The 72,089-nt window shown below is 31.2% G+C and overlaps 1 protein-coding gene and 2 long non-coding RNA genes across 3 annotated transcripts; 1 reads left to right on the top strand and 2 right to left on the bottom strand.

Annotated features, from left to right (window-relative positions):
- Positions 1–16,365: 16,365 nt before the first annotated feature.
- On the bottom strand, positions 16,366–17,871 carry LOC143043409 (uncharacterized). Its single transcript, XR_012968371.1, has 2 exons — positions 17,758–17,871; positions 16,366–17,404 (listed from the first exon to the last, which is right to left on the bottom strand). It is a non-coding gene; the product is annotated as an uncharacterized LOC143043409 (long non-coding RNA).
- Positions 17,872–31,329: 13,458 nt separating this feature from the next.
- LOC143043408 (uncharacterized) lies at positions 31,330–33,606 on the top strand. Its single transcript, XM_076215725.1, has one exon. The coding sequence runs from the start codon at positions 31,367–31,369 to the stop codon at positions 33,305–33,307; it is 1,941 nt and encodes a 646-aa protein (XP_076071840.1). The 5' UTR covers positions 31,330–31,366; the 3' UTR covers positions 33,308–33,606.
- Positions 33,607–65,096: 31,490 nt separating this feature from the next.
- LOC143042270 (uncharacterized) lies at positions 65,097–71,017 on the bottom strand. The gene is made up of 3 exons (XR_012967924.1): positions 70,898–71,017; positions 66,340–66,411; positions 65,097–65,615 (listed from the first exon to the last, which is right to left on the bottom strand). It is a non-coding gene; the product is annotated as an uncharacterized LOC143042270 (long non-coding RNA).
- Positions 71,018–72,089: the final 1,072 nt, after the last annotated feature.

The raw sequence follows: 72,089 nt of genomic DNA, 5'->3' as shown, positions 1-72,089 counted from the left end.
AAAACGACTTAATCCAAATAAAGGTTATTATAGAATGGAAACAGATGACGTTAAACCAGGTTTTGCTCATTTATCAGTACAAAATTCTGATTATAGAGATGTAACACAAATCTGCAAAGAAGTTAATGGAAAGCGCTATTAGTAGGGTACCCAGTGTCGAAAAAGACGTCTAGTTAACGAGTTTAAGTTAACGGATAACACGCGGCTATATCTATATGCAAACGATTGGAAAATCATTATATTTTTTAATGATGAATGTCGTCGTAAGCTCCCTCGATCACGTTTTTCAAAATTTTGTGGTTTCTTAGGGTATCCACAGATACCTCATCATACAGACCATCTTCAACACGAAAAAAAAAATATTGCTTTCTGTGTTTTTTGTTCAAATGATATTTATCATTTAGCTTAAAAATTAAACTTATCATATAACGAAAGCTGAACAGATTTATATAATTTAAGTATAAGTATTTCATGATTTTAGTAAGGCTATTTTTTTTAATTGAAATTTACCACATTTTGAACCAAAGAAAATTTATTACGTGTTACTTTCACGGGATTTTTGCTCTGATCACATCAATAAAACATGGTTCCTATGTGTGCCAAATATCTTTTGTGTAATGTTAATCGGTGAGAAGAAAATAGCAATTTAAAACACAAATTTAGTGATAATTCTGCCTTGTTTCAAACACGCCTTTTCTCGTGCCGTTAATCGTTTTGTAGCTTACACTACTAGGTCATTAACTAGGACCATTGTCACTAACTTCATTTCTATTTTTTGCTTGTTGTATGGTCAAATTGTATATTTGGAATAGCCCAGTTAGTTTTAAGATCGTTGTTTTGTAATTGAAAATATTTTTGTTGGTTTTTATAACTTTAATTGTGTTTTGTTTTATTTATAGTTTCGTTATAATTGTAATATACAAATCAAATCCGTCGGTCCCGTTTCAGACCCGGAATATGACACACATTTACAGTCCTGTTAAACTATGCCCATGAAGTCCGAAACGAAGTAGACATGACATACAATGGGATAAGTGTGTTATATGTCAGGGTTCTTCTACTGAATTGCTTATTAATAAGCGAAGAATAAGCACACACAAAAGCTTTATGGAGGCTATGGGAGCACGGAAAGATTTGAGTTGATAGCATGATGCTTCAGACCTAGACCATTTTCGTACTGATGATTACAAAATGTTGAAGCATCATTCTTGCTACAAATCTTACACTAGCAGACACAACTGAAGTTTTTTTTTAAAGCTGAATCAAGTTCTTGTTCGTCTGTTAAAGTGTTTCAAGACATTAATAGAAGGTCGTCAAATTCCTGACTGGAAAAAGTTTCTTTGAGTTAGTGAGATCCAACAGGCCTTAATCAGATTTCTTGGGAAATCAATTGTTCAGCATCATGGTAAATCAACCAACAGTTACTATGATTCACGAAAAGGTCATATTTAGCTAGCACTTCCAAGGACCCTAAATCAGCTCAGAAAAAGTATTTAGGTTTTTAGGAATTATTTTGTACGCCCGATGTAGTAGATACTCGCATAATTTTACATATAAAATTGAAAATGGAATATGCATTCTATTCATGTAGACAAAGAGATAGGTGTGAAAGGAATCAAGGGTAGGATAATAACAAAGTCACAAGATACAGATGTTCTAATCTAATGCGTTCCTTACATCCACTCCATGCAGCATACACATGAGCTATGGTTTCAAACAGACACTATAACTTGTATACAAGATATAGATATAGGAAGATGTGGTTTGAGTGCCAATGAGACAACTCTCCATCCAAATAACAATTTAAAAGTAAACCAGTATAGGTCTATGTACGACCTTCAACAAGGAGCTTGGCTCACACAGAACAACAAGCTATAAAGGGCCCAAAAATTACTAGTGTTAAACCATTCAAACGTTAAAACCAGGATAGGGTGTTTTACCTGTTTCTAATACATGTTTTGTTTTCAAAACTTTTACCCCTCCCCCTTTTCTCTGTTTGCAGTAAAAAGAAATCTGTAAAGCAAAGCTATACACAGAGCTGTATATTCAACCAAATTCGATGTTAATTTCGAAACAAATCATTTATATATACTCTTTAACACCAAATAACAGAAATTTGATTTTTACCTAGAAATTGACGAACACCTTACTATCAAAAGACGTGAAAATAAAATTTATTTTCAACAAATGATTAAAGTTAAGATATGAAAAACATCTTTAGATAGTACTTGTACCGAACTTAATACAAAAACATAAAATTTAGAAATTGAAATAAGTCAAGGTCACTGTTATTTAACAGCTATTTGAAAATTTTAAATGTGCACCCTATATGCAAAAAAACCAATCTAAAGTCATTTTTGGCGATAAAAATATAAAATAAGTTCTAAATGTAGATACAAAAGATATTTTTCTATAAATTGGTTGTTTTTATTTTGCTCAAAACGCATGTATGTAGGAGAAACAAGCTATCTTAATGTTACTGTGCATTTTTCTTGATTTTTTTGCTTTGACCTTTGACCCTGATTTAAAAAAAAACGTGACCACGACAGACAACGACGACAACGCTATTTCGATGAGGCTTGTTCTCTTCTTTCCAACGATATAAAATATAGCCGTGTGTTATTCCGTTAAGGCAAACCGATAAAATTTGTTGATTGGGCACCCTACTATATGTCTCTAGCACACGACGTTTCTTAAGCTTGTCTAAGGAATATGGTGGATTAATTCATGACCCATGCATATCGGACAAAACCGGATTTTTTGGATCATGCCATTTGCTTACATTGTGATACATGGGTATCAAAAGCCTCACAGTGGATAACAAGATCAAATAACTCATGGCCAAGTTACAAGGTCAAACAAAGTATTATAAAACATGGAGTACTTGTTGTACCAATCGGAGTTAAGGGATCGCCAAAAGAGGATATAGAATTGCGAATTTCTTTTTCTGTCGGGGAAAAGTTTCTTATAAATACTTTCACACACACTCAATTGATATGCTATGCCCTCATGAAAATTATTTTGAAAGATGTTATAGCATCTTACACCGAATGTAAAGAATTACTGTGTTCATATTTCTTGAAAACAATAATTTTCTGGATATCTGAAGAATTACCACAATCAATATGGAAACCAGAAAATTGTATACCTTGTTTTATGCGATGTTTTAACAGACTGATTTATTCTGTTGACTATTCAGTTTGTTTACATTATTTCATTCCAGAGAACAACATGTTTAAAAACAAAATTGAGGGACGCGCTCGTGCAATACTATTAGAGAAACTGTATATCCTGCATAGTTACGGATGGCGATGCATCTTATTTTCAGATCAAATATCTTATTTTCATGTATCCAATTAGATGTTTCACATCGCACGACATACATTACTTATAAACGATTTTGACAAAACAATGAACTCTTAATTGTTAATTTTGTCAAATAGTATAATATCAAATTACAATATTGATGAAAGAAAAAAAAACCACATAAGAGGAGTTCATACAATAGTTTCCTGTGAGAAATCATCCATAAAATATTTATATACATATACCATGTGATTGTTGTGTGCACAGCATGCACAGTGTATTCCACTACACAATACTAGAAAAAGTAATAAACACCAATACAAACAGTATAATTCCTGTCTTTGTACTCTGTTACAGAATATTCATCATGACGCTGTATCTGGATGGCTGATAATAGCTTCGCTGTTTGCTTTGACCTTTGACCCTGATTTAAAAAAAAAACTTGACCACTACAGACAATGACGACAACGCTATTTCGATGAGGCTTGTTCTCCTCTTTCCAACGATATAAAATATAGCCGTGTGTTATTCCGTTAAGGCAAATCGATAAAATTTGTTGATTGGGCACCCTACTATATGTCTCTAGCACATTATTTATACGACGTTTCTTAAGCTTGTCTAAGGAATATGGTGGATTAATTCATGACCCATGCATATCGGGCAAATCGGATTTTTTGGATCATGCCATTTGCTTACATTGTGATACATGGGTATCAAAAGCCTCACAGTGGATAACAAGATCAAATAACTCATGGCCAAGTTACAAGGTCAAACAAAGTATTATAAAACATGGAGTAATTGTTGTACCAATCGGAGTTAAGGGATCGCCAAACAAGGATATAGAATTGCGAATTTCTTTTTCTGTCGGGGAAAAATTTCTTATAAATACTTTCACACACACTCAATTAATATGCTATGCCCTCATGAAAATTATTTTGAAAGATGTTATAGCATCTTACACCGAATGTAAAGAATTACTGTGTTCATATTTCTTGAAAACAATAATTTTCTGGATATCTGAAGAATTACCACAATCAATATGGAAACCAGAAAATTGTATACCTTGTTTTATGCGATGTTTTAACAGACTGATTTATTCTGTTGACTATTCAGTTTGTTTACATTATTTCATTCCAGAGAACAACATGTTTTAAAACAAAATTGAGGGACGCGCTCGTGCAATACTATTAGAGAAACTGTATAGCCTGCATAGTTACGGATGGCGATGCATCTTATTTTCAGATCAATTATCTTATTTTCATGTATCCAATTAGATGTTTCACATCGCACGACATACATTACTTATAAACGATTTTGACAAAACAATGAACTCTTAATTGTTAATTTTGTCAAATAGTATAATATCAAATTACAATATTGATGAAAGAAAAGAAAAAACCACATAAGAGGAGTTCATACAATAGTTTCCTGTGAGAAATCATCCATAAAATATTTATATACATATACCAAGTGATTGTTGTATGCACAACATGCACAGTGTATTCCACTACACAATACTGGAAAAAGTAATAAACACCAATACAAACAGTATAATTCCTGTCTTTGTACTCTGTTACAGAATATTCATCATGACGCTGTATCTGGATGGCTGATAATAGCTTCGCTTTTCTATAGGACAAAGCAATACAGTAAGGCAATACACATCATAATGTACTGTATACCAAAATGTAATCTCGAAAAATTATACTGCTTAATGGATACTTCGGATATTCATTTCCGATTGCCCGAATTGCAATTATTCGAGAATACAAGTAGTGTACAATTGTGGAAAGTAATGCGTATCGATATAAAGAAATTTACAAAAAACTATTGGCTAATACCAAATGAACTACAAATGGAAGTGGAAAATGAAATATATTTTATTTCTTGTATAATTTATGCTTATTTTCTAAAATTTGTATGTCATAATCATCTAAATAATCGCGGACAATGTCAGAATTCCATCCACAATTTGCAACATGTTATAGCAGAAAACGTTTTAATTGAAAATGATGTAGATCTTCAATCTGAAGCCTACAATATTCTTGGTATTATTTTACAATTATCAGGAGACCAGGAAGCCGCCCGTCAAGCATTCATAAAGTCAGTTGAAATAGACTCGTGCAGCAAAAACACGTCTGTGAAGAGACTTTTGTTAATGAAGTCAAGGTAATATTTCCGTATGAAGTATAATTACTTATTTCGTCATCAAGACTGCTATTTCGATGAAGTCAAATTTGTGTTTTCTGGCAGTTTTTCTTAAACAATTTAATATAATCCCGTTTTATTTCTGTAAAATACAGTAATACAAGGGTTTTCAAGTGTACTCCACATGCAGGCTTCGTTTCAAACATAATATTCAATATTGTTACGTTTTTGACAAGGTGGATTCGATAAAAAAAAATATAGAATTTGAAAACAATGTTTGATCTACAATTTAATTTATTTGAGTTTTTTTTATTTAACACATCTCTCACTATGACCTACCAGCATATTTTATTTTCACGAAGATTCGGAGGAATCAATTGAGTTCTTAGCAATGGTATGCTAGAACTGTCATTTGAATTTTATGCATATTTTTAGCTGATATAAACTTGTTAGAGTTTGCAATACATTCAAGCTTTATCATGGAGAATTTACATATGGAAGCGAAAGTATTTCATAAAGCGAATCTATGGTTAAAAGAGTAAACAACGAGCTGAGTTTATATGTAGATTTGACACTGTGAATATTTTTACATCTATGTTCTTAAATGTAGATTATCTTAAAAGTCTTACAAGTAAGTTTTGAATGAAAACCGTGTGCGGAATGGTAGAGGCAGCCTTCAAGGAAAATTATTGGTGTTACATAATGAAACTTGTTGACAAGGAATTATTTGAGACATTGCTAAAAGAGGGACGAAAGATACCAAAGGGACAGTCAAACTCATAAATCTAAAACAAACTGACAACGCCATGGCTAAAAATAAAAAAGACAAACAGAAAAACAATAGTACACACGACACAACATAGAAAACTAAAGAATAAACAACACGAACCCCACCAAAAACTAGGGGTGATCTCAGGTGCTCCGGAAGGGTAAGCAGATCCTGCTCCACATGTGGCACCCGTCGTGTTGCTTAAGTGATTACAAATCCGGTAAATAGTCTAATTCGGTAGGTCATATTCATGAAAGGGAAGGGGGTTGTAGTTACGACGTAAAGAACATATCCGATATCATTTGTGAAACGGTTATTCCATAACGGTCAACCAACTTGTGATGGCGTCCGTAAAATTTACGAAGGGATGATTTCAACTTCACCATTTGGAACTCTTGGTTTAATAGCTTCCTTGTGAGCAGCAAACCTCTATCAAGAAAATCATGATAGGAAATGCAAGCACGGGAATATCGTATCAATTGGGAGATATATACCCCGTATGCAGGTGCTGCTGGAATGTTGCTACTTAGAAATGGAAAGTTCACAATTGGAAAGCTGAAATCATCTCTTTTGTCGTAAAGTTTTGTTTTCAACCGACCCTCATTGTCAATTTCTAGATGTAAGTCAAGATATGAAGCCGACTTAACTGTATCTGTAGTATCCTTTATCTCTAGTTCGATTGGATAGATGCGTTCCACATAGTCACCAAATTTTGAATTGTTTAGTGAAAGAACATCATCTATATAGCGGAAAGTAGAGTTAAAGGATATTGCTAACTTCTTATCTTTCTTCCTAAGAAGTTCCTGCATGAAGTCAGCCTCATAATAATAAAGAAACAAGTCGGCGAGTAGAGGGGCACAGTTTGTTCCCGTTGAAAAACACGTCCTCCGAACGTAACAAATATGTTGTCAATCAAGAAATCAAGCATCTTGATAATATCAGTTTCAGAGAATTTTTTGTTTGAATCAGAGTGATTCTTTACAAAGTAGGATTTATTCCTCCCTAAGACAAGATACTTGTATCTACGTTGGCCATTCTTTTTTATGAAGCAAAGTAATATCAACTCTTTCAATTTGTCTTTTAGTTTGGAATGTGGAAAACTTGTGTACAGGGTAGAAAAGTCAAATGTTTTAATACTGTTACAAGATGAAAGAGAGTTAGATTGTATGTACTCTAAAAGATCTTTTGAATTTTTAAGTATCCACATCTGATTCACGCCACCTCTAGAATAGGCAGTTTCACAATAACTTTGAAGCCCGTCTTTGATTGCTGATAAAATAGATGTTAACGTATAGACTAAAATAGATGCTAACGTATAGACTGCTTGTGATTTGTCAGTACATATATGGGACAAGATCCCTAATGCGCCTTTAAATGAGGAACTCAAAAGTCACGTGTAAACAAAAAATATCTGTGTAGTGATATTTGACACATTTCTATGATAAACAAATGACTGAGCTGAACTATTTGTGTTAATTTAGAAAGTCAGGGAACACAGAATAAATGTGTAAAAACTATGGAGCTATAAAATGTGTTCAAAGTATTAAATTTTCAAAGAACTTATTGTGTTAACAATGGGATTTTTAACAGTGAAAAGGATACTCGGGGTTTGCTAATTTACGGAAAAATGAATCACACTTCGTAGCCCGAAAATGTAACCACATATGTAAAAATGTCTCAGCTTCGAAAGAAGCCATCATACATATACAAGCTTACGATATGGGCTGAGCAACAGAAGAAAACGTTATCATTACCGCCTATGGAGAAACAATTACGCATATTGCCCCATATACGATACATGACGTTATGAGATGGTGCAACTTGAATTATCCTTGTGTATGATTGGAATTGTTTTACACTGTCATATCGGGGCCTTTAATAGCTGACTATACGATATGGGGTTTGCTCATTGTTGAAGGCTGTATGGTGACCTATAGTTGTTAATGTCTGTGTCATTTTGGTATATTGTGGACAGTTTTCTCATTGGCAATCATACCACACCTTCTTTTTATATTTATATATATTGTGCTTAATTAAAAAAATATCGTTTTACTAAATTATTGAATTACAATTTAATGCCATGTCCCTAGTCTGTTATATAGTAGTAGAGTCATAGTAACCATTTCTTTCCTTTGATCAGGAAATTATTTAGGTTTTAACCGAATCCATGGATAAGTCTTCTTTCATGATATGATATTTTTTTCCTGCTTCCTATGTATTTTGGTAACTTAATTCGACTTTTGTTATAAATGTTTTCAAAACAAAACGAGTCAACCTTGATTAAACTTGAATTGCCTTTAACCCCTAATCTGAATTATTTTAATATCGGTATTTTGGTTATTTCATTTGTGATCATCCTGGTATGTAAATTTGGAAACATCGACCTATTGTTCTTTTAATTCTCTATTAACATGATTAACAAAACAAGAAAACTAAGTATGGCTAGCTGTATTTCGTTTGTCTGTTTCACCGTTATTATTTCTAGTAAGACAATTTAAGACTAATTAAAATTTAAAATCTTTAAGTCTGAAAATGCCGGATTGATATTGATGCCTTATTAAGAATATATAATGATGGCATAAAGATCTATAAATAGTCTTGCACTTTAAAAGTCGGACTAAATACAAAGTCAAAAATATAACATTCGGTTATAACTGTTTGAGACATAATGGAAACAATTGTGCATATCATGATACATTCATGACAATTTCCATCAACTTAACAAGAGGTATTACTTTGTTATGTTCAAATAGATATAGGAGAGATGTGTCATAAGTGCCATTGAGATTTTTATTGAATATATAAATTTGATATGCAATCGTTAGTGACGTCACAAGTTCAGGTGCACTGGTAAGATTCTCAGAAAATTAAATACCTCGTCAAGTTCACGCCACAAGTGTAAAAGTTATATCTCGCATGTCTCATTTCTCTCTGTGTGTTTATTTATAAATACAAAAATCGAGTACTGCTGTAACTATACTAATAGTTAAAAAGTAAAAACTTATTTTTTTTTACTGTAAAAATATATCGTATCGTAATTCCGAATTCGTTCATTAATTTACGATATAATTGATACATCCGCGTTTCCGGTTTACATTCAGACTCGAAAGATGCATATTGCAAAGGATCAATTTGCTAGATAAAGTCATTAAAAACCTTTTCATTTGTTAGAGTTTGCCCTACAAATCTGTTCAACCTCTTACATAACCCGTACTTATCGTTTTGTTGTTACTGGAAATCAGTAATACCGGTAATGGCTTCACGACTTCTGAATTTGACAGTGTCCTTGATAAGTAAGCTCCACATTATTTAAATGAAAATTTGAATAAATTTAATTTTAAAAAAAGCAATGCATCAGCCTGTTCACCATTCCTTACATGGAGGGATGAAACATTTTCGATCACGCTACACTGTACGGCGTAGACACGGTCTGTGATGGTGAAAGTTCCTCCATCTGTCAATTTTCATTCATGAAGATTCTTGCCTTGTAAGGTCAACACACGTTTATATCTTTTAGAAAATATCTTTGCATTCTATGTTATTTCCGCAATTATATCGTCAAAGAATAATAAGTCGCGCTGAGGCATTATTAATAAATGAACTTTCCAATCAGCGTATTAAAAATATCTTCCCTTTTCTGTATTATTTAGGAGTAATGTTTGCCAATATGCACGTATATTATCACCCAATTCATTATTAAAAACGAAATGTTGTGTTGTAAAGACACAATGTCACCATAAACAACATGGACACGTTATTCAAATATAACTTTACTTTAACCAGATCAGCATATTCACATAAAAAACCTTTCTAAATATGTATGTGCATTTAAAATAAATTATATGAAGATAATGTAGATCACCCCTAGTTTTTTGGTGGGGTTCGTGTTGTTTATTCTTTAGTTTTCTATGTTGTGTCGTGTGTGCTGTTGTTTGTTTGACTTTTTCATTTTTAGCCATGGCGTTGTCAGTTGTTTTAGATTTATGAGTTTGATTGTCCCTTTTGTATCTTTCGTCCCTCTTTTTTTTAAAAATCACAAAAGACTAAAGTCAACCAGACAAATTTTACCTTAGTTAATTTGCCTATTGTTTGTAGGTACTTTTCGATCTAAAAGCTCAAATGTTGCGTTTGTTGTGTTATATCCTTGGATTTCAAATATTCGGCTTTGACATTGACTGATGAAGGCGTATCCAGGAAAGCGCTTCAATTATGCAGCAAAATTATAAGTGAACCAACTCCTTTGATAGCATATGACAAGAAAGTGTTCGGGTTTTGTTCAACTACCAAGTGAACACAACAAAAAATCTCTGAAAATTAAATTCTCCCCAAAAGAAATGTGGGTTGTGACAAAGTGCAACCTATAGACAAACCAGTACAAAGAAACAAATTTGATTGGTTAACTTCCTGTGATGGTTATTTTCTTATATGCAATGACATGTTATGCAAATTTCTTTCTTTAATACTGTACAGGATAAAACTTTTACCCATGCCAAACATTTCTTTTTTTGAAACAAAGATAAATTCTGCAAAATTATTGAAAAGTGCAAATTTAACAAAGACTAATAGGGAAACATCAATGGTGGTATTACACCTACAATGCTTAATTCTAAAGTTAACTGCGGTAGGCATTTTGTTGTCCGTATTGTTATACCGAGCATTAGACAGGTAAAATAAAATGTGTCCAATATGATGTCTACCTATGTTGAAATGAACATAAAACATTGCAAGAAGGTATACCTCTCACTAAAAAATTAAGAATGATTGTACTTCGAAGTTGACCTTTAAATCACGTTAGAAAGGTAGTGCTTGTTTTTGATAATGCGTTCTCAAAACTAACCGTTTTTCAATTATACAGTTAACAGAACATTAATCGAAAATAAATGAATTCACAGTATTGAAGATTATAATATATGTTTGTTAGCATTTCCGTAATTAAGAGATTGATGTAGATGTAAGTCAAGAGTATAAGAAGAAGAAAACTATAGGCTCTCAAGAACCAGTATCGCTGACCTGTATCTACTATGGTTGGGAAATCATGTTTAATAAAGTTAAAATTATAAATAGTTTAAAAATCCTTAATAATGATTATGGCCAAGTTTGATTTAATTTGGCCGAGTAGTCAAGTTAAAAGCAGAAGATTTTTTATTTATTTTTTACAAAATGTACAATTTGACTTATGTTGAATCATTTTTTTCAAGATTATCTGATGAAATGAAATTTGTTTGGATTCTTTCATGTGAAGATTTGTTTGTTACTTCAAACCTACCTAATTTATTGCACTCCCTTTTTGAAGAACGAAAGAAAATTATAGAAAATATTGTTGTTTGAAAAAAAAATAGAAGAAAAATATATATAGATATATATATATATATATATATATATATATAGGAAATAAAATTGATCAGGAGTTGTCTCCCACAGACCTAGAACTATAAAGATTTATGTAATTTCTCCAGGTCACATTGGCACCCATAACAACTATGTTTTGTCAATAACTTGTTTTATATCCGGTTAATTAGTGTAAATGTGTATTCATGTGGTTTTTTTGTTCAAATGTACTTTAATCATTCTAATAATTTTCTGTGCTTTATTTTGTAATTCATTTGATTGTATCATGGGCACCATGATTGGTTAATAAAATAATCTCTCTATCTATCTATCTCCTGAACAGATTTTCTCTAAATGCTTTAGTTTGAGAGATAAAAACCAAAAACTGCATTTTACCCCTTTTATATTTTTTTAGCCATGTCGATCATGTTGGTTGGGATGCAAGGTCATCGGGCACATTTTTTAAATAAGATACCCTAATGATGATTTTGACCAAGTTCGGTTAATTTTGTATCAGCAGTGTCAAAGAATACGATTTTTGAAAAAGATTACAAAAAGTTGTTACAAATTAACTGAAGGTAAATTTATAGTATACCGCCATCTTGAATTGTACACTCACAGTATAAAATCAGTCTAGTTATTTGCCCAAATCTGTGCAATTAAATAGTTAAACTGTTCATTTATATAAATTAAACTTGGTGATGTATTGTATTATTCAAAATATTTTAATAAATATCATTATTGTTTGTTTTTAGAATATTTTTTTTCAAATGAGCCATTTAAAGGGAGATAACTCTTTTAATAACAAACTATACTGGACTAATAAGGATTTTTTTTATTTTTTCTTGTAGCTTGAAAACAAGTTCGGTAACACCATTTTTTCTTCTTATTTTCTTATAACATATTATAAAACCTATCTTCTCCCAATTTATTTCAAAATTCTATCTCATAGAATTTTTTTATGCTCACAAATGTGTATTTTCATGAATAATCTCTCCAAATTTATGCATTTTTTTTATCGACTCATAGCATGCTAAATGGCACGGTGGCCCATACTTTTTATTATATTTTTGAAAAAAGCATAGTAAAATCTTCATTATGCCAAATTATAAAAAATTCTGTTTCAAAAAAATTATACTTATGATCTACATCTAGCTTGAAAGGGCAAAAAGGATGAATTGACAATTTTGATTAAGTTGACTTATTTGTAGATCTATTTTTACCATTATGGCTGTGTAAAGTTTATCTCTAACTATAAAAGTATTCAAAATGATAGCCAAAAACTGTTAAATTTAATCAAATTAACAATTCAGGGACAGCAACCAAAACCGGCATGTCGGATTCGTATAGAAATTTCAGTGGAGATATATCTTAACCTGGTAATATGTTAACCCCATGTCATATTTGCTCTTAATGCTTCAATTTCAGAGATAAAAGCCAAAAAAAATACATTTAACACCTATGTTCCGTTTTAGCCATGTCAGTCATGTTGGTTGGCGTGGTGGGGGGGGGGGGGGGTAAACGCACACAATTTTTATAAACTAGACATCCTAATATTGATTGTGGGAAAGCTTTGTAAATTCGGCCCAGTAGTTTCAGAGCAGAAGATTTTTGTAAAAGTTTATGACGACGGACGACGACGACGACGACGACAATGACGACCACTGACAACGACGACGCCGGACACCAAGTGATAAGAAAAGCTCATTTGAAACTTCAGGCCAGATAAGCTTACATACAGTTACATACAAATCGAGCTTCAAGTAAGATTTAAAAAAGGAAAGTAACTATAAAAACTGATAAAATAAACCAAAGACAGACAAAATTATCACACAAAGAACAGACCACAAACGCTTAGTTTTATTTTAAGTATGATACGAAACGTTTGCATTACTACAATATGATAATAGTTGTAATGCAATAATATGAAGCTATATTTAGATATATGGATAAAACAAAAATACATTAAAGTTAACTTCAGATTTTTTGAGATTTCATCTACTTTCGTAAAAAGTATAATCACAAAAAAACTGAACTCCGAGGAAAGTTCAAAACGAAAAGTTCCAAATCAAATGACAAAACAAAATGATAAAACACATCAAACGAATGGACAACAACTGTAATTTCCTCACTTGGAACAGGCATTTTCAAATGTAGAAGATAAAGGATAGAACCTGGCTTTATTTATAGCAAGCACGTCGTTTGCACTTTGTATTTTTAAAGTTTATATCGTTTTATATAATCGAAAGCAGGAAGATATTATTTCTTTAAAACACACGAAACTAACTTTACTTTACATTTACATCATATATAATTTTCATTTTCCTTTCACATGATCCTGAATCATTGTCGTAAGTGGTTCGTACTTTTGATCCAATCTCTATTTGTGACCATCCTAAAAATTGCTAAATGCTTCCTTTTAATGTGTAAACATAACATAAATATCCTTATATGTATATTTCAGTAAATAGAATTATAAGTAAATTGTACTTATCGTTTTTAAATATATTCAAAATTAACAGAATAGCATATATTATCTGAAAATAAAATTTAAGTTGTCGATCTTCACAAGAAACAAATTTATCTGTCTTTGTTTGGATTTCTTTTATGTGTCTTCGATATCTAATTCCGTCCTGAACTTTTTCGCCCTTGTCAGCCCATTTTAAAACTATCCATGCTTTTCACAATTCCAAATTTATGTTGCACAAAAAAATCAAAATAATTTTCATAGTATATATATGCACATTAACCTCGATAATATGTTAACGTGTTATTTCTGATCTTATTTGCTCTACAATTAATAACACTTCTCAGTAAGCTGTATAGTTTCCTATTTGGGTCCCTGTGGATTTTGTAAATATGAATGATAATGCTCAATACAATTTATTTTGGATAACTGAAGATCGAAATAGCCCTCAATGGGGGTCTATAAGAACATCAATATTCTGTTTTGTGGGCTGTGTTTTGTATAATAGTCCCCATTATCATTTAAATACCAATCATTGGTCCGTAATTGTTTTTCTCAAACTTTTTGTCACACGAACTTTGAGAACCAAGAGTTCCAAATAGTGAAATTATCCCTTCGTTAATATTCCGGACGCCATCAAGAGTTGGTTGACCGTTATGGAATAACCGTGTGACAGATGATATATGATATGTTCCAGATGTCGTAACTACAATCCCTTTCCCTTTTTACGAATGTGATCTACCGAATTAGACTATTTACCGGGTGTGTAATGAGCAACACGACACGTTATCCAGAGTACCTTTTCCGTAGAAGGTTTAATATATACCTCAACAATATGATACAATTCGCCTGTTTCCTTGGTCACTTTAAGTGTAATTATGAAGCGAAAACATGTAATGCTTGTATTCAATTATGACAGTTCAACTACACACATAGTCCATGTAGTTGTTTTATATTTACAGTTTAGGAGATGTATTTTGTTAAAATCTTTGAAATGCACCGTTCAAATGCGATCTCCAAACACAATTAACTATGATATTGACCCAAAGTATTTTTAATGGATTCTCGGAATCCTTTTATTGCAGTTGGTGAACTTAATGACGGGATTAGACATTTCATAGTGATACTTTCATTAGCACAATTAGTTTTTGAGATCAAGAGAATCTTTTTCAGCATGCTCAATGTTTATATAAGTGTATTAACGAGGTCCAGCTAAATATTCTCATACATTTTATTAACGATTTGGTAATTCTCAATTCATACTTATAATGACGATTTCCTTTGAATTCTTGACACATTTGAATAACTGCAGGTACAAAATACATGAAATATGACATTTTGGATATTGTTTCTACCTACGTTATATAGATGTATAAGAGTATGAACTTGTTTATGGAATTATTTGTATGTGGTTTTCAAATTATCACAAAGTTCATTTCTTGACGGCCTCATAATTTCACGATGGTACAAATCGATTAACTGTTTTCTTACCTTCTCATGTTTTGTAAACTGTCATTTATTTTTTAACCAGAACCAGTCATAGGCATGCATTCTGCATAATCGTGCAAATCGTCGTTCATTGGTCATTTGACTTGTGGAAATTTTTTTCATACTTTTTTTTAGATATATTTATTTTGTTTTTTTGTCTATCAAGTGTTCTGCTATGACAAGTTGTAAAGTATGGAGACAATCCTGACATTGTCCGACATTATTGAAATGATAATGACATAACAAATTTAGAAAATGAGCATACACTATTGAGGAAATAAAATATATTCCATTTTTCACTTCCATTTGTAGTTCATGTGGTTTAAGCAATGAGTTACTTGTAAATTTCATAATATCTACAAGCATTTTTTTCCAAATTTGTACATAACTTTTTCTGTGAATTAAATGAAATTCGGGTAATTGCAAACGACTACCCGACATATCCATGAAGCAATGTAGTTTTTTAAGAGTACATTTTGACCAAGAATAAATGATGAAATGTAATGCTTTACTGTATTCTTGTGACTTATATAAGAACGAAGCTATCATCAGCCATCCAAAAACAGCGTCATGATAAATATTCTGTAACAAAGTACAAAGACAGGAGTTATACCGTGTGTGTTGGTGTTTATTACTACTTCTAGATCTATTCATTGGAATAGACTGTGCATGTTTTTCACACCACAATGATAAGTAGTATGTACATAAATATTTTACTAGTGATCGGTAACAGGACACTATCTGGTGTATTCCTTTTGTGTATGTATAAGTGTCTTGTCCAGTAACATTACCCATATCATTTACTAAATATAACACTTTTGAATTAGGTGTTTTTGCAAACTCGATAGTATGCAATGTGTGCGGTTTGATTTTATTCATCCACATTGATACATGAAAATCAGAAAATTGATATGAAAATAAGATGCATCGCCATCCGTAACTGTGCAGGGTATACATTTTTTTAACAGTATTTCACGAGCACGTCCCTCTATTTCGTTCTCAAACATGTTGTTCTCGGGTATAAAGTAATGTAAACAAACTGATTAGTCAACGGAATATATCTGCCTGATAAAACATCGCATAAAACAATGTATGAAATTTTCAGGTTTCCATATAGATTGTGGTAATTCTTCTGATATCCAGAAAATCTTCACATTCGGTGTAGGTTGCTATTACGTCTTTCAAAAGAAATTTTAGGAGGGCATAACAAATTAATTGAGTGTGTGTAAAAGTATTATTTAGAAATTTTTCACCAACAGAAAAAGAAATTCGCCATTCTATATCCTCTTTTGGCGATCCTTTAACTCCGATTGGTACAAAAAGTACCCCATGCTGTATAATACTGTGTTTGACATGATAACTTGGCCATGAGTTTCTTGATCTTGTTATCCACTGTGATACCTGTGATATCCATGTTGCACAATGTAAGCATACGGCATTGTCAAAAAATCCTTCTTTGTCAGATATACATGGTCCATGAATTACAGTACCTGTATGAACCAAGAGCTCTTTCATATATAATGCACTTGAGAAGTAATTTTTTCCGTTAAGTTCCTCAAATAATGTACATAGAAATTAAGGGTACGTTTGTTTTACTAGCAACTGAGTGAAACCAGGTTTTACATCATCTGTTTCCATTAAAGAATTCGCAACATTTGAATTGTAAGCCGTTTTAATGTCCTCATCAATCTCCATGGATTTAGCTACATACATTAGATCCAAATCACTTCCTCTCATCTCAAGCCCTTCTCAAAAACTTCCACTTGTGATAACAGTATCACGCATGGTGCTTTTCATATTATCTGCATTCATGAGTGTTTTTACATGATTCTCTGATCCAACTATATTATGACACATATAACGATATAGTGCTAATGATATGGCTTTCGTGTCTGTGTCTGAAATACATGAATAGATAAAATATTAAGCGTAAGGGAATAACAAATAATATTCGCCAAATATTTGTTAACTACAATTGCTATTAACTTCAATGAGATGTTGCGATGACAGTTTTTCTTAAATAGTTATCAAAGGTACTTAAAAATGTACGAGATTGTGCAATGACTCTGTTGATTGTATTAACATAATTGCTTTTAAACATTTCAATAGTGATGAAAATGATACCAAAGTGATAGCCATTCTCCCAAGTCGAAGATAAAAGACCAAGAAAAAATATGTCTTTTTTTTAAAATGTAGAAGTCGAAAACAATTAGAACATTTCTTAGTGAAATGTATGTCTTAACTCTCTCACCTGCCATTTTCTCTGGTCTGTTTAGCTTTAATGGCATTATGTCGGAGTATAGATTTTATGATATTTTCTTTGTCCGCATAAAAAAAACCCACAATATATCATTGTCCTGGTGAGAATGACCTTATTTAGAAAATATAGATTAGTATTGATAATATTTAGTTTCAGTATTACAGTATTGATTGCATTGATTGTTGGTTATTACGAGAGGAGATCTAGTATTAACCATTCCTGTTTTCTGCAATTTGAAAAGTAATATGAGTTAAGGTCATAAAAGACTGAGAAAATAGAAAATAAATGAACTGTGGAAAAATGAATACAGTGGTATTCAGTTTTTTAATTTGTTTCTTGTCCATTCATTCCTAGTAATGCATACATATTTGCCTTAATATAGATTGGTTCTACATTGTTTTCCTTATGACAGAAAAATTGAAATATATCAATCTTTCAACGATAGATATACTAATAACTCGTTATCTATTTTATTGAATGAATACAGAATGATAATACCGATAAGTCATAATGATATATAAATGTCTTTAAACTGACTTGATTTTAAAGACTATTCATTCTACTTCGAACTTTATTTCAAACTTAAGAAAATCTGTATAATGCTGTTTACATCAGCCATATATTGTCAAGCATACTTTCTTGCAGACAAAAAAAGAGGAAAAGACAGACTGTAAACAAGTTGTAATGGATACACATGTGCATGATTGATGAAAGAAATGCTATGGTGAATTGATGCAAGTTGATTTAAGAACATTTTCAGAGACGTATTTCATGTGGGATTTACATATAATTTGTCCTGTGATAATTGAACACGTCTGTCAATTGTTCATTCAGTAAAAAAAATTGGGATTTTCAGTTTGAGATGATTTTTCATCTATAAATGTTGTAAATAAATACTAGTTATATTCAAAAGTTATTTGCGGACACACAGAGTGTTTTTCTTAATATTAATTTTGTTGAATGTAGTTGCATTTGGTCATGTTGGTAATGATAAAGTATCCGTGTGTAATAATTTTAAACGTCCTGTTTCAGTTCTTAATGATTTAAATAATTTGGATCAGTTTTGTACACTCATGTTTGTAGTTTGTAATCTAGGAATGGAATATGTTTAGGAAAAATCAGCAATTTGCCAAAAACTAAAGATATTAACTTCATTCTAGTTTTCATTATAACTTTTGAACAGAAAACTGAGTTACGGTTTATTCAAATAACCAACCTTATACCTAACCACACTTTAGTTTAATATATCAACAGTTTGATAGTTTGGAAAATCGAACGGCATGCATAAGATTTGTGTCTGTGAAACCCATCTAATAACCTCATTAAATAGATTAATTTATAAAATCTGAAATTTTTCAGGTTATTCAACAGTTTAATTAAAATGCTTAACTAGTATACATATCGGTCTGTTTGACCTTGTTGATAAATATTCTGTATCAACTTCACAAAATATACACGATGGACTTGAAGTATATAATCTGATTACTGACGTTGTTTATAATCTTTGTAGGTTGTTAAAGTATTATTTTATTTGTCTTAATGACTATTACTTTTACTGTTTAGTCTGTTTTGGTGGTATCCATTTGACGTGGCTCCTTACCTATACAGAACGTTACTTCGAATTTTATATCGAAATTTACAAACATCTGTATGATACTATTTACATCAGCAATATATAGTCTTTCATACTTTTGAGCTGGAGACAAAAGAAAAAACAAAAAAAAAAGAGGAAAAAAAGTTGTAACTGTGCATGTTTGGTAAATACAATTGACAAGTGAACAAAAATGGTAAGTTACGAGCTGATTCAAGTACATTTTGAAAGAAACATTCCATTTGGAAGTTTAATATAATTTATCCTGTGATCATTTATCACGTCCGATCATTTTTTAAGAGAGGACAATGGAAATGGAATTTTCCCTTATAGATGTATTTCCATTGATTGATGTTATAGATAATATACAAGTCATATTGAATTATTGCAATTCAAAAATAATTTGCGAAAACACAAAATGTTTTTTCAATATTGATTTTGTCGATTGCAGTTACATTTGGTGATGTTGGTAATAGCAAAGTATCCGTGTGGCAAACTTTTCAACGTCTCGTTTCAGTTCTTAATGATTTAAAAAGTTTTTATCAGTTTTGTTCACACATGTGTGTAGTTTGTAATCTACAAAAGGAATATGTTTAGAAAAAAAAACATTCTACCTCTAAATAAAGATTTGGACTTCCGTTTTTTTGTCTAGTTTTAATTTTACGTTTGAACAGAAAACTGAATTACGATTAACTCAAACAATGAAGCTTATACGTAATCACACTTTAGTTTAATATATATTAACCCCTTTAAATGCTAAACAGTTTGACAGTTTTGAAAATTGAGAGTCATGAATAAGATGTGTCTCTGTTAAACCATTTAAATACCTCATTGAATAAATTATTTTCAAAAAATCTGACACATTTCATTTTACCAGTGTAATTAAAATGGCTTGTCAGTATACATATTAGTTAGATATAAGAATATGCGGTAAGAGTGCCTTGGGACAACACTCAAAGCAAGCTACTAAGACCCACCCCCACCCCTCCCAAAACATGACTGGTGTAAAACCATTCAAACAGGAAAACCAACTATCTAATCTATATAGAAAAACGAGAAACATTGTTGAATTACATCAACAAACGACAACCACTGAACATCACGTTCCTGCCTTATTGGTCTGTTATCAGATTTTTTTTCTTAATGTATTTGAAAACTGTTGGATGTCGAAATCCGGATTTGGTGTACAAAAAATATTAACACCTAATGTTTGTGGCATAACATTGTGGCCACAAGTTGATTGTTTTCTGTTTAGTATTAAATTTATATTCAGATCCATTTTGTTATATTTTGTGATCAATTTTATTTGCAATCGCCAATAGCAGTCAGTAGGGTTAAAGAACATCAGTTGTTCGACCTGTTAGTCAAATGCGTTTTGTTTAAATATACTTCTTCACTTTTTTGGTCTTTGGAAAATGTTGTTTGTGCTGTATTGAGACCCTTCTACAACGGAATTTGTTTTACATGCACACGTACAAAAAATTGCGGTTTTTATCTAACGCAATCATAGGTTTGAACGTAGTTTTCAATTTAGACTCGTTTATATTTTTTCGTTTGGGCTTGTATCCTGTTTTCCCTCCGGTTTATATGATCCGTTCATTCTATATTGACTCTTAAAATTCAAGAGTCTATCTAAAAATGAGGGTACATTTTATATGACCTTCCAAATACCGTTTCGATCCCTAACATCACTGAAAAGACATTTATTGTCGAAATCCGGATCTGGTGTACAAAACAATATTAACGCCTTATGTTTGTGGCATAACATCGTGGCCACAAGTTAATTGTTTTCTGTTTAGTATTAAATTTATATTAAGATCCGTTTTGTTACATCTTGTGATCAATTTTATTTGGAAATCGCCAATGGCAGTCAGCAGGGTTAAAGAACATCAGTTGTTCGACCTGTTAGTCAAATGCGTTTTGTTTAAATATACTTCTTCACTTTTTTGGTCTTTTGGAAAATGTTGTTTGTGCTGTTTTTAGACCCTTCTACAACGAAATTTGTTTTACATGCACACGTATAAAAATTGCGGTTTTTATCCAACACAATCATAGGTTTGAACGTAGTTTTCAATTTAGACTCGTATACATAAATATACAGCTACAGTGCAGGCGATTAGGTGTCACGATATCTCAGTAGCATGGGTTCGAATCCCGGCGAGGGAAGAACAAAAAATTTGCGAAAGTAAATTTACAGATCTAACATTGTTGGGTTGATGTTTAGACGAGTTGTATATACATAATGTACACAGCCATGTATCACCATCATTACTGATGATCCGATTGATAAATCTGTTGTAGAGTTGTCACTGACTCAGACGTACTTATAAATATAATTATTTTCTGTGACTGTATCTTGCATTAATTTGTAGGATCCTTTACTATAGATAATTTAGCTGATCTGTAACAATAACATCTCCATTCCTAATATATCATGTACTGTAGTACGACGCTAGATTACAACTGACGAGGACAGGTAACACACGGCCACTGAAAGCTTTATTATTGTGAAGCCCAGGTGGTCGTGTGGTCTAGCGGGACGGCTACAGTGCAGGCGATTAGGTGTCACGATATCTCAGTAGCATGGGTTCGAATCCTGGCGAGGGAAGAACAAACAAATTTGCGAAAGCAAATTTACAGATCTAACATTGTTGGGTTGATGTTTAGACGAGTTGTATATATATATGTGTGTATAACATAAACATGAACGATAAGCAGATATGAAACACAACAACTGACGACAACCAGTGAATTAAAGGTTTCAGACTTGGGATAGGCCCATGCATACATTGTATTGTGTTCTCTTATGTTGTGTTGCTTTGTTGGGGATAATGAACCGTATTAAATAAACATTTATGAGCATGCAGACAATGTTCATCAACTGCTTTATTCTATGCCAAACTATAAACAAATAAATGAAATAATTGAGAAAAAAAAGAAAATCTAGCAACTGAAAATGGTCATAAGAGTACTCCATTGTACCAATTTTATTCTGCTTAGCTCCACAACTATCGTATTATGATTGTTTAATGTGTTCAGAACATATAAGTGACGTCAGAACGTGTAACAAAAGTTATCAAAATAACTGGCGTCAAACGTAAAAGTGTTAATGAAGGGTATCAATGAACAGTTTGGAAAAAATATTAAAAATTAATCTCATAAATTTTATCCTCTCCTTTTCCTTTCTTTCTTGCAAGTCAAGCTTACTTTTGTGTCATATGTGTGCGTATGTAAAATACATCCTACATGTTTCGTATCTACAAGTTAAAATAGTAAAATAAAATTTCTGTTTTTATGTATCCATTGCAAAAATCTGCATTTTTTTTTGTTATAACATATTGCAAAAAAGGAGAAAGGGGCAGTTGTTACATACCCCCCTCCCCCAAAAAAAATAGCCAGAAGTAGAATTTAAATTGCTTGAAGTGGTATCAGTTCTGAAACTGTTTACATATATCTATCAAGAAAATCAATTCAAATCGTGTGTCTTTCGTCTCATTTTTTGTAAAATTGCGTCAAAAACTTTGTGTAGACAAAACTGTGTGTAAACACTACGTTAACTTCTGTAAAAATGGACGGACTTATGTATAATCATATTTAATCATTTTACCCTCCTGTGCTTATTGATCAATTTCTCTATATTCATCATTAATAATGCAGCTTAGAAATGTGATTTGCACAATATATGGGGAGAAATTACTAACGATGTAATAATACGTCAGCAGATTAAGGCAAACTGCATCTCATATGACAACAAAGCGTAAACTGTCTTAAACAGGAGAAAATGTTCACAATAGGATAATTAATAGGGCGGCAAAATTTAGGAAGGAAGAAAATAACAAAGAAACCTAAAATAAATAAAAATAAAGACAAAGACATTTGAATTGTTTTCTTGTGAAGATCAACAACTTAAGTTAACTTTGAAAAAAAACATGGGTACAATATACTTATAACTGTACTTACTTAAATGTCCATATACGAAGATAAATGGTATGTTTACATATTAAAGGGAAATTCTAATCAATTTTCAGTATTGTCAGAAATGGAGATCAGATCAAAAGTACTAACAACTTACGAGAATGATTCAGAATCATGTGAAAGGAAAAGATAAATAATTATCTGATGTGGGTGTAAAGTAAAGTTAGTTTCGTGTGTTAAGAAATAATATCTTCCTGCTTCGTTTATGTAAAAACAACGTAAATTTAAACAAACACAAAGTGTTTGCCACTTATCTAAAGCAAACAAAAAACAATCGATAAATCGTGTGAAAATGTACATGAGAAAATTTGGGGGTTTTTTTTAAATATACTTTATAAAAGCAAAAATGCTTTCTTTGTTATACGTCTTGGGCGAATATGAATACAAGTATATTTATTATTAGTTTAAGTGGAAGTGAAAATTTCCTGTTAAAAGATAATTGAAAACTAGATGTATTGTTTAAATATATCTTTTTCCTTGTGTTCATAATATAATATAACATACTGAAAGTTTCTGATAAAAAGTGTACAAGAAGTTAGCAATGCTTAACATACCTGATTATAATCCATGTGCCAAATAATTGTTTTTTTTTAATTTCTTCGTTCTAGTTTGTGGTTATCCTGTTTTAAGCTTGCATTGTGCGTCTATTCTGTTGTGTGTTACATGTTTGCGACGTGTAGTTTAAATACGGAAAGGATGAATTGTGACCTATAATTGCTAATTTCTGTGTCATTTGGTCTATTGTTAAGAGTTGTCTCATTGGCCGTCATACCACATTCTGTTCATATGTACGTTGAACGTTGTATGTATTTCTAGGTTTTGTTTTATAGATCAATTAGGTGTTGGTGGGTTCTCTGGTTGTTGGTATCTCTCAGTATATTTCTCGGGATTCTTTAGTAACTGTGTATGTATTATTAGGTCTACAATTTACTATTGTCCTTATATATGCCGACCTTATGAAAATATTTTCTTATTAACATTCTTATTTGTTCTTCTATCAGAAACTTAAGTTGTAATTTTGTATGATCCTTCACTTAAATGATATACTAGTATACAACATTACGTTTACATAATTGACTTTTTCTAAAGATGTCTTTATTTATATATGATTATTAATTTGCTGTGTGCATATCAAGGTAAAGAGTATATATAAATATTTGAAATTTGAAAATTTCGAAAATTTTCTTTAGGAATTTAAAACAAAATAATACGAAGGTTTTCCTCGATCAGTGAAATTGGAACACAGTGTTTTGTTTTCTGTTCTCTATCTGTTAGCCTTTTTCAGGTCATGATGTTGTCGATGTTTTCTTGAATTCTACTGTAAATTTCTAATGTTGTATTTTAGGATCTTGAATTTCTTTGTAGATGTGAAACACAGTATTTCCTTGTTAAGATATTTTACTACAAAATATGATTCATAACGATGTAATTGTGTGTAAACTATTTTTTGTGTAAATCCCGGACTCATATCAATTATTTGTAAGCTTGGTCAAATATTTCAATGCCAACATTTTATGAAATCATAGAAACACCTCAATTGACCAAGTATCAAGATTTAAATCAATATTATAAATTTCAAGATTACTTTCAACAGTCATACTACATAACTGACAACCAAATGGTGACCTTTAATGGATATGGCTAACAATGTAGAAATGACAAAAACATTGTCTATGCATTTCGATACTTTAAACAACTGTAGTGTGTGCATCTTTTTAATTTCACATTTACTTTATTTAATTATACTTCAAACAAAAAACTGTTTACCTTTTTGTTTTGTTTGATAATGGTGATACTTTTGCAACGGTTTTAGTGTCATTTCTTGGAAATAGATATATTAAATGAGCATCAGTGGTCAATCAGATTATCGATTGTTGTATGAATTGCATTATGGGTGACTTTTAAATGTCTATCTACTTAACGGAAAACGTATAAATTGTTGGACGTTGGAACCATTCTTTATGTCATTTTTTAAAAATAAATATTTAAAACACATTTTTCCTCTGTTGTTCCCTAACCTTTATTCTATTTCCGTTTATTTTCAATGTATAGTTTAAACTGTGACTTCTATTTATAATAAGATGTAGAAATGATAATATTATCCAATGAAAAATAATAATACGTGTTAGTGATTATAAAATACAGCCATACGTAATGCGTAGGTGGTATAATAATATTTATATAGAATAGCAAACGATTGCAGATAAAAACATCAACATAAATGTTTACGTTAACCGTAACAGACCAACTACGATGACAGGTATGATATATACTGAATTTGATAATTCTGCATGATCTTTAAATAATATAAATAAAATAACTGCCCTGCTAACATTTTCTAACGTGTGATAAAGGTCAACTTTGAAATACAAAAAAAATCTTTTTCTATTGAGATTCAAAGTTATACTTTATTGTTCATTTCAACATGGGTAGGCATCATATTTTATCGGCTACTTTCTACATAAGGAAATGCTTACACCTAATTAAACATATGACAAACTTTTCCCATTCGTTTAATGAGTTTGCGCTTTTTATTTTGCCATTAGATTAGGGACTGCCATATTTTACTTTTCCTTTGAGATCGGTAAATTTGTTATTTTACATTTTACTGCAGAATGTTATGTGTACTGAATCACTCTCCGTACACGCAGCATAGGAATTGAAGTCTACTCGATGTATCTGTGTATTGAATATACTGTAAATTCAGAAATTGTAGCGATGTTTTTATTATTGCGAATAATACAAAAGGATTATTTTTTTTATATATTTTTTTTATTCATCGTGGATTAACAGGCATTTATATAAATTATCCATTGTGGCACATAATAAAGAAAAATAAGCATAATCAAGCAAACTAGAGTCAACAAAAATAATACTAATAATACGATATGATATAACGGAACATGGATGGAGCATAACATTTTCATAAAAAAATATATAGTGATAATGGAAATTACATTTTAAGCATATCTATACATACTAATTCACTATTAAGGTGGTACCTTAACACCTTAACTAAAATTAACTTGGCGAATTTAATTTTCTTAAAATTTTGACAAAGTATTTACTTTGACACTTTGGCAAAAACATAAAAATTTCAAAACATTTGAACCAACCGTTTAATCAGAAAAATTACACTTGTTATGTAGCAGTTTGACATACACTTATTTTGATCAGTGAGAAGCGTAATATTCCTTGAAGAACACAACGTAATCAAAACGTTCTGCTGATTTTACAGAGTTATCTCCCTGTTGTGTTAGGTACCACCTTAAATTGGTTAATGACTTTATCCAGGGGTTCCAGTACATGTTATAATCTTTCACACTCATAATTTTTGAGGAAATATGTTTTTTTTCTAAAATTAAATTTTCTTTGGTATAGTTTTTAAGTCCCTCTATATGAGATTTTCCCTCTTGCATCTTTGATCTGTATATAAGATACTTTACTAGTAAAATGATTTTATTTTTTATCAAATTTAGTTGATAGTTATCATTAAGATCACTATACATGTATCTACATTTAATGGAATTTTAATATGTGTTGTTTCAAAATCCAGGCATTCAGATAGTGCCAAATGTCTGCTACAATATGTCAGCTGCACAATAAGTGGTCTATGCTTTCTGGTTCTTCCTTGCAAAATGTACATAAATTATACTGTACACGGTTCATCTTTAAAAGTAAAGTATAAGTAAAGTATTAGTACCTAAAATACGGTGAATAATTTGGTATTGAAACCAACAGAGCTTGGTATTTTTTGGAATTTTGGTGACACAGTTATGGATTTTTTTCCAATCCCCTACAACGTTATTAAATATACCCACCCGTTTTCGCTCAGCTGCTATTACAACTGGTATCGCACCATGATTTAAGATATTATACATGTCTTTTGAACCTTTGTTTAACTTGAAAAAAGGTTAATATTAAAATGTAACAAAGCTTGTTGTTGTTTTTCCCTTTCAGTGTTGATTCCTATAGATTTTAACCATTTTTAAATGCTACTTTAATACCATAAAATTGTAAAAATTTGGGTTTAAAAGAATATAGCCGTTCAAAATCTTGATAAGACAATATATTTCCTTGCTCATCTAGAAGGTCATTCACAGTCCATACCCCGTTTTGTTCCCAACTCTTATAATGAACACTGACGTTATCAATTGTAATGGTCTCATTATTCCATATAGATAAAGATGTGACTTCCTCAAAATAGCGAGGATGTCGGAATATTGACATGTTTTTCCAGGCACAAATAAATTCTTTCCAAAAAACGTTATCTATTTTTTTTAGTTTGTCAAACTCTGTAAAATTTATATTTTGTGTAGCAGGAAAAAATTTGATTAACGATGCGAAAGGATTATAATGGCAATAATTTTAACTCTCGCATTTTGAATTTATTATATAAGTGAAAAAGGTTTTTCTCAAAAACAATAAATGCACGCAATAATTTACAGTACCCCGCTGTGCGACACGAACGTCGAATCCCATCGCTCAGCTTTAGTTTTACTGGCAGACCGGAGTAGTCCAGGCAACCATATTTCTATAGTCGATGTTGTCGAGAAACATGTAAGTGTATCAGTTCTTACTTGGTGTTTGGATTGTTGTTTTCTATAAAGTATCAGTTGATCGTTCCGTAAAGAAGTGCGTGTATCTACGTTATTCATTTATACAATAAAGTTAGACTAATTCGTTTACTCTGATTATAAATCTACCAATAGGAATACATATGTCCAGGGCAGAACAGTCCAATGTTTCAAACCCATATCACTTTTTATTATAATTAAAAGAATCTGCATTTTTTTGTCGAGGAAAAGTTCAGGCATACGATCTGTATTGTGTCTTATAATGTGAGAGGCATTTAATGTTAACAACCGTATTGTATTCATGTGTTAACACTTTAAATATGAGCTACATGTATGAAAGTCAAGAAGGGCATTTTCCCCGAGTAGATTTAAGAAGATCTCAAACAAGTATACTTTATTGTGGATTAACATACGTTTGCTATCATATAGCCACTATAAAAACTGTTAATTGTATTGATAACTTTTAACCTTCATTGAAATTGGACCATGGAAGTTGTGTTAATTCGTTAAATGTGTCATTTGCATGCAAAATTGACATCGATTTGTACTATATTCCAATTTCAAAATGTCTATCTAATCAATTCGTCTATTGTCTTCCTTAAACAGATCCACACTTTTTGTTTTATGTATAGTTATTTGATTTAATTTTAAATCGGTACAAAATTCATATATTTAAGGATGTTTGCTCATCTACTTTTTGAATTTTACCAGATTTTCGGAATCCTCTGGTTTTATCCATGTATTAACATTAAAATATTTTGCTTACTAACCCCTACTTTTCTTTTCATATTTTTATTACATATTATTTAAAAAGCCATATTTCAAAATCTTATGATATCCTTGTTATTTTTTCATAGTTTTTTAAACAAGAAAGGTGCCAATGTTAAGTGAAAGAAAAATCTAGAGAGAATTATTTCCCGCAAAATTTTCAACGGCTTATATCTCGAAAACAAGCACACGGACCCTCCATTTTTTTCTGCTTTTTTAGTTTCTTTATTAATATATCATCAATTCATAATAGTCTTTTAAAAAGCTTGTTATTTCTTAACAGAGTAGCGAACATCCTTAAAACATCTTGGTTTTTATTAGTGATTTATCAAATTCATGTTTTTATCAATACCTATAACTCCTTTCATTTGTTTTGAAACGTTTTAAATTATTATACACCAATATAAAGATTCTTTCATATTGTTATTGGTGATATTTAGTAAGTATTATATAAACTGACCTTGCAAGATCCCTATGGATAGACTAGGTCATTAGAAACCCCTCTCGGCGGTAAGATACTTAATGTGATGGGGCAATCTACCGTGAGATTACAGATAAAGCTTTCGAAGCAAATTAATCCTGATTCTGGAAGGAATTATATATATTTTAAAGCAGTATTATGGTTATACAATATATAAAATGTAATCTATCTTCTTTTGCTTTGAAGTAAAATATTCAGCTGGATAACACTTGTTTCATTTTGCTGTCATAGATACCTTTTCTAAAGTAGTTATCTGCATCATATAACCTCAAACAGCATTTATCCTGCTTATAAACCGGGTAGAAAATTAACCAGAGTTATCTTACATTAAGCCCAGAGATGGGCTAGCAAACAATTTTTAATTAGAGCTTAATTAACTTTAAAACAATTTTCTACTAAAAATGAATGTTATGTTATTATGTTATTAAAAAATAAGGACTTAGTTAGCCAAATCTACTAATTTTATTTTATATTATATATGTTTATGACAATAGATAAACATGCTACTTTTATTTCGTTGTGTCCCTTCATTTTTCATTCAATAAAACTTTATCAGAAAACCATACAAGCACTTCATTTGTTCTACATTTTTGTACTAGTACAAAACTTAAAAATAGTTTCTGTTAAATTAATTTGTATTTATATATATATATATATATATATATATATATATATATATATATATATATATATATATATATATATATATATATATATATATATATATATATATATCTTTGAGTCTAAATTGAAACTACGTTCAAACCTATGATTGCGTTGGATAACGACCGCAATTTCTATACGTGTGCATGTAAAACAAATTTCGTTGTAGAAGGGTCTAAAAACAGCACAAACAACATTTTCCAAAAGACCAAAAAAGTTAAAAAGTATATTTAAACAAAACGCATTTGACTAACAGGTCGAACAACTGATGTTCTTTAAACCTGCTGACTGCCATTGGCGATTGCCAAATAAAATTGATCACAAGATGTAACAAAATGGATCTTAATATAAATTTAATACTAAACAGAAAAAAATAACTTGTGACCACGATGTTATGCCACATTCATACGGTGTCAATATTTTTTTAGTACACCAGATCCGGATTTTGACAATAAATGTCTTTTCAGTGATGTAAGGGATCGAAACGGTATTTGGAAGGCCATATAAAAAGTACCCTCATTTTTAGATAGACTCTTGAATTTTAAGAGTCAATGTAGGATGAACGGATCATATAAACCGGAGTGAAAATATGATACAAGCCCAAACGAAAAAAAATAAACGAGTCTAAATTGAAAACTACGTTCAAACCTATGATTGCGTTGGATAAAAACCGCAATTTTTATACGTGTGCATATATATATATATATATAACTTAAAAATAGTTTCTGTTAAATTGATTTGTATATATATATATATATATATATATATATATATATATATAACTCTGCTGGTGGACTATTAGTCCCCGAGGGTATCACCAGCCCAGTAGCCAGTACTTCCGTCCTGGCATGAAAATAAGGATTTTTTGTGTTATTAAAATTTGCTGTTACAAAATATTAGAAATCATTATTAATTAAGGAATGTATCTCCCTCATGCAAAGCTCTGATTCCTTTCACGGATTTGGCTGTACTTTTTTTACCTATTGGATTATAGCTCTTCATCTTTTATATAAGCTTTGGATTTCAAAACTTTTGGCCAAGAGCATCACTGAAGAGACATGTATTGTCGAAATTTGCATCTGGTGCAAGAAAATTGGTACCGTTCATTTTATTAAAAATAGTTTCTGTTAAATTAATTTGTATATAATATATATTTATAATTTCTCAAAACATTATTTGTTCACATTACCGTTATGCTACATTAAAAATTTTAAAAGATTTTTAGAAATTAATAAAGCAGTCTTTTAAAAGGTTTAACTAACGCCATCGAGGTATACATATTCTACCAGAGCATCTGAGATCCCCAAAAAATAATGCTGTTGATGCATAGTTCAGGATTTAGTGTCTCAGTCGTATTTTGTATACTCTTGACATGCAACATCATATTAAGGATACATTGCAATTATAGTACATGTAGTTTTACATGTTCTATATAAACATCAATATGATGAACAATGTATTCCAATCCCTACAATAACTCATTTCATTTTGATGTTTATTTTAGACACAAAAACAAAATTAATATCATTGGCACTATATCGGTATATGTGTCAGAATATAGTTGGAACAGAGAATCATGTTAAAAGTATCAGACTGATGAATGCAGTTAGGGATAGAATGAAAAGCACCAAGCGTGATATCGTTATCACAAGTGGAAGTTTTGGAGAAGGGCTAGATATGAGTGGAAGTGATTTGGATCTAATGTTTGTAACTGCTAAAGACATTGAGGTGTATGAAAATGATGAAGACATTAAAACGGATAACAATTCAAGTGATGTGATTTTGTCAATGGAAACAGATGATGTAAAAGCTGGTTTCGCTCAGTTACTAGTAAAACATGTAAAACACACGAATCCTCAAAATCCGTGTAAATACTTTGAGGAACTTAATGGAAAACATTATTTATCAAGTGCATTATATAAACAATATCAATTGGCTAATACATGTTCAAATAGTGTAATTCATGGACCATGTATATCTGACAAAGAAGGAATGTATGACAAGGCCAAGTGCTTACATTGTAGAACATGGACATCACAAGCATCACAGTGGATAACAAGATCGAATAGTTCATGGCCAAGTTATAATGTCAAACAAAGTATTATCAAACATGGAGTACTTTTTGTCCCAATCGGAGTTAAGGGATCGCCAAAAGAGGATATAGAATGGCGAATTTCTTTTTCTGTTGGTGAAAAATTTCTAATAAATACGTTTACACACACTCAATTAATATGTTATGCCCTCCTGAAAATTCTTTTAAAACATGTAATAGCAACTTGCATCGAATGTGAAAATTTACTCTGTTCATATTTTTTGAAAACAATTATTTTCTGGATATCAGAGGAATTACCACAATCAATATGGAAACCTGAAAATCTTATACATTGTTTCATGCGATGTTTTAGCAGACTGATTTATTCTGTTGACTATTCAGTTTGTTTACATTACTTCATACCAGAAAACAACTTGTTTGAGAACAAAATAGAGGGACGTGCTCGTGAAATATTGTTAGGGAAACTTTATACCCTGCATAGTTACGGATGGCGATGCATCTTATTTTCAGATCAAATATCTAACATTCATGTATCAATGTGGATGAATCATATCGAACCACATACATTGCATACTATCGAGTTAGCAAAACCTGTTAATTCAAAATTATTATACTTGGCTATTGAAGTGTCTGATTCTTTTGAGGAGGACGCTATTGTATACAAAAGAGGAATACATCAGATAGTTTCCTATCATCAATCTTCACCAAAATACATGTGTACATACTACTTGTCAAAGTTGTGTGGACAATATGCTCAGTATGTTCAACTGAATAGTTCTAGAAATAATAATAAACAACAATACAAACAATACAAATCCTGCCTTTGTACTCTCCTGCAAAATATTTATCATGACAGTGTTTCTGGATGGCTGATGTTAGCTTCGTTTTTCTATAAAGCAAAACAATATAGTAATGCTTTACACATCATCGCATATTCTATATCGAAATGTACCCCCGAAAAAGTATGCCTTATGGATATGTCGGGTAGTCATTTTCGATTTTTCGACTTGCAATTATCCAAGAAAACAAGTATCGTACAATTATGGAAAATAATGTTTATAGATAGTTTGAAATTTGCGATAAACTCTCAGCTAATACCAAATGAACTACAAATGGAAATTGAAAATGGAATACATTACATTTCCTCTATAGTTTATGCTTATTTTTTAAAAATGTTATGTCATTATCATCTCAATAATGTCATAGGATGTCAGGATTGTCTACAGACTTTTCAGCTTGTTCTAGCAGAAAAGTTTTTAATTGAAAACAATAGACCGTTATATTCTGGAGCCTACAACATTCTTGGAATAGCTTTACAGTTATTAGGAGACAATGAATCCGCCCGACAAGCATTCATGCGGTCAGTTGATATTTACCCCAATAATGAATATAATACTGCTATAAAGAGATTGTCGTTTATCGGCCTAATGTAATGATAATGCATTGAGTTTAACTACTAGCATCAACAGGAGAGACTTATTTCAGACTAGTATTTTGTTGAAATATAATTTGTGTTTTCTAGCATTCTTAATGCTTTATACAAATCCATTCAATAATGCAGAATGCAATAATAACAGGATTGTCAAAGTACTAGCTCATTTTCAAATATAATCGCTGAAATTGTAACGTTTTTGATCGCTATGTATTGATGTATTTATGTCATTTTAGTTCTCAAATATGTTCTTATTCTATTTGTTTGAGGATTTTTTATTTATACATTTTGGCGAAGAAAGCAGTTCTTTTATTTATTATTTCAACTACTGTGAAATGCAATGAAAAAAGGTCATTCTATCAATAGGTACCAGTTTGTATTACAACTCCAGTTTCCTGTGCATGTCAAAACATGGAGGGAAACAAAACAATGCATTTTTTTCTGAATTTTTTTCTGAACTCAATTTTTTCTGTTTGATTATAGGTTTATGCGGAATTGAAACATATATATAGACTTTAAAAACATCTTGCATCTTTAAGGGATATCAATCCAGGAAACGGGAAGGCTATCATGTTTACTGGAAGTGGTGCAGCCTAGTAAAAACAGCAAACAGAAAGTAGAAAAAATATGTTTTGACTTCAGGTTTACCTTTCTTTTTATTCTTCGTGTCATGACCCACTATTTTCGATTAAATCACAATTTCACATCAGAACATACATGATATGAACACGATTTTTTTTTTCAATGTAGCTTTTTTTATTTTTTTATTTCCACGATCAGCTGTTTTGCATGTAAGCCTATGGAGCAGTCAATTACAAGACTGCAACCTGCATAGGGTATTTTTTCATATGTCCACTGCAAGGAAGTAGCTCTTGTGGACCTTTGTGTGCCCAGGATGATAAAACATCATAATTTAAGGACTTTTTAAGGGAAAAAAAATATAGGGTATCAAGTTACACTGAAAAAACTGAAATTATGTAATAATTATGCTTTTTTACACTAAAAACTATTCAAAAGTAGTTATAGATATAAAGCACAACACTTTGAGGCAAATTGAAATTTTGATGGTATAACATACATGATTTTCAAATTAAGAGAACATAGAAATTTTTTTTTTTCAATAAAATCTTCTTCTTGTGATGAAAATACTAGTAGCACAGTTTTATTTAGAATTTGGGCAAAGTTGAAGAGACAGCTACATACAAAATAACATTTCTCTTTAGGGTTAATATTTTTATGGCTCAATTGTTGACATTTAGGTAGAATATGTATATAATGAACTTTCGTGAAAAGAGTTTCAAAAAATTTTAACTTTTCATGAGTATATACTTCTTTTCCTGAAATTTCTATATTTGGGTTAAAAAAAAAAATTAAAAAGTAAAAAATTTCTAAAAATATCCTTCTTGACAAGGATTTTTGTGGTAAGGTGTGACAAATATTCAATATTCTTACCAAAAACATTAACTTGAGTATTCATTTTGTTTTTTCTTGAATCTTATTTCAAATTTTATATGCATTGGTGTGTCAAGTACAGTCTAAAAACCATGATATAGTATACATGTTTTAAGACCAGTATAGTAAAAAAAAAGAGAAAGGTATGGTCTTTCTTGTGTTCAGATAGTTTTATTGTAGCAAATTATTCAATATGAAAAAGTTTTGGGTAGTTTTTTAATTTTGACATAAACAAGAGGCCCACTTGGGTAGATGTCATTGAAAAAAGGGGCAGGGGTAAACTATTGAATGTGCTTCAATCAAACAGAAGGCAAAAAATAAAAATAATAGATAAACATACTCGTATAGCTTCACAGTATCTAAATAATAAGAAAACATTCATAAAGATAGACTAGAATGAGATTTTCAGATCATTTGATATACATGACTGATTTCCAGATTTTACCTGTTTTCAGAAAGGGGTTCTGCATTCATAGTGGGGTTATTTTTATTAATATAGCCAAACAGTTCTTTTAATAGCATGTTTTATGTTCAAATATGGCTACTTGATGAAACTAAGTAAATGATTTTTTTTAAGACATGTCATTATTGTTATAGGTACCTGTCTTGTGTTACAACTCCAGTTTCCGGTGCATGTCAAAACATGGAGGGAAACAAAATAGTGCCTTTTTTTCTGAACTAAATTTTTGCCGTTCGATTATAGGTTTATGCTGAATTGAAACATATATATAGACTTTAAAATATTGCATCTTTTGGGGATATTAATTCAAGAATATTGAAGGATATCTTGTTTACTGGAAGTGGTGCGGCCTAGTAAAAACAGCAAACAGAAAGTAGAAAAAAATATTTTTTGACTTCAGTTTACGTAACTTTTTATTCTTCGTGTTCCTGAACCAAATTCTAATGAAAATATAAATAAATGCATATAAAATCAGAAAAAAGTATACAATAAAGGTATCATCTGTTCATGAGGAGGTGGTATTTATTTATGATTCGACTTTTCCATTAATTTGTCAACAACAATATTGGACTTCAAATAACTTGTGCCTTTTTGTGTTGCTCAAACTTACCTTTTCTTTGTTTTTTTTTTACATTATCGTTTGTCGTATTTTCTTTTTTTTTGTTTTAGCCATGGCATTGACAGTTTATTTACGGATTTTGGGTTTGAATGTCGCTCTCGTTCCTCCGTCTATCTTTAAATTTTAAATTTAACAGGTATAGAATTTAAGTTTCATATTCAGAGTAATTTGATTAATTTAAATGTACATCTGATACCAGTCACGTTTACATATAAATCTTGATTAACAAACAAAGGTAAGTCTTTACGGCTTGTGATGAGTTAATTATTAATTCATAAAATTGTTGATCCGTCACGGCTGGTAATCTACACACGCAGAACATTTGGTTCTGCAATGAAAACCGTGAGAGGATTTTCCGGTTGTGCTTGAGTGGGGTAATTGTCACCGCTTCGAAAGGTATATACATTTCTAAATCGCAATTTTCTTATTCGACTGATCAAAATATTGAAAATCGGAGAATGCTATGCTGTGGTGAATACTTTAACGAAGAGATACATGTATCATTTACTGTTGTACGTGGAGTTGAACTCCTACAAAATCAGTTGCCGGACGAGAATTTGCCTAAACAAGTGACATTTAAATTTTAAAATGGTTCTAATTACAGACCCTCAAGTTCAAATTTACTTTTTATTCGGTCAATGGGTATGAATGTCGTTTTGGGCGGCGTGTACGCTGTCCGGTGTTGATCGATATCTTAATAAATCTAAAAACCTCATATTTTCATTATGACATGCGTGAGGGGATCGGTTCTGATTGAGGACATCGTGAATGCGTGAGGGGAAGTGAAATCATAATATTATATCCAAACTATGAGTATTTGAAAGTTGCCTCAATGTGGTCAGATTGTTCATGAAAAAACACATTTGTGTGCATAAACAAAATTAATGAAATAGAATTTTGAAATACATTGTGAGAAGATAGGTTTTACGAACAATAAAAGGAAAAAAATTGTCAACGATTTGTTTCTAGCTACAAATAAAAGTTGAAATATTTCATATCAGCCCAGTATATATTTTTTACGAAAAGAGTTAACTCCCCTTGTATTGCGTATTTTAAAAAAACACAAATTTTGATATTTAGTTGAATATTTTGATTTATACAATACATCACAAAGTTTTCTGTATATGAATAAACAGTCTTACCAATAAATTTTAAATATGTCTCCAATAAAGGCAACAGTAGTAAACCGTTGTCGAAATTTATAAATTGATTGAGAAAAAACAAATTCGGACTACAAACTAAAACTGAGGGAAACACATCAAATATAAGAGGAAAACTACGACACAACAGCAACACAAAATTAAACTTTAACACACACAGAAACGAATTACAATTTAACAATGGCCATTTTCCGGACTTGGCACAGGAGAATTTAAGAAAAAAGGGTGGGATGAACCCGGTTTTGTGGCATGCCAAACCTCCCGCTTCTACGGCAATGGTAAATATATCAGTTAAAGACAACATTACATGACAGGACTACAATACAAATAAATGATAGAACATATAGTCCAATGAAACACTTCAATCATAGCTAACAAAAGGTACCAGGTTTAAAAAACACTTATACGTCAGACGCGTCTTTCGTCAACACAAGGCTTACCAGTGACGCTCAGATGAAAAAAGTTCGAAAACCAAGACAAGTACATTGAGGACCAAAAGTTCCAAAAAGTTGTGTCTAATACGGCTAGGGTTTCTGCCTAGAATAAGAACATCCTTGTTATTTCGAATAATTTATAATTTTGCAACCAGTGATGTTTTATAAAATGACTATATAATAGATATACATGATAAAATCGAAGTGATGACTAACTACACAATAAAAACAGATACATAAAATAACCTAAACCAGCACATAAAAATTCACAGCCGAGTTAGCCAAAACCATAACCGCACAAAGTGACGTAATATATGAATTTCTTAAACAATATCCCAAAAATAGGATAGACAGAATTCAGGATTAGATTTGCAATACTGATATAACATTTATCAATAACAATGAAAATTACAATATTAAAGGAATGACTGTAATATTTTTTCTGTCTATGAAGAAATAACATTAAAAACTTGGTGCACACTGAATAACGCGCGTAGCGGGTTATTTAACAGTGTGCACCACATTTTTTATGTTATTTCGAATAGACAGAAAAAATATTACAGTCATTTCTTATAATTTAATTCTAAATTCCATTTTAAACCGTAGAAAAACCATGAAAAAACGTTGATGACGTCACGGTCACATGACTAAATTATGTCTATGGGCTCATAACAAAATAACGTCAGCCAATCAGAAGACATGTAACATCCAAAATTAAATTATTAATTAATATCAAATTGTGGTAGTAAACTATACCGATTATTTGCCCAAATCCACGAATTTGGACACATATTTGAAATTTATTGGTTAGACTTTTATTCATAAAAAGAAAACATGGTCATTTATTGTTATTTCAAAATTCTATCTCATAATTTTTATTTATGCACACAAATTTGTTTTTTCATAAACAATCTAACCATATTAAGGCAACTTTCAACGACTGATAGCTTGTATATAAAGATATGATTTCAAGTCCCCTCACTCATTCACCATGTCCTCAATCAGAACCGATCCCTTCACGCATGTCATAATGAAAATATGAGGTTTTTAGATTTATCAAGATGTCTATCAACACCGGACAGCGTCCTCGCCGCCCAAAAACGGCATTTATAATCATTGACCGAATAAAAAGTAAATTAGAACTTGTATGTCTGTTAATAGAACCATTTCAAAATCTAAATGTCACTTTTTTAGGCAAATTCTCGTTGGGCAACTGATTTTGTAGGAGTTCAACTCCATGTACGACAGTAAATGATATATTTATCTGTTCGTTAAAGTATTCACCACAGCATAGCATTCTCCAATTTTCAATATTTTGATCAGTCGAATAAGAAAATTGCGATTTAGAAATGTACATGACTTTTGAAGCGGTGACAATTACTCCACTCAAGCACAACCGGAAAATCCTCTCACGGTTTTCATTGCAGAACCATATGTTCTGCGTGTGTAGATACCAGCCGTGTCCGTGTACAAACACCGTCAAAAATGTCTCTAAACAGTTGCATGGGGATCATCGCAGGTCAATTTGTTTGTTCTTGTTTGGAAATATGATATGGGCAACAATTACAGACGAAAAACTGTTTGACTTTCTATTTTTGTTTACAAGTAGTGCACATAAAACATTCCCTCGGAAGAAAAGGATGTTGCGGGTACTAATATAATAAATAGTAGCATGAGGGTAAACATATTTATGTTGTTAATTGATTTTATTTAGTATTACGAAGGGGATATTTCAACGGAACTAAAGTAAGTGGAAATATGAGGAGAAATATCTCAAGATATATAACAGGTAAACGAGTATCCGAGTACTAAAACTGTACTCGAGTACTCGGCCTTCCGATCGAGTACCCGAGTTCTCAAGTACTCGTTGTCATCCCTAATAGAAATATATCTTGTGTGTTACAAAACACTATTATGTTTTTTTATCAAGCGTTTCTATAGAATACTTTTAAGACTTGAGGTTAGTTACAAAAGTTTGTGCACAAGAAGAAAAATTGTAAAATTGTATTGGCTTACATCCTGCGGTGGTTATTAACACCTCAATAATAGTTAAATATTCCGTCCGTGGTCTGAGTTAATTTGTTTTATTAACCTTGATTAGAACCGTATTGATTCCTTTTGTACAGGACATTATAAACGTTTTACTCGGTTCAATTGCTTGAGTGTACATGCTTCAGGATGTAATATATATAATTGCACCTTCTGAATTTTTATATTTACTAGAACACACCCGTGATATCGCGGGTCCGTGACTGAATCAAAGTATATAACTATGCGTAAGCCTTATTTTAGTATTGGTATTGTCATCTGATAAAGTCATGCCGGTTACCAGATGCACAGTTTTCTCTGCTTTCAAAATCTTCCTATTTGAACCCGTTGATCTGGAACCTATTAATTATTGGTAATATTAATTATTTGTAAAACAAAAGGGCCTGGAATGGAGTATTTTGTAATCAACAGCATTGTCCTATCATATTAGTTATAAAATAAAGTTGAAATCTTTGGTTCGATGTTTTACGTCATGCCGGCTAATAAATTGAAAACGGTACCTACAATGTAAACGCCTTATTTGAAGTCCAGATTTTTAGTATTCGTATTGTCATCTTAAAAAGTCGTACTGATTAAAATACTACAATAGGAAACAATGTTACAAAGATTGAATTTAGTAGTGTCAACCCTGTGATTATGACCCGTGTATATAGCGAAATCCTAAATACATCGTTTGGTGGTGCGCCTGTCAGATGCGGAACGTACAGATAAGGTAATAGGTAACAGGTGAATAAACTAATGGTATCGGTATCGGATTCGACCCGGAACTTGTTAATTACTGGCAATATTAACTATTTAGAAAACAAAAGGGTCTGGAGTGGTGTAATTTTTAATCAACACCATTGTCCTATATTAGCTATATATAAAGTTGAATTCTTTGATTTGTCGTTTTAACCCCATGACGGCTGACAAATTGGACCTCGTAATCTTAGTATTATAGAAAATTTTAGTTATAGAAATTTATTTACGTCATACCGGTCTTCAAACTTTTGCCTTTAATATAAAGATATTTAGGACAGAATTATCCTGCTTTGATAAAACATGAATTCATATCCTCGGTTTGAATTTTTTGAAACTTGGGATAATTCCGCTTATTTTATCAGTTTTGTATCGTATAGCTAAATTTGGGAAACGCCAGACTGTTTGTTACACCCTTTTCTTTCGTAGTATTACTATTGTTTACTTAAAGAGTAAGGGGTATAGTGTTCAAAATGATAAAAAAATGACAAGGCTTAGACAGGCATATAATTTTGTTTGTCGATTGTATTCAAAGATTTTGTACTTGTTTGATATAGATAATTGAGCATATTTGTCTTGTATTTGCCACTAAATTAACAATTTAAACCGCTAGATTCGGTCTGATGTTAAGGCGTTTATGGCGTTCAAATGTTTTCCCTTGTAAAATCTTGCAGACATGTTTTAACGGATACTATGCTCAGTATAATTTTTTTTATACTGCAACTAGTTGTGTGTATTTCCTCAATATAGTATCACAGCTATATATTATGCAATGTCAATTTCATCATGGAACACTTTCTCCACAATCAGGGGTTCATTAATGGATGAAAATAAGTTTGATATTTGTGTAACGATTTAAAAAGCTTTCAATAAATTAATAAAAGTTGCAGTTGAAAAACAATATTAGGCCAATGTCACCAAAACCTCTTCTCCAGTTTCTAAGACTCATACAAAAAAGTTTATATTTTTTTTACGTTGACATAATAATGTATATTTAGCATGCTGCGCATTTCGGAATAATTACCAAACGCTGCTCATAAATATAGTTACCGATCTATGACAAACCAGACGATTTCAATTTGAAATTATGAAAGCCTTATAAAAGCAGCCATATACCATCTTCATAGCATATGGAGTGTATATTTTTGAACTGCAACTGTCTAGACTTTGCAAAATGGATCCTTAAGCTTATCCCAACTTTTTGGTTGGTTTCCAGTTGCACAGTCTTAAGTTTGCTATGTTGTACTTTGTGTGTATTGATGTTTTTTTCTGTTGATATTTGTCATTTTAGCTATGGCGTTGTCAGTATATTTCCGACTTATGAATTTAAATTTCCCTTTTTTCATCGTTCAACTTTTACATACTGTCATGATAAAATTAAATTAAGTAAAATATAGATAATAGGGTAAACAAAATGAAGATAAAACTTTAAAAAAAAATACAAGTTCCCGAAGTGCTCATGGTCAAACTCATTTGTTGATAAACGTTCGAATGACAACATTTTTTATTGCTAGTACTGTTCTTTGAACCTATGATTTATATACTTTTGTGCGTAGATATTTCAGAAAAGGGAAACAACTTACACAACTAAAATAGTATGTTTATTATGTTAAAAAAGGATTAATAAAAGCTGCAATTTGTTTTTAAATGGTTGTTTATCGAACAACAAATTATGCTTGTTACATAAAATGTCAATTGATAGAAAGTATCGCATATAAATGTAGGATCACAAAGTAGAACGTATGAAGTTTGAAAGGAAGTAAAAGTCGTCATCTCCTGAAATTGAGCGGTAACGCAATGTTATGTACTACTTATAAGACATTGCCTTGACCTCAAATGCTTTCTGTCTTTTTTTCGAATGCTGTCAAGTAAACTCCTAAATAAGAAGGTGACATGATTTGTGCTCAAATCGAAAGATACAAGTAATGCTTACCTCAAACTGAACAAACATAAGTCCGCTTCGCTAACATTGTAATGCGACCAGATACAATATTCAGTTATAGGTGTATCAGATAACATATGCTGCTTCATTTTCATTGCATCAGAAAAAAACAACTCAAATACAAAGACCTTAATCTATTTAAATTCAACAAAAAATACTGAAAAAACCATGTGTGGCATACAAATCATACTATCATGGTAATTTAAACTTTATTCTTTAGGAAAGTACACGTTAATTAAAGTTTTCATTTGCATCTTTAAACTGTAACCAGAATCACAGAATCGATTTCAACTATTTTGTAGAAAATAAATTGTATGCTCTTTTTCGTATTGTGTTTATGGTAGTATGTGTCTTAAAAAGCATGACTATACCATACTATATCATTTATGCATATTGAAGAACCATAATATTCATAACATACCACCACACCAAATACCAAACATCACACAGCTATAGCAAGGTAGTTTTACAGTTCATCCTTTATCTACAAACAAAGTTGAAGATGATGAAATATACATATTTAAGTAAAAGTTTCTAATCGTCCTCAAATATAAACTGACCCTTTTTTAATGTCGTGTTGTTATTACTTCGATACTATCAAATTGTAAATACACATTTCTCTTTGACATAAGTTGCGGTGAAATCAAAATTAAATGCAGTTATATTGAAAGTGTTTACTATTAACTATGGGAATAACTCTAACGGATAAGAACACCTCGTTTTTTTTCCCTTTCCTTATGTCATAAGTTATGAGGGTGAGATTAGTTTGAGTCGGATTCAGTTTTGTTTTAAATTTGTGTACACTCGTGTAAAATTTTATAACATATGCATTTATGTACAAAAAAAGGTAAGGGTGTAGACAAAATGTCAAAAATAAACTAACTGTTGATCATAATTGATTAAGATATAAAGTTTTAAAAGTATGAATCGAACTTTAGAAATTAAAACTGACGAGGAAAGGTAACACCCGGCCACCGAAAGCTTTATTTTTTGTGAAGCCAAGTTAGTCGTGAAGTCTAGCGCACCGGATACAGTGCAGGCGATTTGGTTTCACGATATCTCAGTAGCATGAGTTCGAATCCCGGCGAGGGAAGAAGAAACAATTTGCGAAAGCAAATTAACAGATCTAATATTGTTTGGTTGATGTTAAGACGATTTGTATATAAATAATGTACACAGCCATGTTTACCATCATTGCTGGTGATCGGATGTAGAGTTGTCACTGACTCAGACGTACTTATAAAAATAATTATTTTCTGTGACTGTATCTTGCATTAATTTGTAGGATCCTTTACTATAGATAATTCAGCTGATCTGTAACAATATCATCTCCATGCCTTATATATCATGTACTGTATTACGACGCTAGATTAAAACTGACGAGGAAAGGCAACACCCGGCCACTGAAAGTTTTATTATTGTGAAGCCAAGGTGGTCGTGTGGTCTAGCGCATCGGATACAGTGCAGGCGATTTGGTGTCACGATATCTCAGTAGCATGGGTTCGAATCCCGGCGAGGGAAGAACAGGGTAAACAGATCTAACATTGTTGGGTTGATGTTTAGACGAGTTGTATATACAAATGCATGTTTAGTGAATGTCGAGTCTGAAGCGTAGGACAACTCGTACCCTCCTGTTCCAAATAGGACAATGTTTTGTTATTTGTTTTTACTGTTGAAATTAGTTATGTTAAAATAGATATTTATTCACCTTGAGCGATGTATTATTGTTGACCATTTGAGATTCTTATTTTGCGAACCCGTCTTCAACTGAATGTGTGATTAATGTATCGTATTACTACACGGGCCTCAGGGGATTTCAAATCGAAAATAAATGTAAAACATGTGTTTTTGTGACTTTCAAAAACACAAATAATACACAGATTTTATTGCAGAATAAATGTATTTGTATTCGGCTCGAAACAGGTGTAATAGCTGGCTAAAAGTTCGCAGACACCTTGTTCCCTAGCCTCGTACAAATACAGCTGATATTTAAAGACACTAAACAGTTATTGTCTATCTATCCAACATCCAGTCCGTTTTAATCGTATGACAAACACGTGAATCTATCATATGATTATGTTTAAAACAAATAGATATAACAGTGGAAGATAAACAACCAGAGTAGAACTAGGCGTTCAAATGAGAACTCCGTATGGCATGCGCGTAGTGACCATAAAAATGACAGGTAATAAATTGAATATTTTCTGACTCATTTTCATCAGATTATTTAAAATCAACATAAGAGAAGTATTCCGCTGACAAAACTTATCATCTAGAAATCATTTAATGTTTGTTTAACAATATTATATGTAAATGAAGCAAATAATTTACAATCTATATTACTTTACTGGCGGAAAGGCACTTAATCTTATTTCATTTTTTTTAGGGAAACACATGCAAAAAGTATTTGTACGTTAGCTGTATAAATATTTATGTATAGAAGAAGTGTCACAAATTTCAATAAGATGGCATCCAGATCTGAAATCTGAATTGACTTTCCCTTTCGAAGGTTGTCAACAAATACCATATACCTATATAATGGAATTGTACATTTGTACGAATGGAACAAAAGAATTATGACCCTTTTTGGTAAAATACTTAGAAATATAAAAATATGAACTCCATGCAAACAAATTTCTTTGATCCTTTATTCATATTGTTAAAAAAACAACCTTTTACTGAATTAACCATTTTATTTTCAAACAGAAAAAACAGAGTGAATGTAATGTTAACTGGCAAAGTCCATTTATCAGTAAAATTCGGATACACAAGATCGTTTTTTTTTTCAAAATTCACATAATGATTTCCGACCCAATGATTGGTATGAATATGAAAATACGGGCTATCGTACAGAAAACTTCCCATAAATACATACATTATAGAATCTCTATCAACCCACTTGGATGGCTATATTGATCTTCAGCTATCCATATTGCGTTTTGCGGATGATAAAGTTTACGATAGTTATGTACATAAAACCGATATTCTATAATCATTGCACTCTCATGTGCTTAAATACAGCCGATCAGACGCTCTATATTTATCATGCATAACGCAGCTCAGAGATGTCATCAGGACTTGGCACTCAACGTCACAATGTGTGGATAGAAGTTGATAGTGATGTCACATGATACGTCAGCATATTCAATCAAACTGCATCTCATATGACAACCAAGCGTAAACTGTTTAAGGCAAGAGAATATGTCAGCATTAGTACAATTAACAGATTATCAGCTGTTATATGTATAGATAAGATGCTTGTCAGTAGGTTGTCCAAGGTGATTTAAAGTTTAAAAACATTTTATGACAACATTTTAATTTATTGCGAATGTGAATTGCCTTTACAGGTTTTTCAGTCAAACGATCATTGTTCCACTAAGCAGCCGGAGGTTAATTTCTATTTCGTTAAAAACTTCCAACCCAGTTTTATATTTCTAACTATGAAAATTATTCAGAACTTTTAATGAAACATAAAATTGAAGTTGTAAAAGGTATGAATTTTCTAGAGTGGGATGACAAGGGCGACCATGTTTAAGAGGGAAATGAATATCAAAGAAACATCAAAGAATTCAAACCAAAGACATGAACATGTTTTTCTTGTGACGATCAGCTTCTAAAATTTTATTATTAGATACAGTACAGCCTATGACATCCTCTAAATTATGTCCACCCTCTTGCATGGTCAACATCTAATGGTGAACATTTATTGGAGTATTCAATCTTGAGATGTTGGCCATTCACAACTCTAATTATGTTACCTATTGAAATCAAACAGGGTTGAAGTTTCCAGCTTGAATGTTTCATAAAATATACCTGTACAGGTTTTTGTATGTTTTTGTTTCTTATTCTTTTAATGTCTTCTTGGTCAGAATCTTGAGTAGACATGACAAAAAAGTCAATGATAAAGTAATTGACTAGCATTTGAAAGACGTCATACTTTAAATAAAACTTTTTTAAGTAAAAAAAAAATTAATGTACATGATGTTCATTGTATACAATTGCATTGTCAATAAACTATTATTTAATAACTAATAGTCAAGTAAATGATATTTTTGAAGAAACCATGATTCGCAAGTAATTTTTAACAGCCTGTTTCTTAACAAACAAAAAAGATCAATATCAATCCTTTCAATAAATATTGATAATATCTATAATCATTCATAACTACAATTAAATATCATTATACGGAAAAAAATATTTTTGTTTATCTATATTTTTTTCAAATCTGAAAACAGGAGTAGTGCATGAACAATTATTGAACATATTGAAGAAACTTATTTTCCAAATGCCCGCCTAGTTATCATAACATTTTGATAAATGCTACGTAAAAAGCTAATCATAATAATAATTGTCCTATCTCTAAATAAAGTGAATTTTATGAAAAGAAATCATTCAAAGATAAAAAAAAATTATCTTGCATTTTGAAACAACTGTAAACTTTTTAAATATGTTATCTTCAGTTTGGCTAATCAATTTCTGTCAGTTAAAAGCCAAAATTTACAAAAGTACACTGATATAGATGGTGACGTTTTTATGGTCTATTAATTAGATTCTTTTTTTTCTGTGTACATTATACATGTATTGTCCAAAGTGCTGAACTGGCATGATACATATTCTTGGTATATATTTGCAAAGAATATTTCCCTCAACCCAGGTCTTTTAAATTAAGATAGAGTTAACAATTGCAGGGACTTGAATGAATTAGGACTTTATAGAGCCCTTGATGAAACATGAATTTTAAGAAAAATATAATGTAAACTGTGCTGGACAATGAAACACTCGTTCCATAATTGTAAAATTAACAAAACTTCTTGAGATAATCTATTTGCAAATTGTTTACCTTCTCAAAGTAATATCTCTTACCCAAGAACAAAAAGTGAAAGAAATGCTAAACCTCTATGAACATGTTTAAAATATTGGCTCCTTTATGAAATAGTAATTAATTAGAAAAAATCAATGTATTTTAATTTCTTATAGAATATTGTAGAATTGTTATTTCTTTGCATTTGAATTGTTTTTCTCTTGTTTTGTTTTGTCACAAACTAAATACAATTTGTGTTTATAAAACAATAAGAAAATTATCAAATTTTGTTCTACAAAATAATTTCGAATATATTTATGCAATAAAGAATGTATTGCATAAATTTTATGTAGAATAAGTTCTAAGGACAATCTTAAACATTTGGTAAACAATGTTGTCAATGCAGATCAGTCTACAATGATCTTATTATAAACCATTTTGATTTTAGAAAATTAATTTGAGAAACACCTTTTCAATAGAAAAAGGCAGGCATTGAGAAAGTTTGCATTATATTAGAAGATAATATTCATTTATTCTTCACTTACCAAAAAGTACATGTACAAATGAACTTACACTGATTAAAATTTATTTAAAAGGTATAATATCAAAACTAATAGTCATGAGTCAATTTTGAAAGAAAATAAGCTATTTTTTCGAATAGTCTTATCATTTCATTCTATTTTTAATTTTCTTGTCATTATCACAGTTATTAAATTTGACAAACACATACATATACGTACATTTCACCTAAGACGCATGCCCTGTAAGTTATATATTTTTAACGCTTCAATGCAGTCAAGATTTTCCTTTACTCTTGACTAGTTTTTGATTAATACCTTGAGTATAATTAAGCAACAATGGGTATTATGATGGACATATAGGACCACCATGGTGGTCATAGTTTTTGTGGACACCATGAATAAGATAAGGTCACAGGTATCCTGTTGATTGTGAATATATAGGGGGAAAAGGTACGTACAATATACTTATAACTCTACTTAATGAAATATTCATATAAGTAGATGTATGTTAAGTTTACACATTGTAAGGACGCATGTAGCAATTTAAAGTATTGCCATGAACGGAGGTAAGATCAAAAGTACAAACCACTTACGACGATGGTTCAAGATCATGTATAAGGGAAATATAAATAATTAGATGATGTGAGTGTAAAGTAAAGTTAGTTTCGTTTGTTAAGAAGAACTAATATATTAAAGCTTTCGTATATAATAAAACGACGTAAACTCCTCAAATAAAAAGTGCAAACGACTTGTTTGTTTTAATACATACGAAAGAAGAAATATTCTATTTTTGTTCTAACCATGCAATTTGAACAGAAGGATTTCCGGTGTTTGTAAATATAGCTTTCCATTATTGCAATTCAACTACTATCGTCGTCCGTCATAATTTTGTCTTCTGCTCTGAAACCATTTTACCCAAACTTCGCAACAATCAGTATTAGGGTATTTTGTATAAATAATGAGTCTGTTGACCCCTACTGCCAACCAACATAGCTGACATGGTAAAAGAACATAGGAGTAAAATGCAGTTTTTTGCTTTTATTTCTGAACCTAAAGCATTGAAAGCGAATCTTACAAAGGGCAAACATGTTTATCAGATTATGATCTATCTGTACTGTAATTTTCATAGGAATCAGACAACCTGTTGTTGGGTAGCTGCCCCTGAATAGGTAATTTAAAGGAAATTTGTCTGTTTTTGGTTATTATTTTAAATACTATTATAGCATTGTATAGTAACACATGAGTAAGAGACAATTATTAAATAGCATTAATGTTCAGCAAAGTAAGATCTTCAAAGCAGTTGACATGATCAAATTTTCAATTAACCCCTTAAGTAAATAGTGGCCTTTTAAGTAAATTTTTAATACATTTTTGTAAACGTTTACAAAAATCGTCTTTTCTGAAACTATTGAGACAAATTTTACCAAACTTAGCAACTATCATTATTAAGGTATGTAGTTGTAAAAATGTGCCCTATGACGCTGCATCTCAACCAAATTGGCTGACATGGCTAAAAATAGATCATAGGAGTAATATGGCTATTATCTTTGAAAATAAAGCATTTCGAGCAAATTTGATGTGGAGTAAGTCAACATAACTAACATTGGCAGTTGACCCTCTACGGAGTTATTTCCCTTGAGAGTAACTTTTTAACAATTTTTCTTAACTTTTTTTTTCAAAATCTACTGCTTTTAATTTAACTATTAGGTCAAATTGAACCAAACTTGGCCTCAATCGTTATTAGAGTATATAAAACTACTTATTATGATTAAAATAATGTTAAACATGATTTCATAACCACAGTAGATGCAGGTGAGCTACACGGGCTCTTGAGAGACTCTAGTTTTCTGATACTCTTGACTTACTTGTACATCTTCACTAATCTCTTAATAAAGAACATGCTAACACACATATATTGTTATCGTGAATATGCACGAATAATCAAGATAATAACACAATCCATTATACACTACCTTACTAAGATGAAATTTATTTCGACAATCTTGTCATTACGTCACTACGTTCATCCGTCTGTCAATAAACTTTGCATGAACAATGATGGACATAAGGGACATGTTTAAATCGAGGTAGATTATAACGAAATTAAACACTGAAGAATAACGTAACGATGGAAGATGTCATACACTTCGTTATACTTGAATATGATTCTGATTTTGATCCCAATGTTTTTGCCTTTTTTAAAACGATCTCAGGCTTCTTTTCAGTCAGGTGAAGATGTAAATTAATTTGAAATGTGTACAGAAATACAGTCAGTATTAGTATGTGTATCTTCCAATCGACAGTAAACCACCTGGCAAAGTGAAACATCAGTTTAGCAGTTTGCGATGTATTAACTCGAAACGAAGACGATTAGAAAGGGGAATGGGATTTCGATGCTTTACTATGAGAGATTGCTACGTTCTCTGCACATTAAGATCACTAAAATGTTGGTGATGTTTGTGTTGCTTAGTGTTTAGTTTTCTATGCTGTGTCTTCTGTACTATCATTTGTCTGTTTTGTTTTTTTCATTTTTAACCATGTCGTTGTCATTTTTTTTCAATCTATGAGTTTGACTCTCTCTCTAGTATCTTTTGTCCCTCTTATTTAAAGAACCCGTGCGATAACTTTGTAATGGTCCATTGTAAGCTTGGTGCAAGGCTAAATGTCTATCCCTATCCATATTACCCTCTTTCGACTGTCAATTTTTTTTCTTGCTCTTCATCTCCTTTGATCCAATCCTACCTATTATTTCTAATATTTTATGTTCCTGTTCCGAATATGTTTGAAATATTTGCAACTTTACGAACAATAATCAATCAATAAATCGTATAAAATGTACATGAGAAAATTTGTTTTTTTGTCGACAAAAATTACCTTGCCAAAAGCAAAAACGCTTTCCATATCATTGGTCGTGAACGGAGATTGATACAAGTATATTAAGTATGCATGAGTTTAAGTGGAAGTGAAACTTCCTGTCAAAAGGAGATTCGAAACTATACATGTAGATATATACATTGTTTAAATATATGTCTTCATTCTTGTGTTTATAATATTAAATTAAAAATTGAAAGTTGAAGATAAAAATTGTGCAAGAAGTAAGCAATGCTCAATACACCTTGTACTTATTAATATGTCAAATAGTTTGTCTTTTCATTTTTTTCCCTCCTAGTTTGTTGTCTTCTTGTTTTTAGCTTTTACTGTGTGTCTGTTCTGTTGTGTGTTATAGTTTAACGACGTGTAGTCTTATTATTGAAAAAATGATGTTTGTGCACATGTAATAAAGGTTAAAACGCATCATGTTTTGAGCAGTTACCATCTCATCAGTTATATGGACTGAATATGCATGCTTAAGATTTATGGATTGTTTCCATAATATTGTACTGTTATACCACTGTCTCAGGTTAGAAGTGGGGTTGGCGCCTTTAAATTAATGTAACCCCGCTATATTCTGTATGCGTCTGTCACAAATCAGGAACCTGTAATTCATTGGTTGTCATTTGTTGCTGTGTTACATATTTGTTTTCCGTTCATTATTTTGTATCTTATACTACTTTTTAGCTTTCTCGTATTAATTGTTTTACATATGTCCTTTCGGTGGCTTTTTAAAGCTGACTATGTGGTATTGGCTTTGCTCTTTGTTGAATGCCGTACGGCGACCTATAAATGTTAATTTCGGTGTCATTTTGTCTATTGTTAAGAAGTGTCTAATATGCATTAATTCCACTTTTCTGCTTATATGTAAGTTGTACGTTGTTTGTTTTTTTATATTTGGTTTTCAAGATCAATTGGGTATTAGTTGCTTTCGTTGTTTTTGATACTGTTCAGTGTACTTTTGGTGATTCTTGTGTATCTGTTTATATATAATAAGCGTTAAAATTTACTCTTTATTTAAGATATGCCGACCTTTTGAAAAAATCTTCTTTTTTCATATTAACATTTTAATGTGTTCTTCAAAAACTGATTGCAAGAATGCAAATGCTTCGCTCTACAGCTTAAATTGAACACATTGTTTTGTGGTATGCTACTTATCTGTTCACTTTTTCCGTTTTTTTTCTTCTGCTTATTCTTTAAATTTGTTATGATATATATTAGGATCTTGGATTTTCCCAATTAAGATATTTTACCACAAAATGTATTTCATAAAGATGTTTTGATATGTATGTTATCTTATTGTGTAAATCTATGACTCATGCTAATTATCTGTGAAGTGACAAAGCTTGGTCAAACTAGAACACACCCGTGATATCGAGGGTTCGTGACTGAATTAAAAGTATATAACTATGAATTAAAGTATATAACTATGAGTTGAACCCGTCGACCTGGAACTTCTAAATTATTGGTAATATTAATTATTTGAAAAACAAAAGGTCCTGGAAGGGAGTATTTTTTTATCAACAGCATTGTCCTATATTAGTTATAAATAAAGTTGAATCCTTTGATTAGCTGTTTTACGTCATGCCCGCTAACAAATTGAAAACTGCTTATACGCATTATTTTAAGTCCAGAATTTTAGTATTCGTATTGTCATCTTAGAAAGTCCTACTGATTACATACTACAATAGGGAACAATTTGTCAATGATTGAATTAGTACTGCAACCCTGTAATTATGACCCGTGTAGCAAAATCCGAAATACACTGTTTGGTGGTGCGCCTGTCAGATGCGGAACGTACAGATAATGTAATAGGTAACAGGTGGATATACTATTGGTATCGGTATCGGATTCGACCCGGAACTCGTTGTATTGCCACTATTAATTATGTGGAAAACAAAAGGGTCTGGAGTGGTGTAATTTTTAATCAACACCATTATCCTATATTGGCTATATATAAAACTGAATTCTTTGATTTGTCGTTTTTACCCGATGACGGCTGACAAATTGGACCTCGTCATTTTAGTATTATAGATATTTTAATGTCAACATTTTTATAACAGCATTCAAAATACCACAATTGACCTTTTGTCATTACCTTTCGAGATTTAAATCAATATTATAAGTTCAAAAATTCTATTTAGCAGTTATACTACATAACTGAATATAGAATTGTGGCCTTTTATCGCTAACAATGCAGAAGTTAACTTAACTTTTCTATACAGTTTGATACTTTAAACAACTGTAGTGTGTGTATCCTTTTAATTTCACATTGACTTTATGTAATTATACTTTGAACAAAAAACTGTTTACCTTTTTGTTTTGTTTGGTACTAGTAATAATTTTTGCAACGGTTTTTGTGTCATTTCTTGGAAATAGATATAAAAAAATGAGCATGTGCGGTAAATCAGATTATTGCTTGTTCTGTGAATTACATTATGGGTGACTTTTACATGTCTATATACTTAACTGTAAACGTATAAATTGTTGGACGTTGGAACCATTCTTAATATCATTTTCTAAAAATAAAAATTAATGACACATTTTCCCTCCATTGTACCCCAACCTTCATTCTATTTCCGTTTATTTTCAAATTATTGTATAAACTTTGACTTCTACTTATAAATGTATAATAGATGTGGAAATGATAAACTTATCCGATGACAAATACTAAAATAAGAAAAATTAGCAATTGTTTGCAAAAGGATTTTATGTTTGTGGTTGAGAATTATTCTTTCTATTTGGTTTGTATTAATCAAACCTGAAATAATTATCACAAGTTCTGAATACATATTTTTCTTACTTAAATAATAATACAGTTTTGTATTTCCCTTTCACAATTAAAGACGAAGATTTTGTGTCATTTTTAAAGACAGAATCATCAAAATACGATGTGAAACTTCATTCTGTGAATCTGGGTAAAGGACATATGGAAGACAACATCTTCTGACAAAAATGTGGGTTTTCAGTTCTGTCAATAAAAATTCAAAGCTGTGCACTAAAATTAACAAAATCTCCGTTCAAGTCGATTTATCGTCAATATATCCCGTAATCTGACGAATCAAAAGGACAAATATTATACTTACATTCCGTTCATTTTCAACTTAAATCACATCCTCAATTACATCATATCAAGTATCATGGTTGTAATGTATTTCAAATAGCCAAGTAAAAGTGGTTGATTTGACGTAAAAGAATCGGAGTAAACTGAATAAATGACATGCTTAAACTATATACAATAACCTATTTAGATATGTTTGGATGTTTGTATATGATAACTTTGCTTATGTGTGTTATATATACTAGAAAACACCCGCGAAATCGCGGGCATTCTGAGCGTAGTTTAAAGTATGTACAGCGTTGTTGGAAGAATTTTGTCAAATACAGAATGACTGGAGAATTTCAACAAAAGTATCATAAGTCATAGGTTTTTGTTGACAGGAAAATGTTTATTTTTACCCTCCACCTTTATTTCCAAAGTTCCCAATTTTTGGTGTTCTATCAATTTCAATATGAACATACATTTAGTATGCTATGAACATTTAAGTAAGGAGCCTGTAATTCAGTGGTTGTCGTTTGTTTATGTGTTGCATATTTGTTTTCGTTCATTTTTTGTACATAAATAAGGCCGCTAGTTTTCTCGTTTGCATTGTTTTACATTGTCATTTCGAGGCCTTTTGAAGCTGAGTATGCGGTATGGGCTTTTCTCTTTGTTGAACTTGAAGGCCGTACGGTGACCTATAGTTGTTAATTTCTGTGTCATTTTGGCTCTTGTGGAGAGTTGTCTCAACATGGCAATCATACCACATCTTCTTTTTTTTTTGTAATCAATGAATTTTGTAAAAGATTTAATGACTGGAGAATTTCAGAAAAGGTATCAAAAGTTCACATGAATAATTATAGCGCTTATCTGTATGGTATGAACATTCATTACTATATAAATAAAGCGTATAAACTTTCAATTCTAAGTTTACTAATCGACCCAAGGTGATCATTGATATAGTATACAGACCCTCTCTATTTAATAAACTCTTTGACCGCCGTGGATAGTTACAATTTAACTTGAAAATGCTAGCAGATAAAATTCTGAAAATACACTTTATTCGTAGTATATGAATGTTCAAAGTATACAGAAAAACGCAAACCGGAAGTCTAATCTGACTTAAAATTTCGTCCAATGACGGGACAATATCCGGATGTCTTTTTTCTCGTTTTTCTCCTAAAATAACTCAATTTGAATAATCATATAAATGGATGACAAATGCGACTATGCACTCTACCTATAAGACACAGAGGCGTGTTGATTAATTTATTGTGGAAAGAAAAGAAGCGACACACACATGAGGTCTTCTCGTTTAATAGTATGGATGTTCCGGACCATATTAGTATTTGGACCATATGCGTATGGTCATGACCATATGCGTATACTCATATGGTCCGACCGTACGCGTATGGTCAGACCATATGAGTATAATACTCGTTTGGTTATAAACGGGCCGGATCATATGAGTATTTGGACCAAACAGGTATTTTTTTTTTTATTACATTATAGAAGTTTCAATAATACAAAAACTTTTTCTAAAAAAAACAATGATGGTTACATGACATAGTATTATTTGTTATATTTCAAATACTACATAAAAATTAGATATTGATGCCATTAGTTTTCATCGCTAATTACATTCTTGCATGTAGGCTTTGGGTGACATTTATTTCCACATGGTATCATAGATTTTTTGCATTTGCAAGTCTTGGTTGTGCATGATCCTTTTCATTTACACCTTTTGTTTGCGAGTGAACAGCTAGCCTTTTTGTAGCTTCATACAGTGGTACCGAGGTCTTTGGCTATTCCGATAATGCTACGGTGTTTTTAAGAAGCTCTAGATCTCAAATATCGTAAAATTGAGAATGGAAATGGGGAATGTGCCAAAGAGACAACAACCCGACCATAGAAAAAAACAACAGCAGAAGGTCACCAACAGGTCTTCAATGTAGCGAGAAATTCCCGCACCCGGAGGCGTCCTTCAGCTGGCCCCTAAACAAATATATACTAGTTCAGTGATAATGAACGCCATACTAATTTCCATGATTGCAATACATCATATTCACAAGACAACTTTAATAAACCATCTTGCTTTCCAGTCACTTCTTGTGTAACAGTTCATTAAGAAATTTTTGGAATTTATTTTTTTCAGTCAACATATTGCCATTCACTCGTATTAACAAATCGGTAGTGCCCATCGGTAATGACCATCGGTATAAAATGTGTTTATTATAGTTTTGACAAGTAAGTAAAATTAACTATGTAAAACTTCTAATTTTTATTTAGCTAATCTTTTTATTATAATATAAATACAAAATTACCTATATGATAGCGTCTCTTTTTAATGAACGGTCATACCATATAAAGAGCTTAGAAGTATTAAAAGTAAACTGTAACAGAGTCTTAATTCCCCCGACCATACGCGTATGGTGGGACCATATGAATATGTACCCATATGTTAATGACCATACGCGTATGGTCCAAATAATTATATGGTCCGGAACATATATACAAACAATGGCTTATATAACACATTTTAGCATCGTTTGTTAACATTTCCTTGTTGTGATGATTTTCGGTTTCACAAGCGTGTATTTTCCCGTAAAATGCTTCTATACTGACGTCATCTTTCTATGACGTCGGATAGTTCATTCATAAAAAAAAAAAGCATATGACGCGGGAGTACGATCAGAACAGCCCAAGCAATATATTCATATTTTACCACGGGTGTGTACTCAAAGCGTTTGAAGGACGTCATGTTAGAATTTTTGATTTACCGTCTTGCATTTCGTCGCAATTCTGAAGTTATTGTGTAGTAACAACAAGGTTTTAATTGCAAAGCATGTGCTATGAAATATCTTTGTTTGTGATTTTTGTAAACAACTACTATTGAAACGTGTGTTCTACTAATCTTTTTTTATAAATTGATAAATAGTCCAGTTGTACAAAGGATATACAAAACATATGGTAACACATACATTATTAAATGAATCCAAAAAAAACAAAACAAAACAAAAATGCTAACAAAACAAAAAACAAAACAAAAAAAAGATATATACTTTTTATTTTTTTTATCAGTTCTTACTGCAGAAGTATACCAGAAGAAATATGTTCTTTAAATAATTTAAATCAAAATTTATGTCAAAGAATGAATGTGGACTGCAGCATGAGCAACCAGACAAGCATTCGGTTTCCTGTGTTAATATTGTTATGTATCTGAAATAAGAGAGGCGGCATATCGAAAAGGTATGGTCAAAATTATTCGATCGATGACATTGCCAAAAAAAATCAGCCAAACTTATAACAGTTAATTTAATAACAATTTATCACAGAAACATAGAAACATAGAAACCGAGCAGCACGAACCCCAGAATAACCAAGAGTAATTTTTTTTTTCAATTGCTTCGGAAGGGTAAGCACTTATGTTTTTTATTGTTTGAGTGGGCATGTTCTCTATATACTAGTATCTATATTGCTAGTATTGGTCTTTAAAGATACACTTTATTTCTTTCTTTTTTTGGCCTAGATATTTAAGAACGGAAAACCATCTAAAACAACTATAAGAGTACATACTTCATGTGATGAAAGCTTAAAAATTGGTCAAACTGGTTGTTTATCGAAAAACAAATATTACTTTATAGATTAAATGTCAAATGATAATAAAATAGTATCACAAATACATGTAAGAGTAAAATGTATAACGAATGAAGTCTGAAAAAAAGTAAAAGTTGAAATGTGTTGATACTGAGCGGTTACGCAATAATGCGTAGTACTTATAAAACGTTGGGTTGACCTTAAATGGTGTGTGCCTGTCGTTTTAATCCTGTCAAGTCAACTCCGAAACACTAAAGTGTCATGATGTGTGCTGAAATGGAAAATACAAATAGTGCTGAACAACTTTCACAACAGTATGTTGTGTTGATCTGAAATATTGTACGCTTTCTTTTCGAATACGGGTTTATATGAATATCAAACGCTCCGAAACGTGAAAGCGAACTAATATTTGCCTAAATCGTACAAAGAGATAAATTTAGGTGAATACATTGCTGCTCCATTTCTCTTTGCAGGATGAATAGCAGTTCCAAGAAAAATCTGAATTTTCGGTAAATTATGCATAACAAAACTGAAAACAAACATTTGAATGTAAATCGTTGGGAATATCAGGTAATTTAAAGTGATCTACGGAGCCCTGTTGGTCTCACACAGAGTATAAAGTGTCTTTTAAAGTCCTGCGCTGAAGATGTGTAAAGTCTAGCGCTGGAGATCTAAAGTCTAGCATTGGAGATGTAAAGTCAAGCGCTGAAGATGTAAAGTCTAGCGCTGGGGATGTAAAGTCTAGCGCTGGAGATGTGTAAAATCTAGCGCTGGAGATATGCAAAGTCTACCGCTGGAGATGTAAAGTCTTTCCGCCTTTCCGTGTGTTTCTAGTCGGAATCAGTATACAATTTTAATTTTAACACATTCGTATGAAATTCATTTACAAAAAAAATGTCAGAAAAAAATAACTTATGATTACAATATAACACTTTTAAAGTATGAATTAGACTTTATATTTCAGCACATATTTTGATAAATAACCATTACAATTAAGGTCAACATCGTATTGTTATCTTACATCTAGTCCATGTTTATCATATAACAAATACGTCAATATATATATACATATATAACATAATTTAGCTTATCTTACAAACAAATAGATATTACCATATTAACAGATCATTGTTAGACCAACGTTTGAAAGGACAACCGCATGGTGTGCACGGAGTGATCGTACAAATGGCAGGTAATACATTTAACATTTTTCTGACCGATTTTCACTGGTTAGTTTGAGTAAAAAACGTTAAATTACAACAATACTGAACTCCGAGGAAAATTCAACTTGGAAAGACCCTAATCAAAAGTCAAAATCAAATGATAAAACGCATAAAACGAATGGACAACAACTTTCATATTCCTGACTTGGAACAGGCATTTTCAAATGTAGAAAATGATAGATTGAACCTTGTTTCATAGCGCTTAACCTCCCACTTTTACAATACATCTGTTCTTATTTTCATCACCATTTTGGCGTCTTTATTAACGTTTTCCTTCTGATTAACCTTTCATCTAAAATATAATTTTACTACAGTGCTAAACAGTTTAAAAACATTACATTGGTTTGCAAATATTAATAAAAAAAAAGAAAAAGAATTGAAGCTGGAACAGATTTGTAGAGGAAGTGATAGCAGGGCGACGGGACACAGGGTGAAAGAGGAGATCAGAGAGAATAAAAAGATAACTAATGAGTCTTATGTAGACGAAACACGCGTCTGGCGTAATAAATTATAGTCATGGCACCTTTGATTACTTTTTACAGCACTGGGTCTATGCCACTGCTGGTGGACGTTTCGTCCCGGAGGGTATCACCAGCCCAGTAGTCAGCACTTCGGTGTTGACATGCATATCAATTATGTGGTCATTTTTTTTTTTTTATAAATTTCCATTTTACAAAACTTGAAGTTTTATGAAAAATTTAAAGTTTTGTAAAATCGAACATGTATTCAATGGACGATCATTTAATATTCTGAAAAAAAGGAATTTTTGAAATACATATACCGGCGTATGGTAATAATAGCAACTTAACACAATAAATGTGTTCAAATCAGGATGAAATGGAATATTAAGCAAAATTAAAATCATGAGAGTAATTATGTTGAACTTCACAAATGTAGAAAATCCCAGCACAAAACCGCGACTAAATAATAATCGACCCTCCTCCCCAAATCAGATGGTCGTCATTTTCCAAAATGTCAAAGCGTGATGTTTCAAATTTTTTACCGGCTATGTTCCGATTTCATCCGCCTGCCTCTCCAATGTCTCTTGTCATTTAAAAAAAATTAATCTTTTCATGTAATGACTATGAACTTGTATAAATTTGTCTGTTTAATTTCGGTGTAGGTGGTCTCGGTAGCCAAGTGGTCTAAGTAGTTCTACTACTGTAATCACCAACATGTCAACACTGAGGTTGTAAGTTTGAACCCTGTTTCTGATGGTGCACATAGACTTCCTCCATGCATTACAATTGACCACCACGAAATAGCCCAAAACTGGTGCTTACAATTGGCGTTAAAACAACAACAATTAGTCAATTAATTTCATTAGTTGCAATCTATATTTCCTACGGACCACATTTACCAGAAATGCCCGACTAAACAGTTAACAAAATGACGGGTACATAATTTTAGAAAATTCATCAACATATAATCTTTAACGTATATATTTATTATTTGTTATCGTGTTTCTATATCACAAACAATAAAAATGAGTCTCTACACATATGCAAGTTTAACTTCAATGCAAATGTTTAACCCATTTAAAACAGACAAAACCATATTTAGGACAATCCCCAAACAAATTCCTTAAAAGGAGAAAAGACTAGAAGCATTTGTAATTACAATTAAAGTGTCCTAGCAAAACTTCATTCAGTTTTAAGATAAATTGACATCGCAACAGCTCATTGCAGCCATAGTAGGTTTTTTTTAACATCAATATGGTGAACAATGTATTTCATCCCCTATGATCAATTTTTTTCAGACACAGAATCAAAAAATATATCATTAGCACTGTATCGATATATGTGTCAGAACATAGTTGGATCAGAGAATAATGTAAAAACACTTAGACTCATGCATACAGTCAGTGATAATATGAAAAGCAACGAGAAAAGCACCATGATAACAAGTGGCAGTTTTGGAGAAGGACTTAACATGAGGGGTAGTGATTTAGATATAATGAAAGTCATTAAAAAACTGGAGGTTTATGAAGACATTAAAACGGCTTACAATTCCCATATTATATATTTTTCGATGGAAACTGATGATGTGAAAGCTGGTTTTACTCATTTGCTAGTAGAACAAATGATTTCTCGATTTCTAAGTAAACTTTATAAGGAACATAATGGACAACAATATCTCTCCAGCTCATTATTTCTAAAAGAGCTCTTGCGTAGGGCAGATCGTGCACATGGTCATGGACCATGTATATCTGATGATGAAGGAAAGTTCGACTATGCCATATGTTTACATTGTAAAACGTGGATATCACAAGCATCACAGTGGATAAAAAGATCAAGTAACTCATGGCCAAGTTCTAATGTCAAACAAAGTATTATAAAGCATGGAGTACTTTTTGTACCAATTGGAGTTAAAGGATCTCCAAAAGAGGATATAGAATGGCGAATTTCTTTTTCTGTTGGTGAAAAATTTTTAATCAACACTTTTACACACACTCAATTGATATGCTATGCCCTCCTGAAAATTCTTTTGAAAGATGTAATAGCAACCTTCACCGAATGTGAAGATTTACTCTGTTCATATTTTTTGAAAACAATTACTTTCTGGATATCAGAAGAACTACCACAATCAATATGGAAACCAGAAAATCTTATACATTGTTTCATTCGATGTTTTAGCAGACTGATTTATTCGGTCGACTATTCAGTTTGTTTACATTACTTCATTCCAGAGAACAACATGTTTGAGAACAAAATAGAGGGACGCGCTCGCGCAATCCTTTTAGAGAAACTTTATAACCTGCTTAGTTATGGATGGCGATGCATCTTATTTTCGGATCAATTTATCAACTTTCATGTATCAATGAATAATATCAACATAGAATCACATATTTTGCATACTAGCGAGGTTGGAAAAACTCTGAAATCCGAATCATTTTTGTTGTCATTAGCGTCGATAGATAATTTGGATTCGAAATGGAATGCATACAGAAGAGGAATGCATCAGATAGTTTCCTGTGACAAATCCTCAAACAAGTATATATGTGTATACTATATGTCATTGACGTGTGCCTCAATTGTGCGGTCAATATCATTTAACAGTACAAAAAGTAGCAATAAACACCAATACAACCATCAAAAATCTTGTCTTTGTACTTTGCTACAGAATATTCACCATGACGCTGTATCTGGATGGCTGATGTTAGCATCGCTTTTGTATAAGTCAAAACAATATAGTAATGCGCTACATATCGCAGTGTATGCAATATCGAAATTAACTCCCGAAAAATTACACAGCTTCACGGATATTCATTGCCGTTTGTTGAATTTGCAATCATTCGAAAGAAAATGCATTGTTCAATTGTGGAAAATAATGCACGGAGATTATATGAAATTTAAAAGAAACTCTTGGCTAATACCATATGAACTCCAAATGGAAGTGAGCAATGGCTTATATATCATTTCGTCTAGAGTTTATGGTTATTTTCTAATTTTTTTATGTCATTATCATCTCAAAAATGTCAAACAATGTCTGGATTCTTTCCATACTTTACAATTTGTTATAAAAGAACACCTTTTATTTGAAAAAAATAAAGATGTACGATCTGGAGCCTTCAATATATTTGGAAATGCTATAAAGTCATTAGGAGACAGCGAATCCACCAGACATGCATTTGTGCAGTCATTTGAAATTGATCCGGATAACTGATATACTTCTTCTAGAAAGAGACATTCTCTAATAAACTGATTGTGATATTTGCTCATTCAGTTGAACAACTTGTAAAAGACTGTCAAACATATTTCACAGAAAAGTGTTTCGCTTTAGTGTGTTTTTTGTTTTGTTTCCCAAAATTTAATTTGTTTATATAAAATTGTTAACAGTGACAGATTGGTCTTTTTGAAATAAAGTGACACTCATGGGCTTGTGTTAATGCATATCTTGCCTAAGATACACCAATTAAATTAATCGGATTTAGTAAAAAACAATAAATATGGGTTTAACATCGATAACATAATGCCGCCAATCCTATCTCAGATTGGTACTGTCACAGAATTTATTGGACGCTATACTGATTATTTTGTAGTACCTATGGTTCAAAAATAACACACTTATATAAAGGATACGTCTGATCTAATAAACAAGTTGGAAAGGATTAAGCCGAATGCAGATTGCTGGCTGTGCAGTTTTAATGAGGTATCAATGTACACCAATTGCCCGATTAATGAATTATTATCGGCAGTTAAAATTTCGTATGATCAGTTTATTTAATCAGATTACAATATCAAATATCCATGTACGATGATTTAATCTATCTCCTCAGATCAATTTTAGAGAACAACTTTTTTTAATTTTAATGGACAGCTTGAAAAGCAAAAGGGAGGCGCCATGATAGGAACAGTGACAAGCCCGAAAACTGTGATATACTCCTGAATAAAATAATTCAATAAATTCTTTCGAAGTTTGAACATAGAAAAATATCTTTTTCTATGGAAGGTATCGTGATGATATTATATTAATTTATCACGGCGACTGAAAGGAAACAAAGGATTTTGTTAGCAGTTAGCAAATAATCATAATCCGTTCCTTAAATTCACACTAGAATTTTCATCTAAAGAAATATTAATATTTCTCGATCTTAATATTTTCAAAGGAAAAATTTCTATTGAAAATATTTTGGATGTGAAAACACACTTAAAACCGACAAATGCCTTCCTTTAACTAAAACGTAAAAGCTGTCACAATCGACACGTGTTTGCAGGGTTTATCAAGGGCGAATTAATCAGATACATTAGAACAACAAATAATGATGATGATTGAGAACATGTTTTGTTAAAGTTCAGATCGAACTTAATAAAGAGAGGATACAAGGAGATTGAAATCGAAAAGTACATAAATGAGGCACTATCATGTAATAGATCGGATTTAAACAGAAAAAAAGCCAAAAACACACAAAGGAAATTCCTTTAGTATTGGCAACGAAATTCCATCCATGCAATAAAAATTAACACTATGCATTAGTAAACATTGTGATCTACTTAGACAGGATACGGTTTGCAACGAAATATTTTCAAGCAAACCAATACTAGCTTATAAAAAGCAAAAAAATATAGCAGGTCTATTGACAACGACAGAATTAAAATAAATTGATAGGTAAATCCCTGATGATAGCGGGCCTACAATGCTTAAACCCATTCATAAATGTTATACATTTATCATTAGCATATAATACAAAAAACGCCGAAACACTAAATTAGTGTCGGATTGATGTAAAGCAATTATAATTTGAGTAATACTAGCATCATGTGACCAATATTTTGTAATATAATTACAACTAAATACTTATGGTATGTATACGGGGTTTTCCGAATAGGATTTTTTACTTTCGAAATTTCGAATTGTTGTTGAAATACGTTGATGTAAGGTGTCACTTTATTACACAGTTAACATATGTATCACTAGTCCGGTAGAACTGGGGTTGTGAATTTAAACCATGAAAGTGGCAGGTAAGGATAGTTACGGCCCTTGAACTAAGGTAGCGGGTTGTGCTCAGACAAGAGAAAAATTGTGAAATTTGAAGTAAATTCCAGATTTGCTGCAATCTATTGTTGTGTAAGATTTACCATAATCATTTCGTTTGACTATTAACACGTTCTTGATCACCAGAACATTTATAAATTCCTCTTAAATGGCAAAATCTAATGAAGAAAGCCAGGGTGAAGAAAAAATGGCGTCGTATGCCGATGCAACAAAAACCAATCCAAAGACAATACACTCTTCAACAATGTCAGGAGTTAAACCAGTCTTTGTTCAAGAAATAGATGTATTTTGTTCACTTACAGACAGTGTTACTACAAAAACACTGTATTTAACAAATGTTGAAATGTACCAAACGCTAGGTTATTCAGTTGAGGCACGTTCGATCATTGGACTTCAACGAATAAGAGGCCTCTGGCGAATATACTTAGATTGTGAAACGGCAAGAGATCACCTCATCTGTAAGGGTGTAGAAATAAGAGGTAAAAAGGTAAACATTTACTCGAGGAACCCTCGTGTAACGACACATGAGGACATAGACACTGTAAGAATAAGAGTGAAGGATGTCCCACTCTCTGCCGATGACGGCCAAATATTAAGAGCTCTAGAAGAAAAGAACTGTATCATAATGAACCACTTCAGAGAACGTCTCAGGTAAAGAATGAGATCACAAACTGTCTCACTGGTGATAGGATCATAATATGTCAGGGTCCTTTACCCCAACACATTCCTCGCTCTATTACCATAGGAAAATACAGAGCCACAGTTATGTACCGTGATCAACCATCAACAGGCAGTCGTCCTAAAAAGTGTTCAAAATGTCTAACTGATGGGCATAATTTTACCAATTGCCCTAATGACTGGGTTTGTAAATCGTGTGGTAAGGAAGGTCATAAACAAATTGACTGTACAGAAAATGACCTCTCTGATACCACTCAACAATCTGATGAACATCAAAAAACAGATGAAGTAAGTGAAATCACAAATGATGCTGATGATACTACTTTAGATACCTATGCTGCACAACAACCAAGTCACATAGATGATCCATCTACAAATAGTGAACCTGAATCAACTAGTGTACATGATAATGACATAGACACGCCCCAATATGTACCTACTTTGGATGAACAAAAAAGAAAGAAAAAAAAGTCAAAGAAAGAGAGAAAAACAACACAAACTCAAATTTCATCATTTGTATCTGAACAACAGGAGTCTGAATCAACTCCAGGAAAACAAAAAAACAACAGAAACGTTGAACGGTCTCCAGTTACACCGACACATGTTTTGCATGACAACGAAGGAGATACCACGACTAAACGGCCAAAAACTTTGGCAACTTAATAATATCAACTGAAAACTAATGACATTTATCAGTACTGCAAAAACAAACAGTTTGAATAATTTTTATTTGAAAATAAATAAATGTAGAATTAATTTAATATTATACTGTAATACATCTTCAGTGATATTTATTCTTTGTATGTTCATGATGATATTTAAAACAAAACTCATTCACAGTACAGTTGAACTAAGTACCACTCAATATACATGTATTCACAGAACCATTCACATTTCAAAATTCATACTTTTGGTGAATTACATATTTTACATAAACTTTGAACTTTTCTCAGCCCAGTTCCAACTAATCCAAATGTGCCTCTGAATTCTTCTTAGATCACAAGATGAACACAATTATCACTTTTCAATTTCAAACACAGATATGCTAAAGACACACTTTTGTACACCAACATTTATAATTAGATTGACAACCGATGTACACATACAGCATCACACTTGTAGCCCCATATATGCTCATATTTCAGATTCAAATTATATGCAAGGCTATGAGTCCAAATTAGAAAACAGATATAGTCCACTTCATACTGCAAACCATGTCATATATTTCCTGGAAAAAATAATAACTCTTTTAGCATTCAACAGTTATAAAAACAATATATCAAAATAGAGAATGAGAACAATAAACCCTTACTATTTAGCCCTGACAAAAGCAACATATATAGTACTGATAAAAACAAATGTATATATTTACATAAACTACTCATTATGTTTATCAACTGTAAAGTATGTAAATATAATTATTGTGTAATATATTCATGTAAATATTTTTTTCAACATAATCATTGTAATATATATATTATTCTTGTATTGAGTAAAATTTATTTCTCAATTGTTGTATTCACAAACTGTGTGTGGTATATGTTTGTCACAGCTCAGTTTGTAAACAAAGTCACGTTGTTGACCAAAATAATGACCCGTAAGGCGAGGTCATCTTGTGTAAAAGCTGCATGCATTTTAAACTTGAAAACATCACTGTGTAATATAATTTGCTATAAAATCTTTACATTAAACATTAAAGATACTGTGTATCTATTTATTGTGATAAAATGTAAACAATCTTCAATATGTTTTCATGTAGGATTACTGCTTATAATAAAACAGTGGAAACTACGTAGAAAGTATAATAAATTTATTGTTAAAAGTAAAGCAAATCTACCGATAATTATTCACCTGTTGAATATTAAAGTAAACACGCGTGAACTAGTAGAAGAAAGCACAAAATCGATAATTGACACTATAAATAGATGGGGGTTCCCCAATCATAAACTTACCTTTTAATAAAACAATAATGGCTGATCAAAAACTTCACATCTGTACAGTCAATGCTAAGGGACCTCAGCAAACTGAAAAGAGAAAACGATTAATTGAATGGACAAAACAACAAAAATGTGATATTCTTCTAATACAAGAAACACACTTTACTAACAACTTAGAAGAATCTTTAAAAAAAGAGTTTGAAGGTGAATTAATCATCAGTAATGGTCAGAGCAATGCTAGAGGGGTATCTATATGGTTAAAAAGTAGGCTTAACTACAAATGTATCGACTATTATAAAGATAAAGATGGACGACTCCTTCTGATAAATATAGAAATTGACGAAAGCATACTTACAATTGCAAACGTTTATGCACCAAATAATAATAAGCTAAGAAACACCTTTTTAAAACAGTCAAAACTTTTATTGATAAATATAGTCTTGGGCAATTGATAATAGCAGGAGATTTTAACGATATTTTATCTGAAAAAGATACAAAAAATAAAAATAGAAGAATAAAATTTGATAAACCAGTCTGCGGACTTAAAACTTTAATTAAATCTTTTAAATTAACAGATATATGGCGTGAAAAAAACAGAGATAAAACTCAGTTCACATGGTGTAAAAGAAATAAAACAGAGGCCACAAGAATTGATTACTTGCTTGTTAGTACTGAAATTAAAAAAAAATGCTCCTCTTGTGATATCAGACCAATTGTTATTCAATACACTGACCATAATAGTGTATCTTTAAAATTACAAATATCAAGAAATAATAAAGGACGTGGATACTGGAAATTAAACAGTAGTGTCTTAAATGATGAAATTTACCTAAAAATAATATACAATCTCATTAACAACTATAAAATTAAAGCAAGTGATTCAAAAAATCTAGCTCTTTTATGGGACACTTTTAAAATAGAGGTTCGAGACTGTACAATTCAGTTCTGTAAATTGAAAGCCTTAAACAAAAAAGATTCAATCAATGTATTAGAAAATCAACTTATACAACTAAACAATGAAATTCATAAAAATAACATCAGAGTTAATGAAACAAATACCTACTTGATTGAAAAAACAGAGAAAGTAGAACAAGAGTTAGGAAATTTATATAATGAAAAAGTAAAAGGCAATCAAATTAGATCAAGGGTAAAATGGATTGAAGAGGGAGAAAAAAATACTTCTTACTTCTTAGGTCTTGAAAAAGCCAGGCAGTGCAAAAAAACCATTACTAGATTATATGATGTAAACAATAATATAATTACTGATCAAGAAAAAATACTTAACCTTGAAGTTAACTATTATAAAAATTTATATTCCTCTACTAAACCAGATAGGGAAGATATCATAAAGTACTTTAACGATATTAAAAAATGTCCAAAATTAAGTGATAGTGAAAGTGATATATGTGAAGGAAAAATCACAGTGCAGGAATGCACAGATGCAATATTCAAAATGAAACTAAATAAAGCTCCTGGTCTAGATGGACTTAATGTTGAATTTTACAGTAAATTTTGGGAAAAAATAAAAGATTTTATTGTACCAGTATTCAACTTTTGCCATAAAAAAGGAAAATTGTCAACTTCACAAAAAATCGGAGCAATATCATTAATATATAAAAAAGAAGATCCACTTTCTTTAAATAATTATCGTCCAATAACTCTGTTAAATTATGATGTAAAATTGTTAGCTTATGCACTTGCTCAAAGATTAAAACAAGTTTTACCAAAAATAATTCATACTGACCAAAAAAGTTATATAAAAAATAGATACATAGGTTTCAATATTAGACAAATACAAGATATAATTGATTACTCAGAGAAATTTAAAGTAGATGGAGCCATACTTTTTGTTGATTTTTCCAAGGCATTTGACTCCCTTGAATGGAACTTTATGTCAGAAACTTTAGTAAAATTTGGCTTTAAAAGTAGTTTTATAAGATGGATTCAAACAATGTACACGGACATAAAAGGTTGTATACTCAACAATGGATGGGTGTCCAGCAGTTTTAATATTTTTCGCGGAATTCGACAAGGATGTCCAATTTCTTCGTTAGCCTTCGTATTAGTAGTTGAAATTATGGCAATTAAACTAAGACAAGATAATAATCTCAAAGGCTTAGAGATGAAATTAGATGGTAGAAACTGCTCATTAAAAATATGTCAACTTGCAGATGATACAACACTATTTCTTAAATCACCAAAAGATGTAAGTTTAGCAATGAACATAATTGAAACTTTTGGAAGTTTATCAGGATTACAACTTAACCGAAATAAAACAGAAGGATTTTGGTTAGGAAAACTTAAACATACAGTAGCAGAGATAAATTTGAAAGCATAAATTGGAAAACAGATAACATTAAAAGTCTTGGCGTTCACTTTGGTTATAACAATCAAGACTGTCAAAAACTAAACACTGATAAACAGCTTAAAAAATGTGAAAAAATTATATCAAACTGGATGAAAAGAAATTTAACATTAATAGGTAAAATAATAGTAGTAAAATCACTAATTCTTCCAAATTTAACTTATATTGCATCAAATATGTACATCCCAAAGGAAATAATACAAAAGTTTAAAACTCTAGTATATAATTTTATATGGAATGGAAAAAAAGATAAAATTAAACGTGCAACCCTTTGTAAAGACTATTTAGAAGGTGGGGTAAAAATGATCGATATAGATTTGTATCTCAAAGCACTTCAATTACGCTGGATTTTAAAACTTAAACAAAATTCTGGTGAAAATTGGTCAATCATACCCCAAGTTTACTTAAACAAATTTGGTAATAACCTTTTGATATTTTGAATGTTAATATGTTAGACAAAAAAATATTTAAATCCCTTCCTGAGTTCTATCAGCAATTGATGAAAACTTGGATTAATGTTAAGGGGGGACAGACAAAGACCCCACACACATTTCTAGACATAAGAAAGCAGATTTTATGGGGTAATCATAACATACAAACAAAAGGAAAATACTTATTATTTACTAAATGGATTGAACAGAATATTTTGTATGTAAATGACATACTTGATCATTGTTGATGAAAAAGGTTATATATCAGAAAATAAAATATTAACCAAAATAAAAGATAAACGCGATTGGATTCGAGAATTATCCTTATAAAAGAAAGCTATTCCAAAACATTGGCAGAATATTTTAAAGCAAGAAAGCTCATTTAAAACAAAAGTAAATATAAAGAATACAAAAAATCTGCAAATACTACTCAATCATAATATTCATCCAGAAATGAGTAATAAAGAAATATATTCAATACTATTTGTACCCCATAAACAAGAAAAACCTGTAGGTTTTCTAAAGTGGGAAAGAATCTTTGAAGAAAATTTAAATATAAAATTTAAAAGCACTCTTGATTTTATATTTAATTACCTAGATAACAACAAAGGAGTAGGTCCGGTAAGGGCCGATTTCGGCCTCAATTTGCAAGTTCATCTAACGAAAGATTTTAGACACTTTCTAAACACTTAAGTGTCTATTTCAATTGATTCAATTCGTTAATGTGGAAGATTTTAACTTAATAAGTCATTTAAAACGCCCCGATTCAAGCTTAAATATGAAAAATCTATCAAATATGCCAAAAATCGTCACTTTTCGGATGGTTTTTGTCAAAAATGAAAGTGGCCGCATCCGTGTTCATCCTCAATCTTTATATATATTATGTATTATCATAAAATACAACTTACATTTCAATATTATGAATAAACACGAATGCGGCCACTTTCATTTCAGACGGAAACCGTCTAAAATTTAACTAAAATGCTACAATTGTGAAGATTTCAGTAATTTAGCATGACTTAATGATGCTAGTACCCGATATATGTGCATTGTGTTGTCAAAAACAGCCCATATTTATGTAGCAGAGGCATTCTACTTTGCAATGAATATCTAAACGATTACATTTTCACAATTTTCTAAAACTGCTATATTTTGAGGCCAAAAAGGGGTCTTACTGAACCTACTCCTTTAAAATGTTTAAATGGAAATTACTCCACTTCATCCTTCCATGCAATGAATTGCTTGTTCAGTGGAAAGTATTAGAAAACAATTCTTGTAATTTTTGCAAAGAAATTGACAACTATAAACATTTTTTATTACATGCCCGTATAATAATAACTACTGGCAAGAAATAAATAAGCTTTTACTTTATCTTCAAATAGATAGACACATTCTAAAGATAGAAAATTTAATAACTGGCTATGAAATAGCAGATATAAAATATTCTGATATAAATACCCTGATAACAGTTATATTTTTCTCCATATATAAGGCACATTTTGTTTCAAACAAAAAAGAAACAAAGATAGAAATCTATAAAATTTTCAAAAAGGAAATAAACGACATAATAAAATTAAATGCGATAAGAAACATTGAAACCGGGAAAATGTTAATAAAGACGTCAACATATTGTAACCTGTAAGTAAAAGTATTACTGGTTGACAAATGAACATATGCTAATTTCCTTGGCCTAGTCTAAATAATACACCACGAGGTGCCACAAAAAAAAACGCCTCGCATATAACCTTTTGATTTGAGTTTAACATTATTCACTTACCTATATGTTTATTTTCATAAATAAACATGATCAAGAATGTAAGCTAGAAAAAATAAATCCTTAATATCACAATATAAAAAAATAAGTTAGGCTAACTCCAATAGGTCTACCCTATGACTATTAATACACAGGTTACCTGTGAGAAAGTAAACACACATAATATAATAACAAAACGGTACGGCGTAGAACCGTAACTTTTCCCGATTTGTAAACAGACACAGACAAACAAAAATTAAAAATGAATGAATCTATTTGTATTGATGTTTATTTATATAATGTATTATGTTTAATTGTAAAATACTAACATTAATATACTATTTTATTATATATTCTCCCTGGATGTATAATAATTGATATACAGGGATACCTAGCCTAATGCTGTTAGCTAGGTAAATTGTTAAACAGCATTTAGTGCAATAAAGATGATTTAATTGTTCAAAAAAAAAAAAAATGAAAGTGGCAGGTACGTTCTGTGGCAATCTTACTTGACTAGGATTGCTTGTTTTCCTGTCGAAGGTTTGTGGTTCCATTCAGTCTACTCTTAAAACAAATGTCTGATATGAAAAAGGTTTGCAGTGCTGAAATTGGAGTTACACACCAATAAATCAAAAATCAACCAATCTACAGGTTTGGTTCGAGATACTGGGTTCTAATTTCTATGTAGTGTTTTGGCACTGCTCAATGGTTTTTTTTTCATTTTTTTTCGCCCTGATATTGTCTTGTATCAGCTTACGATTTTGATTGTTATATAACATGTATAACGTGAAACTATATACCTATCTGTGGAGTGTAATCAATGGTAGTGCAACAAATATCAGAAATAACATGCTAACACATTATTGGATTTAATAACGAATTTATTGCACGCTGAATTTTTTCTCCTGCTTTTTGTTGAGAAAAAATAATTCAACACAACAATATTAATAGATGACGTCACCATTAATAATAGACGATACGTCAAGTACCAAAGATAAAAAATTTTAACCCACTACGGATTCATAGGGGGTCACCACGTGACAGCTTTAAACCAATCAAAACGTGATTATTTATCTGGGGTGCGATAAATTATATTAGCAATATTCAGAAACCAGAAAAAATATATTCATTGTACTCTCCTGTGCTTATTTAAGCCTGATCAGGTCCTATATATTCATTATGCTTCACGCATGTATAATGCAGCTAAGATATGTGA

The sequence above is a fragment of the Mytilus galloprovincialis genome, chromosome 8 (genome assembly GCF_965363235.1).
Source record: "Mytilus galloprovincialis chromosome 8, xbMytGall1.hap1.1, whole genome shotgun sequence".
In the NCBI taxonomy this organism is placed as follows: Eukaryota; Metazoa; Mollusca; class Bivalvia; order Mytilida; family Mytilidae; genus Mytilus; species Mytilus galloprovincialis.
This window is presented reverse-complemented; position numbering and strand designations above follow the sequence as displayed.

Bases quoted from the DNA above. Each gene is read 5' to 3' on its own strand.
- LOC143043408 (XM_076215725.1), top strand. From the start codon at position 31,367: ATGTGTCAGAATATAGTTGGAACAGAGAATCATGTTAAAAGTATCAGA.